General features: G+C 37.5%; 2 protein-coding genes across 2 annotated transcripts; both read right to left on the bottom strand.

Moving 5' to 3' along the window:
- Nucleotides 1–25376: 25376 nt before the first annotated feature.
- LOC132612944 (uncharacterized) lies at nucleotides 25377–26656 on the bottom strand. The gene is made up of 3 exons (XM_060327013.1): nucleotides 26291–26656; nucleotides 25952–26146; nucleotides 25377–25901 (listed from the first exon to the last, which is right to left on the bottom strand). Exons 1-3 carry the CDS (start codon nucleotides 26654–26656, stop codon nucleotides 25377–25379), a joined length of 1086 nt encoding a protein of 361 aa, XP_060182996.1.
- A 22027-nt stretch (nucleotides 26657–48683) lies between these two features.
- LOC132616233 (uncharacterized) lies at nucleotides 48684–68975 on the bottom strand. The gene is made up of 13 exons (XM_060330854.1): nucleotides 68437–68975; nucleotides 65121–65292; nucleotides 64796–65013; nucleotides 63941–64001; nucleotides 59245–59317; nucleotides 58204–58281; nucleotides 57351–57508; nucleotides 55009–55177; nucleotides 52931–53393; nucleotides 52422–52823; nucleotides 50875–51078; nucleotides 49603–49736; nucleotides 48684–49284 (listed from the first exon to the last, which is right to left on the bottom strand). Exons 1-13 carry the CDS (start codon nucleotides 68809–68811, stop codon nucleotides 49113–49115), a joined length of 2679 nt encoding a protein of 892 aa, XP_060186837.1. The 5' UTR covers nucleotides 68812–68975; the 3' UTR covers nucleotides 48684–49112.
- Nucleotides 68976–72089: the final 3114 nt, after the last annotated feature.

Below are 72089 nucleotides of genomic sequence, written 5' to 3'. Positions count from 1 at the left end.
CTCTGGACAGACGTACCATGACCAACCACCCGTAGTGGGTAAAAATTAGTATCAGAATCAACCATGTTATCCTCAGCCCTCATGTGGACTCCAGCCCTCTTACACAACAAAGTGATCAATGACGGGAACATCAAACTTGACGCCCCATGGCTTATGAAATCCTTCCATTCTTCAATCACCTGTGAACCCATATTCACAGGCACGCCATCCAGGATGCAAGCAATCAGAAGGGCCCTAGGATAGGTCACAGAGGTGATATTCCTCGAAGGACGGACCTGGCGGGAGATGATGTTAAGCTACCTCTTAGCCTCCGCAGTAAACTTATCACTCCCTGTCCCCACCCTGGACTGACCCTAAGTGCTAAAAGCCCTATCCTCCTCAGCCACTAACTTAGACACCAACCATTCTCCATATCAATGGTATTTCTGGCCACCAAAAACTCCACCGGATGATTTTGCACTTTATGCACCCGGTTTATCGCCCTAGCCCACACTTTCATGGACACCCCCCGTATCATAATCCTCAGGTCAGGAGAATCCCAATTGATGGTAGGCAACATGGCATAGAACTCCCTTACCCAATCCTCATTGCATAGCCCAAGATCCTTAACCAGATGTATCTACTTCATCTCTTGTAACCCCTCTAGAAACTCAGTGGCACGTTTCTCCACATTAGTCAGGTCGAAACCCTACTCCAACAGTAAGTACATACTCCTCAGCTCCAAGAAATGATGCTCACATTGAGGACTGATGAAGATTTGATAGTTGGCACTTACTCCTCTTGTTGTTCTTGCTGCTTGACTTCTTGATTTTTGGCCATTGTACCTGCGAAGATCAGTAGATTATGAGGATTCGTGTTATCAGATTTCAGAAATTAAAGGTTTGCATTCTACGCTCAAAAATCTCAGCGGAATTAGATAATTCTAATTGCAGTTTCTATGCAGGGACCGCTGTAGCGGCCACTCCGACCGCTGTAGCGGAGCCACTATACCAGGCAGGACGATCGCTTCCTTGACCATTTCCATTTATTCCTCGATCACTCCTTCACCCCCTTAGGCACTAAAGCGGAGCCGCCCCAGCGGTACTTGGACCGCTGAAGCGGGATCGTCTTCTCCAACAGTCCCCGATTTTCCCCATTACCCAAAGGCCTCAAAAACTTATTTTTATGTACGGATCGAGCAGATATCAAGAATGCAAGATGTTTACAACCTTTGGAAGACAATATCTAGCAACAAACAACCCCAAAATTCAATGAAAGCCAACGCCCTCTTTCAAAGAAAACATTCCTTACTAGGTTCCAGTTTCCCAACCCAAATCTGTGCATTAACTATGCAATATTTGATGTAAGGATTATTCTAACGCTAGACAAGTTGTGTATTACAGTTTATCAACACCCATTGAGTTCATCAACCAAAACCTAAGAATCCCAACTTTTGCATTACAAATCTGTTTATTGAAGCATGGGAATTCAAAAATTCAGTTCCATTACCCTATTATGAGTATAAGAGAGTGATTTCTTACCTTAAGATTGGAGATTCGAGTGAAGTTGGCGTTGATTGCAAATGGCCCTTTGAAGTACTTTTTCTTTCCTCAGAGAGCAAATTGTAGTGGTGGAAAGTTGGGTTTAGGTGTAGCATGAAGTGTGGGAATGTTAAGGGCATTTTTATTATGTTTAAGAGGGGGATGGGAAGTTTTGGAGTGGTAGGAGACGAAGAGGCAGTCGGGGTTGGGAGAGTGTAAGTGAGGAAGTGGGAAGGTGGAAGGGTCTAAGGTCTTTTATTTTTCTGATTTCACGATGATCGCTCCTGCGGTAGACCGACTGCTCCTGCAGTGACGCTGCAGCGCTACTTTAGGCTGCTGAAATAGGCCCCTGGGAAATTATTATTCCCAGTAATTTGATTCCTTTAATTGCGGCCCGAGTTTAATGCCCTTACCAATGTGTCCCTGATGGGCCTACGATCATAATCTATCCGATTCATCTGAGTTATTACCCTTACGATTTCCTGGTGAAAAATGGTAGTCGAGACATCACTACTTGTATGCTGCTGGAATTAAATTCGTGCATAATAACCTTTACTGATACGTCTAGACAGGAGGGATAATGTAAAATTTAGGGATTTGTTAAGTTGAGTGTTACTTCTTTCACGCCTTTTGTTTACTCGAGCTTATTTTAATAAGACTCTGTATTATATAGCTGGCTCGGACTTCCGTGAGACACAGTTGTTCCAAATCAACTCTACTAAGTTCATTACATGTGCTTACCCATCCTTGTGCCTTGGTTCGCCCTTGCCATTCGAGGATGACTAGTTGTTTAGTTGGTATCTGATGTAATGACCCATTTAATCATTACTGTAAATCCCAAAAGATTCACAAATTGGTCATCCCGGACTTGTTCGGTTGGTTACGTGGCCCCGGTGAACATCTATCCTAACTGGACCCATTGTGCTAATAGGAATTAAATATCAAATTTTGGCCCTTGGACCCAGTCAGACCGTTGAAGCGGTAGCCCGATCGCTGAAGCGCTAGACGACCAGTGATTGACCTATTTAAAACCTCATTTATTGACTTTACCTAATATTTATTTCCTCAAGTTACAGCTGCCAATTGGAGATATTTCTAGCTTTTTGAGACCTAAATGTTGGGAAGGTAACCTCCTCAAATCCCTCATTTCTTCTTCCTTCAATTCCCCTTTTTCTTCTTGCACCATTTATGATTATAGTAGAACACTAAATGAGGGTTCTTTCTTTTATCTTATGAGACCTTTGGGTAAATGTAATAATGACTCACCTATAAAAATTAGTAACTTCAAGATAGCTCTTTTATTGCAAGCCTAGACTAAATAGCAAGTTTTAAGCCTAAATCATTCTATTACCCAAATGGGTTAACTTGTTAGTTGCTAATAATGTCTTATGTGAATTAGTAAGATAAGTTTGACTTAGGTAAACCTTGTTTTTCATAAAAGAGGAAGAACTAGCAATAATCAAGAATCTAGATTGAGTATTTTAGGAATGACGATTTTACCCCTATGACCCCGATATTCCTCAATTGTTACTCACTCGAATACATCCATTGTTCTTAGACCTTCCAGACCTACAAGTTCGCTACGAAGATGGAAGATGGAATCCAAGTGGATGTTCACACACCTGTTCGGCCCTGAGGTAGGTTACGACTTCCTTTCATTGGTAGACTCCGGTTAGACTTACATATACGTGTATTACATGAAACGGAGAATGCATGTATAAGATTTCGAGGATTGGGATGGCAATCCTAGGTTGGTACTGTTATGTGATTTATGTGTTTGGGCTTGTGGCCTATAGACTCTCTAGGTTCATGTGACTTAGGAGACTAGTTGTATGGCACTTGACATATTACGTTCTGTTGATGAGGATTTCACATATGACATGCATAATCATGTCATATATTTATTAATATTAAATCATAATTTGGTATTGAAGATGATAAATGAGTTAATGGAATATGGAATGATTCTAGACTGAATGCTTAGTGGTTGACCTGATGAGTTAGAAAGCGTATTTATCATATGTTGATGTCGTAAGGAAGTAAGGGAATGATGTGATGTTGTTGTTGTGCTATAGTCCTTGCTGGGTATTGATGACTAGTGGTATACCTTTATTATGATATTGTAGCACTTTACTTGTTGGCATTGTTGACACATTGATACCGTGGTAATTGTGAGTAGTAATACATCATGGATATGATATCGCGATACTTTACTTGATTGGTACTAAGATGAGAACGGTGATTCCATTGTGGCTTATTGTGTAGCCTTATAATTGATACTACTTGGGTGCCATGTGCGGTACTATTCCGGATAGAATTAGTTGTTGATTTCCCATTTCATCATATTCATACGCATTTCCACGATACAATGACATATGCATGGTTCTAGTACTGATGATGATATGTGAGAGAGTGTAGCCTCTGAGGTTTCTAACGGAGAGCGTAAAGAGAGATTCGTGTTCGTTGCCCGAGGTTTCTTACCGGGAACGATGGAGTGTCCGATGCCTGAGGTTTTTGCCGGGATCATGAGAGTGTGCTCATGATCCGAGGTCATATTTTGGAGCTAGTGGTACATGGACTTCACGGGTCCCCCATGGGTCATGATCGCCGAGATGTGGAGTCATTCCGTCCGGGACATGTTGTACAAACTGCATATGCATTACATTCATCCTACATACATTATTGCATTGCATTGTATCTTGGTTTCTGTTGATCGTTGTGATATTACTGTGATGTACTGATTCGGATTGTTGCATTGAGACTTGACACAGTTAGCTTTAGTTGCTATAACCATAGGCCATCATCTTGAATTACTTATATTTGATACTAGTTGGTCCTGTTGTATATGTTTGACTTCCTAAATTCAGGCTAATAATGAATATCAGAATGACGAGATAATTTCCAGATTCTATGAGAGAATAGTGCAATGGTAGTTGACTTGTGACACTTGAGCCGAATTGTCTATTGCATGTTAGATGAGTTAGAAGGGAGTATATGTAAGTTAAGCAAATGAATCCCTAAGGATGAGTTAATGAAAATAAGAGACTTCTAGGTGTTGAGACGAGTGGTAGGTGATGCGCATTGTTGGCTTAGTTCTGCCTACCATGGTTATTTGTAGATTCTATTACTATTACGTTATTCTAACCATTGCCGGCCTATGATACTTACCAGTATTAGTTTTGTACTAATACTACTCTTGCTAGATCCTTTTAGGGTGTAGAGTTTTTTAGAATATTGAACGACTGGAGTTTTTCGGAAGATGCACGGCGCATATCTCGAAGACCTCCATCATTCTCATTCCAATGTGGAGGTTGAGTCTTTAGATTCATTATTGTATTCAGTTTTCAATCTTAGTCGCTCTTATACTAGACTAGACCGAGTCATGGGAAAAGGAGTCAGTGTAATTATTAAATTGCTGTAAACACTTCCACTATTTTCTTTATATGTGTGTGTGTGTGTGTGTGTGTATATATATATATATATATATGTGTGTGTGTGTGTGTGTGTATGTATATGTATATGTATATGTATATGTATATGTATATATAGGTTTGACTTCCGTATTTGATTATAATATATCTTGAAAGATAATGAATTTCGTTCTTTACTTATTTTTAGGTTAAGGATTCGCCTACCGAGGTGGGAATGATAGGTGCTCGCGCGATCCTAAAATGGGTCGTGACATATGCGAAGTTCTCTAAATGTTAAATATGGTTGAACTCTGTGGCTTTATTGGGCATATTATATCAGAAGAGGGTATCAGGGTTGATACACAGAATATTGAAGCTGTGAGGAATTGGCCTAGACCCACAACACCAACAGTGGTTTGTAGTTTTCTGGGTTTGGTAGGTTATTATAAAATATTCGTAGAGGGTTTTTCTTCCATTTCTGCACCACTGACAAAGCTGACTCAGAAATCAGCTAAATTCCAGTGAACCGATGCTTGTGAGTGTAGTTTTCAGGAGTTGAAGAACAGGTTGATTTCGGCTCCAGTTTTGACACTTCTAGAAGGATAGGAAGGTTATGTTATTTATTGTGATGCTTCTGGTGTTGGGCTAGGTTGTGTGTTGATGCAGCAAGGTAAAGTTATAGCTTATACTTCGAGGCAATTTTGGAAGCACGAGAAGAATTATTCGACACATGATCTGGAGTTAACTGCGGTGATTCATGCATTAAAGATGTGGAGGTATTACTTATATAGTGTCCATGTTGATATCTGTATAGATCATAAGAGCCTTCAAAATATATTCAAGCAGAAGGAGTTGAATTTGCGTCAAAGGCGATGGTTGGAGTTATTAAAAGATTATGATGTTAGCATCTTATATGATCTTGGGAAGGCGAATGTAGTAGCTAATGTCCATAGCCGTAGATCCATGTGTAGCTTATCTTATATTCAGCCAGAGAAGGAGTTAGTTCGTGAGCTTCAGCAATTAGCTCGCCTAAGAGTTTGATTATTGGACTCGGGCGATACAGGAGTTACTATTCAAGATGCAGCAGTCTCATTTTTAGTGGCTGAGGTAAAGGAGCGCCAGTATGAGAATCCCATGTTAGTTCATTATAGAGACACAACACCACAAAAGAAGAAGTCACCATTAGAGATTTCTGCAGATGGAGTTCTCAGATATCGAGGTAGACTATGTGTCCCTGATGTTGCAGGATTACGTCGTCAGATTATGGGAGAGGCTCATTACTCTCGCTACTCTTCATCCGGGGATGACGAAGATATATCATGATACTAAGGAATTTTATTGGTGGGATGGAATGAAGAAAGACATAACAGAGTTCGTAGCCTAGTGTCCTAATTGTCAACAGGTGAAGATTGAGCATCAGAAGCCCGGTGGGTTATTATAGGCTATTGAGATTCCGATATGGAAATGGGGAGTAATTAATATGGATTTTATTACAGGCTTACCTCGCTCCCAGCGTAAGTTTGATTCCATATAGGTGATTGTTGATAGACTTACAAAATCAGCCCATTTTTTGCCGGTCAAGACTACTTACTCAGTTGGGGATTACGATGGGATGCCACATTGGCTTGACAGGCGTTATATACACGTATATATATATATATATATATGTATGACCTCATGCATGCATGCGCAACATTTATGTACATCATTGGTCTACAGAGGCAAGTCAGACATTCAGATTGCATTTATTAAGTTTCATGTTCTTTTATGTTCTCTTATGTCTCTGTCTTATTACTCTTATGCCTTACATACTCAGTACATTGTCCGTACTGACGTACTTTTGTTTGTGGACGATGCGTTTCATGCCCGCAGGTACAGATAGACCGATTGGTGATCCGCCTCAGTAGGTTGCTGCTCAGCTGCCGTTGAAGCACTTCTCTTGTTCCGGAGTTGCTATCTTTTTTTGGTATGTCATTCTTTTGTGTACATACGCGTATGTCGGGGCCCTGTCTCGACTCTTTATGACAAATGATCTAGTAGAGGCTTGTAGACAATCATGGTATGGTTAGACACGGTCTATATACTGATGTACAGTTTTGTCCAGTATGATTGGCTATTATATCTTTGTGGGCTCATTCCCTTTTAGCATATTTCTTATATGACTTAGCAGATTTCTATCTTGTTTATGACTACATAAGGAATGTATGTTAGCAGTGCTCGGCAGATAGAGTTTGGGTGCCCGTCATGGCCCTCCAGTTTGGGTCGTGACACTAACGGACTTGAACCAACGAAGTTTCAATGAAATAAAACGAAGAAAAGCTTGAAGGAAATTAGCACAAAATAAATACGGACACAAGAACTATCATACACAAGTACTAAATGCACACTATTTGAAGGAAACATGAAATCGAAATGCTAAAATCGGGCACGAAATATAATTCTGAGGGCCGGTTGGGTGATAACTTAAAAACGTGACCTTGAAGCTCCAATTGATCTAAGGAATCAATTTGAAACAACTCAATTTTTGAAATTTCTATACCCCCCCCCCCCCCAAAGGAAAAGGGACACAAAACCAACAATCAAGAGTCAAGAATTTTTTGAGAAATGGAAGTGCGATGAAATAAAATTTGGACTTGAAAATATACCTTGAATATACGGTTGGAGTGGGGTACTATACGGTCAGTATAATGTTTTACGAACCGTATAATTGTACCGTAAAATAGGAACAGTAGCTCAAAATTTTTGACTCAAAGTTACGGACCACTTTTACGGGCTGTAAAATTTTACGATCCATTTTTCTCACCGTAAATCAGGAACAGTAGCTCGGAATTTGCGAATCAAATTTACGGACCAATTTTTACGGGCCATGAAATTTATACGGTCCGTATGATGGCACCGTATAATGGCTTCAGTGCTTTCGTGTTGAATTTTCTTTTCTCAAAATTTGGGCCGAATTTCTTGGATCTGGTGATGTTTCTGGGCCCACACGACCTAGTACTTGTTACACCCCATACTTTTATACGTTAAGTTTCCTCATGAGTTGGCTGCTATAGATTCAGAGAGCGGAGTGACCTTCGAGGTCATATGGGATTAGACATGTCTATCTTGAGTGTATAAGAGTTTAAGATCATTTTTAGTAGGTATTAGAAGGTTCCGAGATCAAGCGAATCGAAGAAATTAAGTTCGTCGAAATTTTGGGAAAATTTAGAAAAATTCTGGAAAGAATTTTTGGCCCACCTTTGGGGAGCTATATCTTGTAACCTATATAAATTCAAGTTCATTGAGTTTTCTTTCCAATGCAACTGACATATAGAAAATCCGAGAAGTAAGGAGCAAAATATGGCCCGTACAAAAAAATATGATTTCAAGTACGAACCGTATTTCCTTAGTCAGAAAGTGAAGTTTCCAGGCTGAGAATTACGGACCATATTTAAAAATACGGTCCGTGCTTTTTGGCCGTATTTTTAAGTCGGCAACAGTTATATTTTTAGTTTATATATTTCATATACCCTTCATTATATTTCATTTTCTCCATTTCCCCCGACCTCCAAAATTCTAGAAAACCCTCTCCAATACTAACTAATCAATTCCTAAGAAAAATTCATGGATCAAAAGAGAAGATTAACTGTTTAAAGGTTCTAAAGTAAGTATGGAAGCTTGTTTCTCCTCTTGGAATTGAGGTGTTACACCCCGTAGTTTCGTACGTCGAAATTTATAAGTATTGATGGTTGTTTTAAGTACGGTTACTGGAGTTATCTTCAAGGATATATGAGATTATATGCGCCAACCTTATGGTTACGAGGGTTTATGTTCATATAATAGGCTATGGGAGACTCCGGGACCAAGCAAATCGAAGAAAATAACTTTGTCGAAAATTTGAAAAACAAAGTAGGCAGAATTTTGGGCAGATTTTTAGTCAACTTTGGAGGGGTATATATCCTAGTATATTAGGAGTTTTAAGGTATTTCAAAATCCTAAAATGAATTTTATCGAATCTAGTTTCTAACGTAACAAACCGCTCGTCGATACGATATCGGAGTAGAGAATTGTGGATGTTACAACTTAGGCTGACGGAGCAGAAACGGGTAGCTACAGTACCCGACCCAACACACCTATAAATATTCCTCTAACCCCTCATTTTTCACCATATTCTCATCCCCCACACTTCTAAAGAGTTCTTGAGAGCTCTTGAGTGTTCCATAACTTTCCATAATCTTCCATAATATTCCATAATCCTCCATAACCTTCCATAATCTTCCATAACCTTTCCATATCATCAATAGAGCATATCAACATCAAAACCTCAAAGAATATTCATGGAAGGTAATTGTTCTTGTTTCTCTTTAAGGTGGTGATGAACTTGATCTTGGAAAGGGGTGAATAGAGTAAAGTTCTTCCACTATAAGGTATGTTCTTCCTATTATTTACATGATTGAGATGATGTAAAGGTTTAGCAATTCTTAGAGAGGAAAGAATCATAGGAGAAAAATCATAAAGAGTTGAATTGAAGTTGATGGCCATGAGGTGAGTTTGACAGAGAATTTTGGATTAACTTGAGATTAAATTAAATATAATTCTTTGATTATGGCATTATGGATGTTGTTATGGTTGGTTGAAAAATTGGACAAATGTCGTGTGGGACATTTTATGGAATATATTGGTGTTGATAACATTGTGGTTGATGTTAGTATTGTTGTGGTTGTTGTTGGTTGCTGGATTGTGATTTCGGGCTAGGCATATAAACAGGGGAGATGCTGCCCGAATTTCGGCAGATTCTAAAAAGATTTCATTTGAATGATTGAGACAAGTGTATGATATTGAGCCTAATGATAATATGGATGGTTTATGTGTAGAGTTGCGAGCTTGGAAGAATAAACGTTGAAACAACTAAGGCGACCGAAAGGTATGTATGGCTAAACCCTTTCTTTCCAAAGGCATGATTCTTTTGTTATAAACCTTTGTGCCATATCCATAATATCCTTGCTTCCACAAATGATAGAAGTCTATGAATCTCATGATCCTTACGATATTATTGAGCTTATTCATGATCTTGAGACTATTCTTTGTGATTGATCTCACCTCATAATACTTGTTCTTTCGGGGTGAAATGTAGATGACGATTCTATTTCCAATGCTATCTAAGTTCATGATTCTCGAGACTCCCATGACATTATCGATTTCATCCTACGATGGTTGATCCTTCAAGGAATGATATAGTGATAATGATAATGCTAATTAGGATGCTGATTTCATTTATGTATTTTTTTTTATGTTTATATATGTATGGATGTATGCATTGCACTCCCACTGATCAGTTGGGTATAACACCGAGTCCCGAAAGGGTCGGGTATAGATGACGCCGAGTCCCGAAAGGGCCGAGTACGAATGACGCCGAGTCCCGAAAGGGCCGGGTACGGATGACGCCGAGTCCCGAAAGGGCCGGGTACGGATGATACTGAGTCCCAAAAGGGTCGGGTACGGATAACACCGAGTCCCGAAAGGGCCGGGTACGGATATGACAGATATATGTATAGTAAGTGTATGTGAATCCATATGTATGTATGTTGTGTATGGATGTGTATGAAATGTTTTTCCTATAGACGAGTAGTTTACATGACAGAGATCTTAAGAAGAGTACGAGGTATAATTACTTACTTTGTCTTATGTTATCTTCATTCTTATATCATGCAACTATTTATGCCTTACATACTCAGTACATTGTTCGTACCGACGTCCCTTCTTGTGAACGTTGCGTTCATACCTACAGGTGCAAGTAGACGAGAGGAGGATCTTCCGTAGTAGGTTGCTTTCAGGTACCAGTCAGTTTTGATTTGTGGGCTTCATCTCTTCCTGGAGCATTGCCGAGTCTGAGTTGTATATGTTTTTTTTGTGACAAGAGGGTATGTCGGGGGCCCTGTCCCGACTTATGTACTTCAGTCATGTTCATAGAGGCTTTGCAGACAGATTCTTGTGTACAACTCAGTTATGTCTTGTTAGTAGACATGTGGAAGTCGCAGGCCCATTACATATATACGTATGCATGATTTTATATTCATAGTTGGCCTTCTTGGCCTTATTTTTCCATTTGAGACATAAAGGATACGAGTTATCAGTTGGTTCGCTCAGTTTTCGTAAGGTGTTGGGTGTCAATCACGCCTCACCAAGGTTGGGGTGTGACATGAGGTGTTCTTGAGTTTTGAGGTAAGATTCTATCTCAACTCCATGTTTATGAGTTTATATAATGGAAATGCTAGGTTTGGAAGGAAATGAGTTGGAGGGAAGGTTCAAATACGAATTTGAGTTTATGTTGAGAAGTAATCTAACTTGGGTCATGTTGTAAATATGTTTTTAAGCTAAAACCTTGTTGTAAGGATAGTAGTTGGTGTTGTGATTGTATTGAGGATGTTATACTTGATATAATTGGAAGAAGATGGTGTATAAGTGTTGTATACAAAGCATAATGGGTTGTTTTGATATAAATCTTGAGGTGAGTAGTGATGTGGAATTAAAGAGACTTATATGAGGTTGTTGTTATGTTGTTAACTGTTAGGTGTGCTGTAGTGGCTAAGGAGATTGGAAAGTTAGCCGCCAGTTTCATTGTGGAATTTTGGTTAAGTACTTGAGGTATGTTAAGGCTAACTTTTCTTCTTTTGGCATCATCCTTATGAACGGAACGTAAACGTAACGCTACTCCATAATGATTCCATTCTTAGTAGCTAGGGATGCTCCATGTTGATTCATGTTCTAGTAATGTTGTTCAGAACTTCTTTCTTCAGATTCAATATGATTCATAGAGTCACTCATTGATGAAAATGCTATCTTATAATGATGTTCGGAGATGTAACAACCTTACGTCACTCCGACAGGTTTAGGATTTACTCTTATCACATTCATGCATTGCATTATATATATATATATATATATATATAGGCCAAACCCATCGACAAACACCTGTGGTCGTCCACTTCTTTCACTTGAGCACCTAAAGTGGCCCTTGTTCCATTTAGACACTTCAAGTGGGTCATTCCTATTCCACTTAGACACTTTTTGCACCGTTATCGGAGCAAAACCAACACCAGTCATCTCCTACGTGGATTAAGTGGCCAATTAAATTGTGCCAGCTCATTTAAGTTGTGCTAACTCAATTAAATTGTGTCAACTCATTTTAATTGTAAATTCAATAATTTGTAAATTCGTGGAGTTTTGACCATTAAAAATTGGGGCTTTTGGGCTGGTTGGATGTGCAATTAGGTGGCGCCCCCTTTGGTGTTGGTTTTGCTCCGATAACGGTGCAAAAGGTTTCTAAGTGGAATAGGAATGACCCACCCAAAGTGTTTAAATGGAACAAGGGTCACTTTAGGTGCTCAAGTGAAAGAAGTAGACGACCATAGGTGTCTGTCGATGGGTTTGGCCATATATATATATATATATATATATATATATATATATATATATATATATATATATATATATATATATATATGTATGTATGTATGTACGTATACAGACCTATGACCCCTCAGGTGTTATATACGCGTATATTATGTATTTTATATATATGGGGTATGGGGAAGATGACATCGTTACATACGCACTACCACCTGATCAGTTGGTCACATGACGATGATAATGATGCCCATAGAGGCCGATATGATACGATGGGATGCCCACAGAGGCTTGACAGGCGTTATATACGCATATAAATGTATGACCCCTATGCATGCATGCACATTATATCATTGGCCCACATAGGCAGTTCAGACATACATGTTGCATTCATTTTATCCTATACTTTTATGTCTCTTTATGTTACTTTCATGTCTTACATACTCAGTACTTTGTACGTACTGACGTCCCTTTTCTGGGGACGCTGCGTTTTATGCCCGTATGTTCAGGTAGATAGGTTGACTGTCATACCCCAAAACCCACCCTAGACGTGACCGGCATCCGACGTCATTAACAACGCCGGAAGAACCTAAATGATGCAATAATAACACTTGAACCCTCCAGGTTCAACATTCGCCACCAACAGTTTAATAAAATAAATGCAAACAGATCATGAATATAAGAATTAAATTAGCGGAAGTCTTTATTAATCAAATACTTAGTCAAACGTAACAACGTGCCCAAGAGTTAATCAATAATTCAACAACTACCCACAAATGTATATTAGGGAGCTTCTAAGATAAAGAAATAATAGGCTGACTCATCGGGACACAACCCGGAAAACTAATATAATGAATGAATAAATAAATAAATATGGTGTCCCACGAATGAGTGTGTGGGCTCACCAAATTAGCAGCAACAGCAAGTCCTTCCTAAACGCCTGGAGTATCAAGAACCTGCTCTTATCTGTTACCTAACATACCATCAAAAACAACAATGGTATGCCTGAGTACTTCGTACTCAGTGAGTGCCTCGGGGGCAATCAGTAATAATAAAATAGAGTACATAATGCATAAAGAAATCAGTCTTGAAGATCATGTGAAAGCAATGTAAGAACAGTTATGCAATTTGTGTGTCTAAATAAGAATTATCAAAACCGATTACAAGGCCTCTCGTCAAGGTACAACTTCAAATATGCCTTTCAATTGATCATAATTAACAACAACAATTCCATGAGAAAATAAGAATATCACACATGCCAATACAGGACCAAGAATCAAGCACATCGAAGGGGTGACCGTAGAGGTTCCCTTGTCACAGTGCACCACACCGGAATATGAAATTAAAAGGTGGCTATCCTTCCTCTCGAATAGCTAGGCATAATCACACCCCAGGTAGTGAACCTGGAAGTGGATACTCTTCCTCCCGAATGGCTAGGCATTATCACACTAGGATCCATAGTGGCTACCCTTCCTCCCGAGTAGCTAGGCCAAACACAACAACAAAGTTCATAGCATAGAAGCCGACTCACAATTTATCTCAAAGTAGTCACACCATCAAATAACATTAAAGTTAATTATGCCATTACGAAAATCCTTAATTTCATAGATAATCTTGAAAATGTTTCCACTTCTTTAAACAAGATTCCTTTGTCTTAGTTTCTTTGTAAAATTATCAATACCAACAATTAACCATCATCATTGATCATCTCTTAAAAAAGAAAAAGATTATGATTTCATATACGTATACTATATAGACGATAATACAATCAAGGTTTAATGTGGGCTTGTCCCCTCACGCACACCAACCACAAACAAAGACATGAATTAGGGTTTTGCATGAGAAGTTCACCTCTTTATTCAATAAAGAACCTTTGAGAAGAAAACATATATCCATGATGAGGTTTTTAAAAGAAAGACATACCTTAGTATGTTAAACAAGGTTTAACAATTCACTTTTCTAGTGAAGAACACCTAAACCCTAGCTTGAATCACTTTAGGAAGAATTGTGTTGCAAACCCTAGGTTTTAGTCACAAGAATCATGTTAAGAATCATGGGTTTGTGTTAGGATTGATAATCAATGATTAAGATGTTCTTACCTTAGTGTTGGAGCCTTAGAGAGATATTTTCGTCCTTAGGGTTTTTGAGAGTGAAAAGAATGGAAGAAAAACTAAAATTTTGCATGTTATATAATTTAAACCCATCAGGCACAATCGTCGGTACAAACGACGGAGCGTCGAACAGATCGACGGAGCATCGAACAGATCAACGGAACGTCGATCTGCTCCATTGAATGGTCTTTGTGCTAGGTCAACTCTATGGTACAAATGACGGAGCGTCGAACAGATCGACGGAGCGTCGAACAGATCGACGGAGCGCCGATCTGATCGACGGAGCGTCGATCTGATCGACGGAGCGTCGATCTGCTCCGTCAAAGTCATGAAATTTCCAGTGAGCAACTTTCTCTTACTTACTTTCTACGGTGCAAAAGATGGAGCGTCGAATATATCGACGGTACAAAGGACGACCGCCAAACCTCTTTTTTGTGAAACTATAGTGAATTTTCATTTTGACCATCTTCTCTAGGGTTTTTAGCCTAAAGTCATGCACGTAACCCAACATATAAGGTTCCAAAGGACTCATACAATGCTTTCACACTCTATACAGATTTATGGGATGTTACATTATCCCCCCCTATAGGTTGTTGTTCAGCTAATACTGGAGCACTCTTCTTGTTCTGGAGTTGTTGTTGTGTTTTTTGTACATTATACTTTTGTGTACATACGGGTATGGCGGGGCCCTGTCCCAGCCTTATAATGTCTTATACTCCAGTAGAGGCTTGTAGACAGTCATGGGTTAGTTAGACGTTGTATGGCAACCTCGGCCTATATTTTTGTTGTATAGTATCTCATGACGGCCTTGTCAGCTTGTACCGTTTTGTCCAACATAGTCATATAGTATGTCTTTTTGGGCTCATCCTTTTTTCAGCATATTTCTCTCATGATTTAGCATATTTTCATCTAATGACCCGCGAGGTCCACTCTTTTTTTATGATTATGATATGGAAGTAAGATTAGCGGTGCTCAGCAGGTAGTGCTCGGGTGCCCGTCATGGCCCTCCGATTTGGGTCGTGACAAACTTGGTATCACAGCAGTTGTGTCCTAGGGTTGTCCACAAGCCGTGTCTAGCAGAGACTTTTTTATGGTGTGTTGTGCACCACACTTATAAACAGGAGGCTGCATGTACCACACTTATAAACAGGAGGCTGCAAGCATTTAGGAAGATTGTCTTTCATTCTTATATTAGATCGTGTGTTATAGCCGTACTAACAGGATTTCTTTTCTAATAACGTACTGTGATTTCAGTGATGCCTGTGACGAAGAGAGTTTCAGCCAGCCAGAGAGGTAAGGCTGCGATAGATGAGGGTACCAGTAGGGTTCCACCAGTAGATGTGGATTAGGGTGAGGCCCCATCTCAGTCTTCTCAGAGCCCTTCCGTCCCAGCAGATCCCAGAGGGGCTGCAGCTATAGTACCCCCAGTTCCTCCACATGATGCATCAAGCCAGGAGATCGAGATGCCGTTCGGTTATTGACTCAGTTAATAGCCACTCAGGCTCAATGACAGGGCACGGGTACTGGTTATGTTGACAAGGCTGTTAGTGCCAGGGTTTGAGACTTTATTAATTTGGATCCTCCAGTATTCTTTGGATCAAAACCGATGAGAACCCACAAAATTTTATAGATCGGATGCTGAGGACATTGAGGGTAATGCATGCTTCTGAAATTGAGTCAGTAGAGTTGTCTTCTTATTGTTTGCGAGATGTTGTTGTCCAGTGGTATGAAACCTGGAGTTGTCTAGAGGGGATAATTCACCCCCAACAGTATGGGCAAGAGTCCACAGAGGCTTTCTTTAGACATTATTTGCCAGCGGAGGCCCGACGGGCTCGAGTTGATAGATTTTTGAACTTACGCTAGGGAATATGAGTGTTCGGGAGTACAGTCTTCTCTTTAACTCATTAGCCAAGTATGTTCCCACAACTGTAGCTGAGATGGAGGATCGAGTACGCCGATTTGTGATTGTACTTGGGCCGCATTTGATGAATGATTTCATGACGGCCTCACTTCAGGAGATTATGGATATCTTTCGTGTTCAGGCATATGCTCAGGGTTTAGAGGTGCAGAAGCAGCAGTAGCATGATGATCGAGAGCATGACAGGGGTCAGAGCAAGAGGGCTATATCTTCTGGATATTTTGGTGAGTTTAGGGCTAGTCATAGATAGCAGTTTCCTAGGAATTCAGTCTATTATGTGGCTAGTCCGCCTGCACAGTTTCCAAGACCGAGGTTTGATAGACTCACTTATTCTGGGCCAGGCCAGAGCTCCAGAGCTTCCAGTTCCCAGTTCAGAGGTGATTTTAGCTAGATGAGTCTATCTCTACCATAATGTTCTCAGTGTGGTAAGTTGCACAGCGAACAGTGTCGTTTGGGTTCAGATGTGTGTTACACCTGCGGTCAGCCAGGCCATATTGTGCGAGATTGTCCGTCGAGAAGTGGTGGAGGGGTAGTTCGGCCGACAGGATCTGCAGTTGGTTCCTCATCATTGGTACACCCTATAGGGCAAGGCTCTTAGACATCAGCTGGTCGTGGTAGAGGCGGAGGTGGAGCATCCAATTCGAGCGGTCCTCAGAACCGCATCTATGCATTGGTTGATCGGCAGGATCTTGAGTCGTCTCCTGACATTGTTACAGGTATATTGTCAGTTTTCTCCCATGACATGTATGCATTGATAGACCCAGGCTCTACTTTATCATATGTCACTCCTTTTATTGCTGGTAATTTTGGGATAGAACCTCAAAAGATTAGGCCTTTTGAGGTGTCTACACTTGTTGGAGATCTGGTGGTAACTGGACGAGTATACAAAAATTGTGTAGTTATAATTTTCGATCGTCATACCGTGGCGGCCTTGATTTAGTTGGACATGGTGGATTTCGATGTTATTATAGGTATGGACTGGTTGGCTTCTTGTTATGCTAACGTTGATTGCAGAACAAAGATAGTTCGGTTCCAGTTTACAGGAGAGCCTATGCTGGAATGGAAAGGTAATAGCTTTGGCAAGAGGTAGGTTTATTTCCTATCTTAAGGAAATGATCGCAAAGGGTTGTATTTACCTGATTGTTCCGAGTCCGAGATGTAGAAGCAGAACCACCCACCCTTAAGTCTGTTCCGGTGGTTAATAAATTCCCAGATGTATTTTAAGATGAACTTCCAGGCATTCCGCCAGAGCGGTAGATTGATTTTGCTATCGATGTGCTACCAGATACTCAGCCTATATCTCTTCCCCCTTATAGGATGGCCCCTGTTGAGCTGAAGGAATTGAAGGAGCAATTGAAAGATTTGCTCGAGAAAGGCTTTATTAGGCCTAGTATGTCGCAGTGGGAGCACCAATGTTATTTGTAAGGAAGAAAGATGTCTCGTTGCGAATGTGTATAGATTACAGACAGCTGAATAAGGTGACGATAAAGAACGAGTATCCGCTCCCGAGGATTGATGATTTATTTGATCAGTCGCAGGGTGCCAGATGTTTTTCAAAGATAGACTTGAGATCGGGTTATCATCAGGTCAGGGTCAGAGAAAAGGACATTCCGAAGACAGCATTTAGGACCAGATATGGTCATTTCGAGTTTCTTGTTGTCACGACCCAATTCGTGAATCGTGATGGCACCTACACTGTTCCCCCAGGTAGGAAAACCATTCCCAAATCATTTTAATCATATATAAGAATTATACGGAAATAAACAATGATTTAACTAACAGATTTAAATTATGTAAATGATAAGTGCAGAAGTAAGAATAACCCCAAAATCTGGTCTTGACTAGTACAGGAGCCACTATTACATAGATACAAGTCTGATAGGAAGTACAAATCCCAAATGTCAATACTGTCTCAAGAATACAAAGTAGACAATTAAATACAAGAAGAGTCTCCGAATGCAGATCTAGCCCAAAAGCTCACCCTAGAATCTTTGTCGAGTAGACTCGGATCACCCTTGAAGACGGGAACTGAAACTAGTAACAGACTCTGCACTCAAAGAAGAGTACAACAACAGTAGCATCAGTACAAACAACAAGTACTAAGTAAGCATCATAGGTCGACTAAGATTAGTTCTCGCATATAAGCATAAAATCAACAAGATAAGCAAATAGGCACATAATACCCAAACCAAGGTCACAGAATATCCCATAACCGGATCACAACCTAAGATGAAACTTCTAAACCACAAGTCTGTCGAGTCTCAATAATCTCAAACGATAATCACAAAACCAAGTTTTGAACGTAGGCAGAGTCACTACTCTGCAATCTAACCCAGTCCATAATCCAATCTATGCCACCACAATGATAAGAACAGACCATACTAGATCAGACGTGAAGAGCCATATGATGACGCAGAATAAAATGCAATGTTGTGCATTGTAATGCACTGTCCAAATACCTCAAACATGTACACACATGCTAAAGGCATTGTTCGCTCAATAGTCATGACCCGTGGGGGACCCGCGAAGTCCATATACCTTTCGCTCCAGAATATACCTCGGATCATGAGTCCACTCACTCCAGAACAAAACTCGAATCACGAGTTCACAAATGGGCCAGATCCTCACCCCATGTCAAATATGCCTTATATATATTTCACAAGATAGGCCACATCCTCACCTGCTGTCAGATGTGCCTTATATATATATATATATATATATCACAAGATAAGCCACATCCTCACCCCCTATCAGATGTGCCTTATATACATATATTTTATGCAAGATGGGTATTCAAAATATGGTTCAAGTCTAGAACCCCAATATGAAACACCAACTCAAAAGTAAGCATGATAAATCAATGAAATCAAATGCCAATGAAATTACGAGTCACAATGCCATAAGACATATCATGACTTAGATAAATCAGCTCAACCATGGAATGAATCATACAAACCATCTCAATCAACATGAAGATTCTATGACACCCTTTACTTCCAAATATAACAAGTACACCTCACAACTAAGTCTTGTGTTACCAAAGTGCTCCATTTTCTCAGGTAGCATCATCAGCTCCAAGTCATAATTCGATATCAATATACATGTGAAATGAGAATGTAGCGTGATAACATCATAATTATACAACACAATTCAAGCCTAATCTCATTATCCTTCTTTTCTCCAATGATAAATGACACAACAAAAGAGAAATGAGTGCAACACGTATCACAACATAGCAATTAAGACAACAAGCCTAATCACAATAACAGGGAAACAAGCCATAATCAACCAAACTAATAGAATACCATCCCAGATCACCACAGTACGAATACAAATACACTATCACCAAGCGTAAATAACGGCGACAAGCCCACATAGTCTGAAGTCATACCAACCTAGGTAATATCCAACCAGACATCATGTCTGAAGACCTAATCATGCTTTCTCCCATCAATTTTACACAATATATACGTTTCGCTAATCAAAGTCTAACTAAGGTAAGCCGTAACCTACCTCGAATGCAGAACAGGAGCCACGAACTACTCCACACGAGCCTTTTGTTTCCAAAGCGCCTCAGAACGATGGTAGTCTAGTAAATAACATCGCAAGTAAGTAAATGACCACGACAACCAACTAATCGAACGAGAAATCAATTCGAGAAAGGTTACTCAAAATAACCCTAACAAGTCACGAGGGAAAAACGAGAAATTAAGGGTGAAATTACCTTACCTATAGTCCCAACAATCATAATCCTTCAATCCATGGGTTTCTAATCACATTAGACCTTTCAATTTCATCAATTAGTCAAAACCCCTAAATTTAGGTGAAACCTTAAGTCTCATAAATAGATTCTTAGACTATCAAGTAATTCAACCCTAGAATATGTTAATCTACACTTCTAGATGATATAAACAGTTAATTAAACAATAATAACCAATTCAAGCTAAGGTTTCATGATTTAGAATTCTAGGTCTTCAACCCACCATTTTTAGAACTTGAACTATCGTGGAAACTAAAAAGGAAAATGAAAATAAACAAGATAATGGTTTAGAACTTACCTTCAGGGATGATTTCCCCAAGTTTTTCAGTAAGTGTTGTATACAAAGCATAATGGTTTGTTTTGATATAAATCTTGAGGTGAGTGGTGATGTGGAATTAAAGAGACTTATATGACGTTGTTGTTATGTTGTTGACTGTTAGGTGTGCAGTAGTGGCTAAGAAGATTGCCAACAGTTTCATTGTAGGATTTTGGTTGACAACTTGAGGTATGTTAAGGCTAACTTTCCTTCTTTTGGCATGATATTTATGAACGGAATGTAAATGTAACGCTACTCCATAATGATTCATTCTGAGTAGCTAGGGGTGCTCCATGTTGATTCATGTTCTAGTAATATTGTTCAAAACGTCTTTCTTCAGATTCAGTATGATTCATAGAGTCACTCATTGATGAAAATGTCATCTCATAATGATGTTCGGAGGTGTAACGATCTTACGTCACTCCGACAGGTTTAGGATGTACTCTTATCACATTCATGCATTGCATTATACATACATGCATACATACATGCATACATACATACATACATACATACATACATATATATGTGTGTGTGTGTGTACGGACCTATGACCCCTCAGGCATTATATACGTGTATATTATGTATTATATATATATATATATATATATATATATATATATAGGGTATGGGGAAGGTGACGGTGTTATATACGCACTACCACCTGATCAGCTGGTCACATGATGATGATGATGCCCACAGAGGCCGATATGATACGATGGGCTGCCCACAGAGGCTTAATAGGCATTATATACTCATATATATATATATATATGTATGACCCCTATGCATGCATGCATAGTATATCATTGGCCCACAGAGGCAGTTCAGACATACAGGTTGCATTCATTTTATCCTATGTACTTTTATGTCTCTTTATGTTACTTTCATGCCTTACATGCTCAGTACTTTGTCCGTACTAACATCCCTTTTCTTGGGGCACTGCATTTCATGCCCGCAAGTTCAGGTAGACAGGTTGACCATCTGTCGCTGTAGGTTGTTGTTCAGCTGATATTGGAGCACTCCTCTTGTTCCAGAGTTTCTGTTGTGTTTTTGGTACGTTATACTTTTGTGTACATGCGGGTATGGCAGGGACCTATCCCGACCTTATTATGTATTATACTCCAGTAGAGGCTCGTAGACAGTCATGGATTAGTTAGACGTTGTATGAGTCCCTCGGCCTATATTTGTTGTAGAGTATTTCATGATGGCCTTGTCAGCTAGCACCGTTTTGTCCAGCATAGTATGTATGTCTTTTGGGCTCATCCCTTTTTCAGCATATTTCTCTCATGATTTAGCAGATTTCCATCTGATGACCCTCGAGATCCATTGTTTATGATTATGATATGAAAGTATGATTAGCGATGCTTGGCAGGTAGGGCCTGGGTGCCCGTCATGGCCTTCCGATTTGGGTCGTGATAGTAGTTACCCTTTTGAGCCCAACAAACAACTTTTCACTTGTACTTGGAATTTTTTGAATCAAACCTTCCTTTTTGGTCTTTTCCTCCAATATGAATCTATGAAGGTTCTTATGAACACCAAGAGCACCCAAATGCAATCTAGGGCCAAATCAACTAATTTTTACTCGAATTTTCAGATCTAAGCTCCTCTTGACTTGGAGAACAAAGCCCACTACCAATTTAGCTCCAATTTTTCCTCAATCACCAAACCCAAATTTTGAGTTCTTTAATCTTGGATGAAGCTCCAATGGTGAAAACTTCAAAACCCACTCAAACAACTTCAAACTTCCAATTTAATGTTATCTACCTCAATGAACTCAAAATCTAGCCTCAAAAACACTTTTTTTTATCAAATATATCAATAGGACATGCCTATTGATTTGTTTTATTAATCATCAAATAAAAGTAGAAGTACAAAGATCCAGAAAAGCCAAAATAGGCAAAAATAAAGGAAGAACAAAAATAGTAAAAAAGAAAGGTCCAAAAATTGCAAGGAAATAGGATTGTTGAGCTTGTTGCATCCTTGAAATATTGTAATGATATTTGCCTCCTATGTACAAAATTTCCATCTATGCTGCCTGATGTTGCTGATGCTGTAGAATAATAAGAATTATCCAAGCTCCAGCTGCAGTTGCATTACCTCTGATCATCCTAACTTCAAAGTTCTTAATCTGATATTTGGATAATGTTGTTTGTCTAGATTCAGCAGTCTTCTACCTTGAGAAGGAAGATTTGTGTATTGCTTATATTCTACTGATCCCAGCAGAATGGCTTGATTTGCAATATAATATGCTAGACTATTTCCCTCCCTCTTGACATGTTGAAACTTAACCTCACACATTGTTATCAGATGTTTGATGTCTTCTACTATTACAATAAAATGCCATGGAATTTCCCAGGTTCCTTCTATGATATTCTTCATCACCATGGAGTCTGTCTCAACTAGTACCTCCTGTATGTTATTTGCCATACAATGATAGATAGCCTCTTTGATTGCTACAGCTTCAGCTTCCATATTAGTTGTCTCATGAATCTCCTTTCCTTCTGCATATATCAGATCACCCAAATGAGTTCCTCAAGCAGTAGCCATATGAACTCCTCCCTGGATTGCCTTACTTGCACCATCTGTATTGCATTTTATCAAACCATCAGGGGGTGCATCCAAATAGATGAACTGATACCTCATTCTAAGCCTGATCTCTTCCAAGTACTAAATTATAGCAGGTAAGTTTGATGGAAAGGTCTGCAGTTTAGGATAAGTTGTTTGCAGTAATTGCCAAAGATATCTGTTGATCTGATAGATTAGACCACTGAATCCCATGGCACCCCCATGTTTAATGATGTTTCTTCTCCTCCATGGACTCCAGGTTATGATTGCAGGGATTGCATGAATTGTAGGCCTCAGGATGGATCTGTAGCTCTTTGTCCACCACTTAGATATCCTATATGGAATATGATGTCCCACCAGTTGAATACCTGCAAAATTAGCAAACATTCTCCACAGTTTTGAGGCTGTAGGAGAGGTTAGAAAAAGATGTGACGTTATTTCTTGTTTTGGTTCTGTGCAAAACCAGTATTTTGAAGTCAATTGTATTCCTCTTCTGCAAATTACATCATCAACTGGCATTTTATATCTCTAGGCTCTCCAAAGTGTGAATGAAAACTTAAATGGAAGATGCTTCCTCCACATCTGATTATAGATATCCATTTTCACTTCTCTATGCCTCACATACTCCCAAGCACTTTTGACTGGGAATCTTCCATTTTTTTCCAGTAACCACCATCTTTTGTCTAGTTCATCTGTTACTTGAGGAGGGGGAATAGTCTCTAGCACTTGCTTCACATACTCTTTAGGTATATATTGAATTAAAACCTGTGCATTCCATCCTTCTGTACTAGCAAAATTCTGAACTTCTATGTCCTCCTCCAAACTACCCTCAGGTAGGACATGATATAATGCACCAATATTTGTCCAGCTATCAAACCAGAAGCTAGAATCCCCTTTATTCACTTGCCACCATATCTGATGCTCCACCAGTTCCCTTACTATTACCAACTTTCTCCAGATAGGGGATGCCCCTTTAGCTTGTGCAATCACAGGATGAAGCTTTTTGCAGTATTTGTTTATCATGAAAGAACTCCACAATAAAGGCTTTGTTCTGAGATTCCACCATAGTGTACAAAAGAGGGCATTTGACACTTCAAATAATGATCTGAACCCCGGTCCACCTTTATATTTAGGCAATGACAGTGTTTCCCATTTGACCCAATGTACACTTTTCTTGTCACCAGTGTTTGACTAGAAAAACCTTGAGAAAATACAATGCATTTGTCTGATCACACCCTTTGGAGGGTTCAGTCCTGATAATAGGTATACAGGCATGCTTTGTAATACATGAGATATTAGTGTTGCTCTTCCACCATATGACAATAGTCTCCCTTGCCATGCATTCACCCTTTTGGCAATCTTTTTCACAACTTTGCCATAATATGAAATTTTGTTCCTACTGTAGAAAATTGGGTAGCCAAGATATGTGAATGGAAAGAGGCCTTGCGTAATTCCTGTGATTTGTTTCAACGTTGAAACCAAACCACTCTGCACCTTTTCATGAACATAGAAGGCACTCTTATTCAAATTTACCAACTGACCTGATACCTTCTCATATCTATTTAACACTCTCATCATCAGTTTTACTGAATATTGGTCAGCAGAGACAAAGAGAATTGTGTCATCAGCATATGATAAATGATTAATTCTTGGACTCCATTTTGGCATACCATACTCCACAAACCTTGGTTTTTTATACAATGCATTTAGTCCCCTTGATAATGCCTCAGCATCTAAGATGAAAAGGGTGGGGGATAGAGGATCACCTTGTTTAACTCCCCTTGATGACTTGAAAAAACCATGTTCTTGCCCATTCAAGAGAACTGAATACCAGTTGTTTGATAGTATCCTGAACACCATGTCACTTAGCATCTCACTAAAACCAAATTTCCTCAGCACTTTGGAGAGGAAGAGCCAAGAGACTCTATCATATGCCTTGGTCATATCCAAATTAACAACCACATTTGTTGTTTTAGTTCTCTTGCTTATATCTCTGACAATCTCCTGTGTGAGTAGTGCATTCTCCGTGATACTCCTTCCCTTCACAAAAGCTGATTGATTCTTAGAAATCAAACATTGTAGCAGTTTTACTAATCTTTCATGCAGTACCCTTGAGATGATTTTGTTTGTAAAATTGTTGAGACTGATTGGTCTCAGATCTGAGAAACTTTGCACCTGCTCTTTCTTAGGGATAAGAATCAGATTTGTATAAGTGATGAATCTTGGTAATTCTTGCCCCACAAAGAATGCCTTCACCATATCCACTCCCAACATGATTGAAAGAACAATCCTGTGAATCCATCAGGACCACAGGCACTTTCTCCATTCAAGGCAAAAACAGCTTCTTTGACTTCTTCTTCATTTGGTAGCATCTCCATGGTATGATTCTAAACTTCTGTGACTAGGCTAGGGATATTCTTTAGTAAACCAAACTTAGAAGGAATTCTATCTTCTTCAAACTGCTTCTGATAACATCTGACTGCTTCTTGTGAGATCTCCTCTTGATTGGTTAGCCAATTTCCATTAGCATCTTGGATATTATCCACTCTGAGCTTCTTTCTCCTCCCTTTTACATAGGTATGGAAGAACTTCGAGTTTCTATCTCCATCTTGAAACCATGTTAGTCCTGACTTTTGTTTCCAAAACAGTTCTTCCAACTGTAAGAATCTACTAAGGTCTGCCTGTACCCCATGTAGTCTCTCTCTATTCTGTACTATTGGAGATGATTCAAACTGCTCCTCGTGGACTTTTATTACCTCTTCCAGTGATGCAATTTGCTGAAAAATATTGCCATCTGTGTTCTTACTCCAAATTCTCAATGCATTCTTCACCTTTTTGAGCTTGTGATGAAACTCGGTAAATGGATTTCCTCCAAAATCTATACACAGTGTTGCTTGATAACCTCCTGGAAACTCTCAATTTGGACCCAAAAATTCAAGAACCTAAAAGGCTTTATGATCACCTGAGTAGTTGTGGAGAACTCAAGCTCCAAAGGAGAATGATCAGATCCCTTTTTTATCAGATGAGTTACCTTCATGGTGGGCATTACATCTAGCAATTTATCATTACAAACCATCTTGTCCAATCTTTTAAAAATGCATGCTTCTTCAGCTCTTCCATTCCACCGTGTATATGTGCTACCTACATATCCAAGATCCTGTAGACCACAACTGCTGAGACAATGATTGAAATCTGCTACCTTATTATACAAGACTGGTAAACCTCCTAATTTTTCCTCTTTTGTAGATATGACATTGAAGTCACCTCCCACCAGCTAAGGTAAATCAAAAAGATTAGAAACCTGGCTAATGGAATCCCAAAGCATTCTTCTTTCTCCAACATCACAAGAGGCATACACTACTGTTAATACTATATTACAGTTTAAAATTTGGTGAAACAGCTTCAAAGTAATCAGTTGTTCATTGTCTATCTCCACCGAACCCTGTACATCCTCTGAGAGGAATAACCAGATTTTGCCTGAGATATTGACAAAAGTTGTTTCCATACCTAACTTCCTTCTAAATATTTCTACTTGTTCAGCATCTTCAAATGGTTCCATCAGACCAATAATACTGTATCTGTTTCTTCTATTCAGATTAGTTAATCTCTCAAAGGATTGCTGAGTATTAACTGATCTGATGTTCCACAATAAGAGCTTATTCATCATGATTAAGATTATTTGGAGGCTACCTGCCTCTTTGATAATAGTTTGACAGGGGGAACAACTTCCTTCTTTCCTCCTTTTACTTTTGAGTTTCTCATTTGCCTTGTCTGTCTAGGAGAGGGATCTGCTGCTCTTGACACCTAATCAATTTGAAAATTGAGCAAATCTTCCTTAAGCTCCTGATCTTTTATTTCCTGAGGGGGATTACTTTTTGGAGTCTTTGGGACTGATCCACCAGGCTCCTTTGGATGACTACTAGGACTTATATCTAAGGATTTCTTCTCAGTTCCCTCTTCTTCTGTCTTGTCCTCTTTCCACTTATCATGTTCACCCTTTTCCACCACTGCTTCCTGGCTTATGCTAATACTTTGCCCATTTTCCTCTTGCCCCTCTACTGATTCTGCAGGCTTTCCATCTGTCTCTACTACTTCTGTATTAATCGTGACTGTAGTATTATTGATGACCTGATCTCTTAGTTGCTCAGTATTGTCTCCTCCCTCATTGATCTTTGAGCCATTACTTCCATCTTCATCAACTATTAGAACCTCCTTCTGATTTTGCTACATACTTTCTGACAGTTCCACTTGATCTTCAGCAAGAACACTAGTTTTTGCTTGCTTACCAAAAGATTTTTCTACCCAAGGTTTTGTTGATTATTTTTCTGCTTCAGAATTTTCTCTGTCTTGTTTCTCCATTTTCTCCAAGTTGATTTCCTTCTCATTTTGTTCATCAAGGACTGTAAAAGAATTATTAATTTGCACATCCTTACCAGCATCATCAGCCTGAGAATTATTGATTCTTTTATCCTTTACTATCCCCCAACCATTAATCACTCCTTCATGCTCCACCTTCTTGTTCATATTCTCCTGTTTCCTCTTCTGTGCCCTTTCATTCTTCCTCTTGCCATGATTCCAGGTACCTTTTGCTAGTACTTCATTATTCATTGCTTTCTTCCCTTTATCTAACACAAAATTTGTGCATGTAGAATCCTTTGCAACCTGCCCATTTTGTTTCATATTTGCATCAGTAAAACTTGTCTCTGCATGTTCTTCATCCTTACTCTCCTTTGTTGGTTTTAAATCTGGATGAAGTACAAAGAATTCCTTCTCATTGTGACCTTGTAGTCTGCATGATTTACAATACTTTGGCATGTAATCATATTTAATATCAATCCAGTTTGCAATGATCTCTCCAGTGCCCGACCTTTTCATACCAACATTAATTCTTTTAGGGAAGTCTTTTAACAAATCAACCTCTACCTTCACCTTTGCACAACTAGGTATAGACTTGTTCTTTGTTTCCATATCAACATGTAAAGGTTTCCCTACTATTTTAGCCATTGTAAAAAGAGACTCCTTCACAAAAAAGTTACGAGCTAATGAAGGAAAAGATATCCAGGCAAGGGCAGTCGAGGGTTCATATTCCGGATGGAACCAAGGTTCCCATTTTTGCACTCTCATCTGGTAGAAACCATCCTTAGCCTTCAAGTAGTACACAGGTTTGGACATCACATGAATATAGTCTTCCATGGATGATAATCTGAGGAGAAGATGTCGTTCACACAAATATCCAATGGGGCACTCAGATTTTATCTCGCATTGAAGAGGGATTATTTTGCGTAGTTCTCCAAGTTCAGGACATCCATATGAGAACTTACCTATCACTGTGTATTGAAGCTTCTCTTGTATTATCATTGCATTCACTTCCGCTTCATCCCACAACACCATGGGCTCGCTGTTGACACCCAATTTTGTCCCGCCTCTCTTCCAAAATATCTATTTACACTTCTAATATTTTTGGCAACTTAAAAAATAAATATTTATACTTTACTACAATTATTAACTTTTATAAATACCGGCGTTTCATTATCCTGTTGTAGTCACTACCGTCATTATCTTTTATTTATTACCGTTATTACTACCACTATTATCATTATTGTTATTATTATTATTATTATTATTATTATTATTATTATTATTATTATTATTAGTATTAGTATTAGTATTATTATTATTATCATTATTATTATTTTGTTACCAGTATTATTATAATTCGCATTTTTGTCATTTCAGCATTTTTACCAGCTTATGCACACGCATCGCATTTATTTTGCGCAATTTAATAATAGTGTTTATTTACTAGAACCTTAAAAAATATTATTGCACGGCTATTATGACGTTATATGATTTTTATCTGAGCACTAATAATTACATATTTTTATACTAGATAATATTTAGCGCGCGTTAATATATAGTCATTTAAAACAGATCTTTTGTGCAAATTTAAAAGCCCAAAATAGCACAAAAAGAAAATATAATTTTGGGTCCATCCGTCCCAATCAGCCCATAAATATTTTCGGACCAGCCTATTATCACTAAAATAATACCCAGCCCACACCCGGTTGAAGATCAGCCCATTAGCTCTTAAGCTGACCCGGCCCAGTCCATCTTTTCTTGGATCCAGCCCTAATACCTAATTCCTCTCTTCATCTTCAGCCGCGACACCCCATCGCTCTTCTCCCTCTCTCTCTTCCCCGCTCCTCTCTCTCCTCACCCCTCTCTCTTCGTCGACGGAAATAGCAAGTCCGCAGAGATCTTTCACCCCTATCAGACCATGCATGGTCATTTGGGGGAAGGATATTAATGGTTCATCCTTCCCCGATCCAGATTCAACTATTAAAGGTTTTGTCTTCTTCGTTCCTTCTCGTCTTCGATCTGAAAACTTTAATGGGCTTCGTCCCTTTGTGAGGGTAAATTTGATGTCTTCATCGGCCTTTTTGTTTTTACTTTCGAGTACAAATCTTTTATGGTTTTTGTCTAGTTCCCTTTTTCTTTCTGATCTTGAGTAGGTCAAAGTACCTATAAATTTGAACGGATCTCAATTCAAAATCCCGCCCATTTTTGAAACCCTAGCAAAACCCTAGAAATTCCCTATAAATAATCCTTTTCGGGAGTGAGTTCAGGGGTTCAGAGCCGCACAAAGTTCCTAAAAAAAAAAGAAGTTTTCAGCCGCCCAAATTTCTCTAAGAAAATATCGATCTTTAGCATTCGCAATTTTTCTGGATATAAAAAAATATACTGAATCATTTCTGTTTGCTTTTACCCCTTGGGTATTGATTCAGATCTATACAAATTTGGAGTATGGTGCTCTAGCGGATATCGAGACCTTCGCCTCACTTCGCTGCACCCGAAGAAGGTGCGTTAATTCCCTTCTGTTTATTTTTCATCTTTCGCATTTTAGCTTCTTAATTGTTATGTGTTAACGTTAGTTTATGGTCCGCATGATTTAGCATATTATTATGTTAGTTCAGTTTGGAATTTGTGAAGCATGTTGTATGCTGTGGTGACTGGATGAAATGCCTATGCCTTGATTTTGCTTAGTGGTTAGACCTATTTTAGTATGATAGGTCAGTTTTAGCATTGTATGTCTTATGTGTCATAGTCTATTAGGTCGAATATGACCGGGTGCATTAGGTTTGCAGTCGAGTAATTTGAGAATAGCATGAAGATTATTGATTGTTTGGCAGCAAGATATGATGTTTTTTATGTCTTATGTTTAAGTTAAGAACTTGTTTAAGAGGTTTGCATGGTCGTCTATGGCTTACATAATTTCTTGTATATGCTAAGAGGTTAATAATATAGAGATTAATGGATTGAAGAAACCAAGTAGGCTTTGCCAATGATGTTTGTTGTGTTTAACTTTGCGAACATGTAAAGGGCTTAAATCAGTACAAAGAGGATAGATTACAATTTCTGGGCTTGCATAAAAATGGATTATTGACCCTCCCTTGACTGGAACATGGACTAGTGTTGAATTTCTTGTTGAAATCTTAAGTCATAAAACTGACTTTGTTTAGGTAATGTGATCCTGAGTCTTTTACAACTATCTGTAACTTTGAAAGAAATGGTTTTCCTGCTCTACTTGCCTGGAACTGCCTCGACATACCCTGTTTTACCTGTTTTAATCACTACTGTCCCACTAAGCGTTATCGGAGATCCTATGCCCTCTGCAAACTTAATTTAAATGTTTGAAACTGCCTATGGTCTATCTTTGACTGCCTATGTGACAATATGCTTAGTCGCATGCTCTTATGTTTCCCTTTTACTGAATCTGAGTCTATTCTTCATTCTTGCATATAGTCGTTACCCTTAAAAGCATCACATGAACCTGCCTAATGCTTATTTTCTCCAGATGTCCTGTCCAAACTTGAAATTTTGGTATTTGTTAATCCATTGTTGGAAAACACCCCTCTTGCTTCTGTCGAGAAATGCTATTTCCTATTTTATTTGGTTTCTAGTAGAATAAAAAAGTAGAACTGGTGGATGTATCTTCCCCAGTCAAAGGTCGTTGTTACTGTTGATAAGACATGCATGAAACTAGAAATTATGAATGTATAATAGTTGAAGATCACTGCTAGTAGTGTAAAACTAATCAAATATCGTAATCGTTTTTTTTATTTGTCGCATCTTCTAATTTATTTATTTTAATGAGTTAGGAAGGTTAGTTTCAGTCTTGGTATTATTTAAGTTTGACAACTGTTTCCTTCTCCAGTCCAGTTTCATTTCAATTTGGTTATGTTCATTTCCGAATTCATGTGTAGTAGGTATTCCAATAGGTGAAGCATATATACGAGTGTATATACTATGTATACTTAAATATACATAGTATATACATAATCTACTGATCTGCTTTGAATTTATGTGTTACATGTTTAACTTTATTCATTGATTAGATACTAATCCTTATCTTTCTTTTTATGCATGACTACCGCATACGAGTCCGAGAGACTCGTTCTTCTCCCGCATTCGGAGTTGGGCTAAAAGCCCAACATAATCTCGCTCAAGTCGTCTCTGTCCAGTCCAGTCCGCAGTACCTAAAAAAAAGAAGAAAAAAAAAGAAAATTTTTTTAGGCCGAAGCCCAACAACAGCAGCCGATCCGCAGCAGTTCTAGAAAATGGGCTGAACCCATTTGATTATGCTTCTACTTTTATTTTTGCGTTGTTAATTTATATTATACGACTAACCCTTTGTTTTATTTTTGTTTTGATAATCTAGATGAACCTTAGTGAAATTAAAGGGTTTAGTTTTAGTAATGGGTAGTTAATTTGAGGAAAACCAACAATTAATTCCATAAGTTTCGTTTTCTTCTTTTTATATTAAAGTTATTTATAATATCTTAGTATTTACTTTCCGAATAATTGATTTTCAAAATAGCATGATTACATATTTTGAATTAAAAGAATTGTGTTTTATTTTACTATCCTAAAATTTCAAACGTCCCTAATATATAAGTATTAATCCAAGTTATATTTATAAATATTTTAGATTGATCCGATTATACATATTTTAGCTGAATATGGCTAAATAAAAGTTAGTAAAAAGAGAAAGAGAACTCATCACCTTTTACATTCTACTTATAAAATAAGTCTAGATTTTCTACACTCATATAATGTAATTTTATCCCAAGTTTGAATTGGCTAGACCTTCTCTTAAAAGCTTCTATTTATATGCAAATCATTATATTTTGCAAGTCTCAAAATAAAATTATCATTTAAAGCTTAGCGATATTTATAGTTTATTTTAAATAGCGTTTGAAGTCTCTTTTTGTGCGAATTATCCTACGAGTCTTGTTTTAAATAGCATTTTTATTTAAAGCCTTAGCATATTTTTTTAAAAATCTTATTTTAAACAGTGTTATTATATTTTCCTTTAAAACCTTAGTGATATTATAAGCCATTTTCTTAAACTTTAAGTATCTTATTTAACCTTAATTAATTAACCTAAGTTTGGTCGGATAACCGTAGTTACGGATCCTAGAGGATGCCTAACCCCTTCCCTTTAGGATAACTAGAACCCTTACCTAGAATTAAGATTTAAGCAGACCATTAACGGGGTTTAATTAGCTTACTTTAGTTAATAATTAGGTTCCCTAATTCACCTTTAAAATTAATTAGGTGGCGACTCCTTAAAATAAATAAAATAGGAATCACCAATATGTTGTACTCCTATTTTAACCCGTTTAAATGGGGTATAACACTCGCCATGCACATACGTTAGAGGTTTCTCTTAAATAGGGTTTGGGTTAGGTTTTATAGTGGCTGTTTCAATCAAAGGGTTTAATATCTGGGCATATAGATGTTTCGGTGGTGGTTCTGCTGGAAGCCGATGCTGGTCACCCCAGGTAGGGGTGGCCATGCACCGGCGGTGGCCGTAGCCATGCTGACGACAAATAATAGGGTTTAGGGATTGTTTTTTAGGGTTTACGTTGAGAGCCTCTACACTTTTCCCTCAAAAACACTAAAATCAAACCACAACAACAATTCTTTTTGGGATTTTTCGAATTTTTCAGATTTTTTATTTTTCAAAATAAGATGAACCTAGGATTAAGAATTGTAGGAACAATCCTTAAGCCTAAGCTCTGATATCAAATGATACGATTCCTACAACCGAAACTCTAGGAAGCTAACCTAAACTTGGAATTTGAAAGATAAAGATGAAACCAAAGATGAGAAGTAAATAATTTTTAGATGAGAAGAGAAGGATAGAAGCAAGAGCCACTTCATAATGAATTCTATGGGCAAACTTGAGTATATTAAACCCAAACCCTCCCAATTGGAAATCAATCAAGGAACCTATACTATTTGAAATCCAATCAAGAGTCACAAACTTGAAATCCACAAATAAGCAACTCTCATATGAATATCAATGGAAATTGCTTCATAGCCAACAAAGGAATCCACCTATGATGAACTATAACTATCACTAACTCTATAGCTACCTAACTAAACAAACTCTCACTCTAAAGAGTATTCTCAATTCATAATTCATCCAATCTAATCTTAATGAAATGGCTAAGTATAGTATTTATACTACTAGGCTAAAGAAGACTAAACTAGCTTATTACAAAAATACCCTTAATGAAGTAAGGGCCTTGTTTGGTCTTCTTGGATGATGGCTTGTTTTTTGAAAATCAGTCCGTTTGCGTAAATAGCCACCTTCCGGCCTTTAACCACCCAATCTTGCAATTGTGGTTGCTCTAAGAGGCAAGCTTCGGGCCTTGGCTCGTGAATTCTTCCTCCATGCTATCTTCCATAGCTTGAAATCCTTCCCTCCGCTTCTAGTATAAGTCCTTGGAGAAGCTTCAGTACTTGAGTCATTCCAAATCATATCATTTTAGTAGTCTAACATGCTTGAGATGAGGCAACCAGTTAGTTGCTAGAAAAGCGATAGCAAAATTAGTCTATTTTCATCCTACATCTTCTCACAATTCTAGATCAATGATGCAATTATTTTACAAAATTGGCTATCTTATTGGTGGTAAGATATGTTTAAACTCACAAGATTTCAAAAATATTCCTTCTTTATTAAACTCTAGCCCTGTCAATTGTATTTTCAGTTTATTCTATTTCTAAACAAGTGAGGATCATATATTACACTGCCAGTAATTTTCTTGAATCTTCAGCTTATAACTATATGGTTGATATGCATTCATTTTCACTGCATTAAGCAAGGACATTTTAATCCATCCCTTTTGTTATGGCTGGTACATCTGAGTATTTTGGCTTAATTTTGACACAATTGCTCTCAATTTTATTTTATTTGCAAGTGTGACCTGATAACATCATTTATTAATATGCTGCCATTTGGTTGTCTTGGTAGGAGAGAGTTGTGCTAGTGCTTATTGCCTTCTTTATTTTTCAACTGTGAACATCTTTAAAATATAATCAACATCATCCTAAAATTTTGAATGAAAACATGTTTAAATTGTGAAGACCAAATAGTTTGGATAGTAATTTGTTACTCTTTTATTTTGTTTGATATATAAAATAGGACAACCGATGTGTTGTTCAATAGGGTCGGAAGATTTATTGGCAGCAACCATAATGATTGGAGAGTAAAACTTATGTTGCAAAAATGTGCTAAACTAATTTTGGGACAGAATTATCTGCACCATTGATAGTGTTTAATAGAAGAAGAAGAAAAGTAACGATTGAAGAAAAGGAGAGAGATGTTATTGAGTTAATGAATAGAAGTTTAAATACAAAGAAATCCTAACAAATTTGCAGTAACGGACTGAACCAGAACTTCCTAATAAATAGGAACTAATCTATCAACAGCTACATGCCTAAAGAATAGGAAATTAACAACTAAAACTTATCCAGAAAATATATAATATCTTCTGCAAATAAAAAATACATCAGCAGCTATGTCATCATGCCAACTCAGCATCAATTAACAGCTCATGAGGCAGATTTCAACACTACTCCTTGCATCAAGAGCTGCAAATCCCAAGTTTTATTCTCAAGAACTCAAACTTGCTCACTGGAAGAGCTTTTGTAAAAATATCAGCCAGCTGCTCTTCCGTTTTGCAATATACCAGATTCACTAGACAATTCTTTTGCACTTCTCTACGAAAATATAGCTTCACATTGAAATGTTTGGTCTTTCCATGAAACACTGGATTGTGAGAAATAGCAATAGCATCTTGGTTTTCCACAAATACCTCAGCGCTTTCCTTAATACCCAGACCAAGATCACACAAGATTTTCTTTATCCATAAAGCTTGATTGACAGCAGCTGTAGCAGCAATAAATTCTGCCTCGGCAGTTGATTGAGGAACACTTTCTTGCTTTTTCGAACACCAAGAAAAGCATCCTGAGCCAAAACTAAAACAGTACCCTGAGATACTTCTCATATCTTCAACAGAACCAGCCCAATCACTGTCAGAAAATCCTTGAAGTTTGACATCTGGCACTTGCTAAATCTGACTCCATAATCCTTTGTTCCTTTGACATATCTTAGCACTCTTTTGGCAGCTTTCATATGCAATTCACTAGGAGAATTCAGAAATCTAGATAGAACACTTACGGCATACAATATATCCGGCCTTATTGTTGTAAGATACATCAAACATCCTATCAAGCTTCTGTAGCTTCCTTCTTGTACTCGTTCAGCACCATCATCCTTCATTAGCTTCTCCTTTTGATTCATAGGTGTGATCATACTTTTGCAGTCGTCCATTCTAAATTTCTTTAAAATTTCTTTTGCATACTTTTTCTGACAAATAAATATCTGATCTTGGATTTGTTTAATCTCCATTCCAAGAAAGAAATCCATCTCTCCAAGATTCGTCATTTCAAAGACTTTCATCATCTCTCTTTTAAACTCTTCTATGAGCACAACATTGCTTCCTGTTAGTAAAAGATCATCAAAATACAGAGAAATTATAACAATGTCAGAGTTAATATGCTTATGTAAAGAGTTGATTCACTCAGGCTTTTTTGAAAGCCTAAATCAGAAAGATGTTCATCGATTCTACTGTATCAAGCCCTTGGAGCTTGCTTCAATCCGTAGAGAGATTTTTTCAGCAATTATACTTTGTATTCCTGTCCTTTCACAACAAAACCTTCAGGTTGTTCAACATAGATTTCTTCCTGCAAGAAGCCATTCAAAAAGGCTGGTTTAACATCCAGTTGGTAGATTTTCCATCCCTTTTGTGCTGCAATTGCCAAAAGAAGCCTAATTGTGTCAAGTCTAATGACTGGTGCAAATGTTTCAGAAAAATCTACACAAAAAATCTGAGCATAGCACTTCACCACAAGCCTAGCTTTGTGTTTGTTCACTGAACCATCTGCATTTAGCTTAGTTCTGTAAACCCATTTAATTCCAATTATCTTTCTTTCTTGAGGTCTTTCAACCAGCTCCCACGTATCATTTTTCTCGATCATGGACAGCTCCTCTTGCATTGTAACTATCCATTTCTTGTCTCTTTCAGCTTCTGCATATTCAGCAGGTTCAAATACTACTACGTTGCATCTTTGATAGATATCTGAAAGTGATCTGGTTCCTCTAACTGGAAGATGATAAACTCGTTCCTCAAAATTTTGCAACTCATTAACTTCCATTTCTTGTTTATCTTCGTACCAATTCCATTGCTTTTGTTCAACAAATTCCACATCTCTGCTTATCAAAATATTTTCAGTTTGTGGTTGGAAAATTCTGTAAGCTTTTGACTGCAAACTATAGCCAATGAAAATTCCAGGTTCCGCCTTCTTGTCCAGTTTATCCCTTTTCACCTGAGGTATGTAAGAAAAACATAAGCAACCAAAAAATTTGAGGTTCTTTAGTGAAGTTTATACCCATGCCAAGCTCCAAAAGGTGTTTGACCATTCACGGCCTTTATGGGCAGCCCATTCAACAAAAATACAACAGTATTGGCTACCTCCGCCCAGAACTTTTTGGGAAGCTCTTTCTCGCATACACCTCGACATCTCCATGATATTCCTATTCTTCCTTTCACTTACTCCATTTGGTTGTGGAGTATATGGAGTAGTAAGTTGATGCTCTATTCCAGCAACTTCACAAAAGTTTTTGAATTTATCTGAAGTGTATTCAGTCCCATTATCTGATCTGAGCACTTGTATTTTGCAGCCACTTTGGTTCTCTATGAAGGCTTGGAGTTTCCAAAAAACTTCAGCAACCTCTGATTTAAATCTTAAGAAATATATCCAACACATCCTTGTTAGATCATCAATAAAGATAATAAAATACATGCTTCCTTTCAATGATGGAGTTCTTTGGGGGCCTCCAAGATCTGTATGAACCAGCTGCAATTTGTGAGTTGCTCTCCAAGTTGATTTTGTGAATGGCAATCTTGTTTGCTTACAAAACTGACACGCCTCGCAACTTGGGAGTTCCTCTTCAAGTGGAGGTAAACCTTTTGCCAGCTCCTTTTTCTGCATATACAAGAGAGCCCTGTGGTGGAAGTGACCCAACCGTTTGTGCCACGTTTCTGCAACAGTGGACTAACATGGAAAAGCTACTTGCTCTTCCTCCATCGGATTCAAAGAAAAACTTTTTCCCTGCATTTTGATTCTGAATAATTCCTAACCAATTGGATCAATGATCATACATGCCTTATCCTCAAATACACTTTGAATCCATTTTCTAGCAGTTGTCTAACACTTAATAAATTCTAATCAATTTCAGGAACAAACAAAACTTCAGAAATAAGTTTTGTACCTGTATAACTCTTAATTGCTACAGTACCATTTCCTTTTGTTGGGATGCACTCTCCATTTCCAATCCTGACTCTTGATGTAGCCGATTTATCAAGCTCTCTAAAAATCTTTTCATCACTGGTCATGTGATTCGTACAAGCACTATCGATAAGCCAGCTGTCACTTGAACTTTTACTTACAAAACAAGTAGCCACAAACAAATGCTCTTCTTCTAGTTGGTCTGCAATTTGCGCTTCATTTGGTTGTTGTAATCCTTTCTCTTTGCAAATAATCTCAGCATGACCAAGTTTGTGACACTTTCTGCATTTCATATCCGGCTTTCTCCAGCATTTGAAGTGAGGATGATTCTTCCTTCCACAATGCTGACATGGAGGGAATTTGTCTCCTCTATTGCTTCCAGAGTTGTGGCTACTTCCGTTACTCGCAGAAACTTGATTATTTTCTGCATAATTCTTCTTCCCTTTTACTTTCTTGTATTTGCTTCCAGCATTGTTTTGGAACTTGGCCTGCAGTGCACCTTCTACAGACCCTTCCTGTCTGATTAACCTTCTTTGCTCTTGCGTTTGCAATGCGTTCACCAATTCTGCCAAAGTGATCTTTGACAGATCCTTAGTATTTTCTTAGGAAGCAATGGTTGGTTCAAACTTCTCAGGTATTGTAACAAGAACTTTCTCAACAATTCTGCTATCAGGAAGTTTATTACCCAACATTCTTACCTTGTTCACAATGCTAAGAAGCCTATCCGAGTATTCTTTGACAGTTTCATATTCCTTCATTCTTTGCATCTCAAAATCTTTGATGAGATTCATCACTTTCATACCTTTGATTCTCTCATCACCTTGGTATTATTCTTTGAGAAAATCCCAGATTACTTTTGCTGTTTCCAGTGTCATGACTCTGGAAAAGATCATAGGTGAAATTGCAGCATATAAGCAAGATTTCGCCTTGGATTTCCTTGTCTTCCTTTCCTTCTGAAGTTTCATCTGAGCCATTGTTGGATTGCCAGGTAGAGCATGAATTTCGTAATCCTCCTCTACTGCTTCCTAGAGATCACATGCCTCCATGTGAGTTTGCATCTTAATAGCCCATACCTGGTAATTCTCTCCATCAAATACTGGTGGAGAAATAGCAAAAGAACCAGAAGAATTTTCTGTTTCCATGTGTTCTGATGGATTTTCAGGGAAATAGGTAGGGGATTTTGTCTATCCTTCACTCAGACTACACTCACAAGTCCCTTAAGAAGAAGGGCTCTGATACCAATATGATAGTGTTTAATAGAAGAATAATAAAAGTAACAACGTTTAATAGAAGAATAATAAAAGTAACAATTGAAGAAAAGGAGAGAGATATTATTGAGTTGAATGAATAGTTGTTTAAATACAAAGAAATCCTAACAGATTTGCAGTAAAGGACTGAACCAGAACTTCCTAATAAATAGGAGCTAATCTATCAACAGCTACATGCCTAAAGAATACGAAATTAACAACTAAAACTTATTCAGAAAATATTTAATATCTTCTGCAAATAAAAAATACATCAGCAGTTATGTCATCATGCCAACTCAGCAGCAATTAACAGGTCATGAGGCAGATTTCAACAACCATAAAGATACTAGAGACTGAGTAGTATATCTCAAAAGAAAACGCAATAATGAGTCTTTGAGTACATGCTTTTCCTTTGGAATGAGTGTCTTTTGTCTAATTTATTGTAGAAAAAATAAAGATCAATTTTAGATGCAAAGTTAATACAAAATTTTGTATTTTCCGAAGATGATTTCCATTTGGAATGAGTGTACCAAAAAGGAGTTGCTTTTAATGGCAATCTGTTATCAGTAATTGTAATTAGACAGCATCCTAGTCAGCTGAATTAGTTAGTTGATGATGCAAGCCAAGCTCCATCAAGAACTTGCACCCAAAGCCGAGCTAGGGAGTTCATGGACTTTTCATCAAGTCATTGCTTTGGATGCTTGGAGGGTGCATGGGATCACAATTCACGGAGCATTATCATGAAGATGGGGTCTTTGAAAATCATGGGAGGTCAACATAGAACGACCCTCAAGATATGGAAGATAGCTTAGGAGGCTATTTGTGCAAAAATGTTATTTATGTCAAAAAAGGGGCTATTCCATAAATGCAAGTCTTTCATCTCTTGAGAAGACTACCAAACAATGTCCTTTCTTTCATCTCTTGAGAAGACTACCAAACAATGTCCTTACTTCGTTAAGGGTATTATTGTAATAGCCATAGTAGTCTTCTTTGTTTAGTTAGTATAAATACCTTAGGTTATATCATTAGTTAGTTTTTTCATGAATGATGAATATTGTTGTTGTCTCTAGAGAGAGAAACTTATAAGAGGCTTATGGAAAGCTCTTGTTGAATCTTGTTTTGTTGAGAGGATTGAATACTTGAGAATACAATTCCCTCGAGGTCATACTAAGAGAATTGGTGCTTGATTGTATGCTAGTTGGAGGTTTTAGCTATTATAGAGCTTTAGTTGTCTATTAGTGTCTTTCCTTGTGTCACTCTATTAATCCTTTACTTTCTAGTTGAATTTCTTGCTTTTTCATATCTTTTATTGTATCAGTTGATTAGTGAAATGGTTGAGTTGTTAGTCGAGTTAGTTAGAAGTAGTTAGCACCAAATGGACGGGAGAGTTAGTTAGGAAATAACTGACTACTCATTCATTGTGATTGAGATATATAAGTTTGTAATTCATTCATTGAAGATCATCAATATACATTTACATTTGTCTGAATACTATTCTTCTCTCTATATCCATCTTCTTCATCTCATCTACTAGGTTAAAACTCTCGAATTACTCTGTATATTTCCTGAATTAACCATTGAATTCTCGAGCTATTATTGGTTCCTACAATTCAGTAAACACAATCCGCAATGCCTTTTAAGGCAAGAGTTTTGCAGTTTGATTCTTGATATATAGAGTACTTGGTTGATTTACAATTTCTACCCTGTAGAGATTCAGCCTATGGAATGATGGAAGAAATGTAAAACCGCTTAAGAATCTACTGTTTGGACGACTCTAGGTTGAGATGTCTCTTATTTATTGCTTATATCTGGAAGATCTTACATCAGCAATGTCTTGTTCTATGTACCATGTCTTTAGTTTCGGTAATGCTGGCATTGGCTTAAGATTTGAATGAAAAAATCTCATATGAACTTTTGAAGATACTATCTTGACTATATTAGCTGTTCAAGCCGTTATTTTACCGACATCGACTTCTCTGATGAATATTTTGCTTGAAATTACACAACTTTTCAAGAGAGAAAACGAAGTTGAGTAGTATTCAACACTTGTTAAAAAGTCACATGGCATTTAAGCTCATCAAGATGTCACATAAGCTCATATCATTGACGTAAATCCTTATCACAAAATTAAGATATGCATCTTCAACAGTGTTTTAAAAGGCGTTTTCTGGGCTCCTGATCTAGGGGCGAGGTGTACCAAAAACACAACGAGGTGTACTGGCGAAGCGTAAGTACCTTGGGGTGTAAGCCCCAACCTTCCAAGTGTTTGCCTAAGCGTAAGCCCCAACATTCTGAGCGTTCATTTGGAGCGTAAGCCTCTAGAAATTTTCCAAATTTGAGTCAAAATTGCTTAATAAATCCTTTTTTAAAAGTTAAATATCCAAAAGCTAACTCATAGTAAATTCTCAAACTAAAAATCTCAAAAAGTCAAAAGTTTTTTCTAATTGTTTATACTAATTTCATAATCTTTTCTCTTTGTTGTTTACTGAGTAACACGTACACTCTTGACCTTTGTATGCAAAATACAAACTACAAAGCAAAGAGCATTGTCCTCCAATTCTTACTATGCTTCCATGCTTGTATTTTCCTTAGTTTGTTTTTTTTCAAGGCCTTTTTAGCATTCTTTAATTTTTCTTTCTCAAGATAGTTTTTAGTTTTAGAATTTCTTTTAGTATCTCTTGTTTAGATAATGTTTTAAAGACTCTATTTTGGCTATATGTATTATAATAACTATTAGTTTGTTATCTAGTTTTAGGTTTTTAAACAATAACTTTATATTATTGTCATTTTTATTTTTGAATTATTGTTTTTACAACTAAAATTATGTTTCATCATAGTCATTGGTGTAATGCATCTTTACGTCATTCACTTTTTCTAGAGTTTTTGTTTATAGTTCGTGCACATGTTAGCATGTTCATAATAGATATATAAATTCCTACTAATTTTTTTATTTTTTTAAATAGTTTTAATGTATTTTTTAATTTTAATTTTTATTTTATTAATTTATAAAATACTAAAAATTAATTATCCATGGGCTTACGCTCTGTGCATCGGGGTTTACGCCTCACCGAGACAAGTAAAATACCTCGTCTTACACAGTGGCGGAGCCACATAGAGCCGAGGGTGTTCATCCGAACCCCCCTCGGCGGGAAAAAAACTGTTTTCTTTTTTTTTTATGATGTAAGTGTTTTATAATCACAAAGGCATCAAGGGGATGCATAGTTACAAAAGAGGAGGAAATATCAGCTCATACAAAGATAACAAAAAACCTATCATAAGTCTAGAGAGCTGACAAATCCAAGAATCTATCATAAGACTAAGGAGCTAATAAAATCCAAAAAAGAGTCTAGGTTATATGCAGGGGTAAAATTAATCCAACTAAAAAGAGTAGTCAGGCATCTGGCCTTGAGATTTGAGCTGGCAGTTACAATACCATGAAAACACCTTTGGTTCCTTTCCAACCATAAGCACCACAAAATGCAAGCAGGGACCATAGACCAGATTCTTCCGATGGCCTTCCCAACTTTCCAAGAACTCCAACAGACAAAAACTTCCCTGACAGTGTGAGGTATAACCCATTGCAAACCAAACATAGTGAGGAACATATTCCACACATCTGTAGCAACTGGACAGTGTAAGAATAGGTGGTTAATGGTCTCAGAGGTGCAATGGCACATGTAACATCTATTAGCGAGATGAAATTTCCTTTTCATGAGGTTGTCCAGAGTTAAACAAGCCCTTTTTAGAGCGACCCAGCAGAAACAGGAGACTTTAGGCGGCAAATTGATTTTCCAAATCAGCTTCGAAGGCCATTGATCAATCAGGTCCTTGTTGGAGGTCAGAAGCAGGTAGCCTTCTTTTACAGAATCAGAACCGTCCTTGTTACTGCCCCCACTTAAGTCTGTCATTTTTCTGAGTGAAAACTGGACTGTTCTGTAGACACCCAATCAATGCTATCATGTCCTCTATTTCCCAGTCATTTAGGTGTCTCCTTAGGTGCAAATTCCATGAGTTGTCCTCCCAGTTCTGAGCAATTGTTGAATCTGGATTAGTTGTTATAGGGAACAGCCTGGGAAAAGCATCCTTAAGAGTAATAGAGCCAATTCATTTGTCTTTCCAAATCTCCATTGATCTGTGACTAGCTCCCAAGGGGAGTCCTAGATATGTGGTGGGGAAAGTGCCAGTGCTACAATACATGATGCTGGCCAGAAACTCTAAATCTGGAACTATATTAACAGGGTAAATAATGTTTTTACTCATGTTAATGTGGAGCCCTGATAAGGCTTCAAAGATCATAAGGGTGAGGTTGAGATACCTCACTTGAGACTCCTCAGCACCACAAAAAATAAGGGTGTCATCAGCAAAGAGAAGATGAGAAACAGGAACGGTAAGACCAGGCCTGTTACCCACTTCAAAACCACTAATCCACTGCAATTGCTTTGCCTTTTCCAGCATGTTACTGAGACCCTCCATGGCCAAAATGAAGAGAAAGGGAGATAGGGGGTCACCTTGTCTTATCCCTCTCTTAGGGGAAAAGAACCCTACAGGACTTCTGTTGACCAGAACAGAAAATTTAACTGTAGAAAAGTTGTATTTAATCCATTTGATCCATTTCTCACCAAACCCCATTTGCCTTAGAATAGAAGTGAGATACTGCCAGTTGAGTTTGTCAAAAGCCTTCTCTATATCCAACTTGAATAAGAGACCAGGGGCATCACTTTTTTGTCTCCAATCCAAGACTTCATTTGCTATAAGAGCTGCATCAGTGATCTGTCTGCCTCTTATAAAAGCATTCTGATAACCTGAGACCAATCTCCCAATCACTTTTTTCAATCTTTCAGTCAGCACCTTTGCCACCAACTTGTAGACACTACCAATAAGACTGATAGGCCTAAAGTCTTTAAGTTCTATAGCACCTTTCTTTTTAGGGATAAGGGAAATAAAAGAAGCATTGAAGGATTTTACCATGTGGCAATTGCTGTGAAAATGATGAAAAGTTCCCATAAGGTCTTGTTTAATAGTGTCCCAGCAGTTCTGATAGAAGGCCATTGTGAAGCCATCTGGTCCTGGGCTCGTGTCAGGGGCACAAGAGTTTAAAGCACTCAACACTTCCTCTTCTTCAAAATGTTGTTCAAGAGCATCCCTATCGTCTTGGTTCAGACAACCCAAGCCTTCAAAGGTTGCTGAAGGCCTCCAAGCTTCATCCTCAACATACAACTGCTGATAGAAGTCAAGAATAGCATCTTTTACTTGCACTTTGTCATCAATGATGTTGTCCCCCACCTTCAACCTATCAATACAGTTGTAACTTCTATGAGAGTTGGCAGCTCTTTGGAAGTATTTAGTATTTCTGTCCCCTTCTTTCAACCACAGGCATCTTGATTTCTGTCTCCAAGATGTTTCTTCAGCCTTAGCTAACTGTTGGATCTCCATTTTCAAATGCAATAATTTGTTCTTTTCAGCTTGAGTTTGTAACCTCCCTTCAGTTACCTGTTCAAGAAATAAAATTTCTTCCAAAGCTTTGTTAGTTCTGGTAGAAACTTTGCCAAAAACCTCCCTGTTCCATGTAACCAGATCCTTTTTCAAAGATTTCAACTTTTGAGAGAGGATGAAGTCCGGAGAACCATTAACCACGTAGCCTTGCCACCACTGCTTTACCAAGTCAGTAAAACCTTCCTGCTAGAGCCACATATTTTCAAATTTAAAATAAGAAGGTTCATTAGACCAGTCACCGCTCTCTAAAGAGATGGGTTTATGATCCGAGATAGCCTTGGGTAGAGCCAATTGTTTCACAGAGCCAAAAGCGTCATTCCACTCTGAAGAAATCAGGAATCTATCAATTCTAGAAGCTTGTAATGAATTTTCCCCCCTGGTCCAAGTATAGAATGCCCCTTGCAATGGTAAATCAACTAAGTCCATGTCTTGAATAAATTTAGAGAAGCATTTCATGGCTCTAGATCTTCTTATACAGTTGAATCTTTCACTTTCAAAACGACACACATTAAAATCTCCTCCGATGACCCAACTTTCATTCCAAAGGCCCCTTACACCGGCTAATTCGTTCCAGAAGGCATCCCTTTCCCAGTTAGTATGTGGCCCATAGACACCAGTAAAGTAGAATCTGAAATCAGTTTGAACACCTTCCATCATAGTTGACATAGTGTGTTGTCCCTGGTGTGCATCAATACAACTCCATTGTCTTTTATCCCATAATATAATTATACCCCCTCTATTGCCACTGGCTTTCAGTTCCACCCATTCAACCCATCTTGAACCCCATAACTTTCTAGCTATCTCCAAAGAACAGCCTTGGATCTTAGTTTCCTGCAAACATAGAATGTCGGGCTTCCACTTCTGAATAAGAGAATTGATGGTGCTCCTCTTGCTCGTATCATTGAGCCCCCTTACGTTCCAGCTAATGATCTTGGCTTTCATTCAGAGAAGGCTTTGAGTTGCCTACCCCTGTTGGATCCTTCACTTTTTTCATATGTAATAGTGCAAACCAATTTCTTTGCCTCTAATTCTTCCTTCTTTTTTGGTTTCTTAGTCTCGCTACTTCTCCCCTTTTGCTGCTGCAATTGAGATTGCCTTTTCTGCTCCATGCGCAGAATCATATCGAAGATTTCAGGCTCGAAACCTAAAGAATTCACCCCAAAAGCCTTGCATGCTTTAGTCATGGTTATTTTAGTCCAGTGCGACATCTCAATTATTGTTGGAGTATGAATATCCTGATGTATATCGTGATTATACCCATCCCATGTTAATTGCAAAGTATCACTTCCAGAGAAAGGGGAAAAATCATAACCCTGAGGATTGGGCAAGTGAGATTCAGGGTGTAAAGAAGGGAGAGTGAGAAGAGAGGGGGATTGCAAGTATTCCGCTTCATCATCTGCATCGTCATTATCTGCCATAGAACCATCATGGTCATTTTTGACAAGAGATTGACTAGTCGTCACTACTGAATCCGCATAGAAAGTTTCAGTTGGGCCCTTCCCTTTTGTAAAAAGAGTAGGGGTTTCCTGATAAAGGGTTTGGGCCGGCCCTTTTGATTTCCATTCATGTAATTGTGGCCTCTTCTTAATAAGGGGAGCTTTATTCCTTTTCTTCCTTCTGGAATAATATAAGTGGTCCACTCTGGGCTGGACTGAAGTTTGGGCCTGACCCTGCTGTTGGGCTGAAATAGAGGATGGCCCAACCCTATGAGATTCAAAATTTAAAAACTATGACTTTGCAGGCATGACACATGCTGGCTCTATAGTCTTGGACCGCTGGTCAATAACCTGCCCCTGTGGCCCATTCCCTGAGGCTGTAATTTTTGCAACAGCATCGGCAACAATGGAGATCTCAAAGGTCCAATCCTCATATTTCAGACCGATCTTTCTGGGAATCTCCTGGGTAGAATCAGTGATACAAATACGAGCCCAGTAGAGATGATTCCTCTTCTTCATGTCCTCATCAGTATCCACATAACCACCGCAACAATCACCAATGAATTTCATGGTTTTCTCCGACTAGGCATGCAATGGAACTCCGAAAGCTCTCACCCATCAGGAAGCAGACTTTGGTGTTGCAAGTTGAGTTCCGGCCACCGGAGACCACCATTCAAGAGCAAGGCTTCTTCCATTCCAAAACCAATCACCCATTTTTACCCTCTCCGCCTCCTGCCTCGACGGGAATTTGAAAAGAAACTGGTTTTGAGAAATAGGAGTGACCCTCAACCCAGCTGTTATCTTCCATCTACTCAGAAACCATTTTTGAATAACCTCCGGATTTGGGCTCGAGTTGTAGGGATCGTTGAAGGTGCCCACAAGACAACAGGAAAGAAACAAATTTGCCGATACTGGTTTGTCTTGATCTGCCAGATCCGGCCAACTCAGCTTGCAAGCAGCCTCGAAATAAGACTCCCCCTGAGAAGTGAACCGTTAAAGAGCTGGGTTCAAAGGCTTGCCCAAGAATCTGAGAATCTTTGAAGCAATTTCAGCCCAGCCAAGATTAGAATCTACCTCCGGAATAATAATAGCATTTTTCCTGTCTCCCCTCCATATCTCAATACGTAAAAAACGCCCATAAATGTTGTAATTTTGATATACTCTATGTAGATCATTTTGTTGTTTTCTTCCCCATCTTCTATAGAGGTTACCATAGCCCCGAGAAGCCTGATGTAATGCATTGCAAACCCATCTCAAATTGCTTTCATCGATTTTTATTTTGCTGGAGAAACGACTGCTCCGTTCACTGAACAAGAACCACCTAATTTGACCTTCGCTAATATCTTTAATTTCAAAAGATTTATCACCTGAAACAAAGAAACAACTGCTTTCACAAGGTTAAAATTATTTTTTATGTATATATAGTAGATGTTGAACCCCTTAGGCTTCTTCATATGTTTACTTTTTTATATTTTGAACCCCCTCGGCGGAAACCTTGACTCCACCACTGGCCTTACACCCACACCTTTTAAAACACTGATCTTCAAATTTGACCTTCAACTCCAACATCAATTTTTGAAGAAAACCGGTGAACATTTGATCAGAACTTCAATATCAAAGAACTCGTACTTAGCTAAATGCATTTATACTGAGTTGGATCAATGGTCACCAGTTTACTTCACATAGATACAGAATTTATTTATAACCCGACTTTGTTGTTATCTCTATCAAGTTGTATACGTCATTATCTCTGCTCATTCAAATTTTCCATATCTATTGGTACATTAACATTGAATTTTGGTCAATAGGATTTCTTTTTTCAGTTTCATTTAGCTACCAAGCACATTTTGAAGATATTCGACGTAGCACCACAGAAGAAAACTTTTTATTCCTTCCTATCCATAGATGAAGTGAAGCAATTGCTATTTTGAGGACTCATGATATTGATGCTATAATTCGCTAATGGAGCATCTAAAGATACTTTGTGGATTGTGATCTCAATGGGAAATATCTCTAGAATTACCAGAGGTGTAAAATAATAAAATTTGAAATATCTTATGATTTACTAATGATCGATAATTAGACAAGCCTGTTGCTATTTTCGACGTTCACTAAGATACTTTTATTTGCACTTTCTTATTACAACAAGCCAAAGATTTATTCGAAGAATTAGTTTAATAGCTTAAGAAAAATTAGACATTGGGTACTTCCATCTAGTATATCAATTATCAACAAGCATGAGAGTGATGAATAATGATAAATTTTGCGACTGTTATTACTTGTCTCCTTCCAAAACCAGAGCTCACGGGTCTACGGACACTCGAACAGTGTACAAGCTAAAACAATAGTTCTCTAGAAAAGCACCCTCTTGGAGATTGATCATTGAAGTACACTAGTTTATTCATATTAAAACTTTCCAAGCAATTCAAAAATCGCAATCGACTTAAGAATTCCATAAGGTGTTAACATGAATACGACTCAATAATTCTCTCCAGTCTGATAATATTTTGGATTTCAATTAACAAGAAGAAATGGAGGCTGAGGATGGAGTATAGAGAGGCACCAACGACTTGTTGATAGTAAGAGTCATCTCAACCTAGCCTTTCGTTTCTACTAAGGGTAATTTCATTTCAGTTTCATATTAAGTTGAATTTCACAAATAAAAATAAGTCTCAATTTATCACAAATTTAACATTCATGCCCGATTTCTTAAGCAAATCCATCTTTCAGCTTCATGCATGACGCTTTACTTAGCATTCTCCGTTTCATTAATGTACTTGTCTCAGAGAAAGAACTAGTATCAACTTTGTCCATCTTTTGAAACAAGCTGTAAACCTCAATTTTCTAAACCATGCCATCTTGTAGGGCTAAAGAATAAAACAAAGTCGTTACAATGAACCGATAAATCAATTTCTCTCTTAACTGCTGGATAGCCACCCTAAGTTCTCCGAAAATTCAACTATGCTGAAAAGATTCAAAAAATTGTTCACGTATTAACAACTTCTCAACAAGTACCAAGTACGTGAATTTCAACTTTTTACACCTCCAGGCAAAACCTGCTGATCTTTAAACCACCAATGACAAGGGGTTGGAAACAACACTTAAGCATAAAACGGATCTTTTTCTGCTAACAACTAACTCTTCATTCTGCGCTTGTTTGTTTTAGACTCTATATGCTACAACATTTATGATATGCTATTCTAGATTCCCACTAACCTACAAGTAGAATCGCAATATGCAGATTCTATTGCGAACCATTAACAGGAGTATCAGTACTCTGCCTGGCCGAAATTACTCTATCAAGGGTTTCATCCGGTACCTTGATTCCGCTAGTCTCTAAATCTGCCACTATGGCAATTGCAGCATCAAGCTCCCCAAGATCAAGGCATAATATAATTATCTCGTCATACAAAGGGCTGCAATGAATGGGTTAAGATCAAAAATCAGTTTTAATCAATATGTTAAATTTTTAGATAAGACCATGATAACGGCATACAAGATAAATTATGAAAAACACCGCAAAGCAGAAGAGTCGCTGGAAGTGAGCCAATTTAGAGTAACCACAATCTCAGTTTGAATATCTAAAGGCAACTCTACTTGTTTAGCCAATCTTTGTGAAACCTTCTTTTTGCTGATGTTCTATCATTTATTTGATTATTTGCAAGTGTGATGCAAGTAGCACGAAAAAAGATATTTCATAAAGAAGGAAGTATAACGGGTAAAACAAAACTTACCTTCCAAATACATAACCAAGACTATGTGTCGTTTGCAAAATTTTCAAGAAAGCAGAAGGCATAGGAGCTCGTACTGCGGCCCGCAGTATCACAGCGCAATCCCCAATTGTTGGTGTCCCACCCAATTCTATTACCTGAGATAGAAATATTTTTAGTTAACGAGTAGAAAAAAGAAGCATCCATACATGAAACCAAGTTCACTAGCTACAAGGACAGGAAAGAGCAAGGCACCAGTTCCGCTAGAATGCCATAATTCATGATCAGAATAGAAAACAATATTAGAAAACCCAGTTGTCAAACACCTTAGCTTCATTCACTGAAAATCTATTGGTATATTCAGAATCTTCATTCTAGAATCCAGATAGACTTAATATTTGAAGTAAGAAATCTAGAAAAGCATAACTGTAACTCCTGAAGTGTCACAGGAGAATGCTAGATAGAAGAACCAAGAACTCCTGAAAGAAGAGAAAGTTGTAACAACATTAACAATCCAGTCATTGATTTTAACATGGCCTGGAGTCTCTAGTGACTTCATTACATGCAGCAGCAGCTTGTACAATGTTACAGGAAACAAAGAACATGAAGGTGAGTTTTGAGCATCTTTAGCAGCTGGCATGCCTCCATAAGACCATAATAGCCTAATGTTGGATTATGCAGGAAAAATTTGGCAAAAATGAGACTTTATTCAACCAAATCTTCAATGCTGGATTCATTTCTTCTCCTTCTTAAACCAAGGATGAGAGCCAGTCATCAAGAAGTTGGTCACCAATCATACAAAATTCTAATCCATATTTACCACCCTGATAGTTTCTACGAAGAAGCATGGATTAGTAAATGAAAAATCTGGAAAAGCAAGTGTTAACTGTAGGCATTATTCATGTGAATATGTTGGGTGTTCTAGACTACTTTCTTTCTCTGTATTCAAATAAGAAGACTAAGGCGGATGGTAAAAGCAAAAAATGTAACATCACCAATTCTTTTTTTTCTCTAAACACAAAATGCAATATCACCAATTATCATCGAGCTACAAAGAATCACCGAGCAAAGAGCTATTAATTACTGAGTTTGTAAAAAAACCAGGGAAAGTTTAGCTATACTTGTCTAACAATATACATAGTTTCAAGGGCCCTCCAAAATCTGTCACGGCATATTCTTACATAGAAATTCAATCAACAAGCATACTATTTAGCAAGAGAATACTTGTAGATTGAGGAACGACTGCATGTAACATTCAGAAAATGGTGAGGAGATCAAAAAGATGTCATAACATACTTTTGTCATCACTATGATCCCCAATTCAACTTCCCACTCCTGTGACCATCTTCGAGGAGCTTTGTTCTTGAACTCTTTATCCCATGTCCAACCCCAAGCATCAGTGATTGTATAAATATCTGATACATCAAATACTTTCCGATTCCTCATCTCCACAAATGCTTCTTGAATGTCCAGAGGAAACCAGTCATCATCGTCATCATCCTGTGCATAGATGAAAAGACAGATCAATCAAACACCCGTGCTCTTAGACTGCAATTATATAAATCCTAAGTAGTTGAAGTAAACGAGATATTTTGTGAAAATTTGCAAATTTAAGGGTAAATTCTACTTCAGAAAACCTACTCCATTTGTAGAAAAACTTAGGGTTGTTACCTGGATGACTATTTTCACTTATGCATGTATGCTAAAAATTTGCCCATGAAACAATTACAAATGTACTAAGACAACAGAAATGTAGAAGATAATAAGTGGACCAAATCGTCAACAGGTTTAAGTGTTTCAATTGAAACTGATTGGTCGTTTCCTGCGATTCAGTTACAAATGCTTAAGTTTACAACTAGTGAGAAACACTTAATAAACCTAATAATGCAGTGTACATAATATTACATATATGAAATGTGGCATAGAAATAATTGTATTAGCAGTCGACCGATTCAAACACACAAGTTTTAGTTCCCCAAAGCACACCATTTATATGTTCTAGATAAAAAAGAAGGTACAAGTTTCGTAAAATGGTGAACCATAGATGTGATTTAAGTACGAATCATGAAGCTAAAACATGCAAAAGTAGATAAAGTAAATGTAAAGTCAGAACCTGGAGAGGGCAGAGGAAAACATGATATAGTTGTCAATCCCTCAACAGCTATGGAAGTAGTAACCAAACTATACTCCCTCCTCACCAAATTGCTTTTCTATTTTTGAATCACAACTATTAAACAAATTATTGATGAAGCACATTGCTGCGGTGTTTATGAGAAACAAGAAGGGGCCAAAAATCATCTAGCTATTACGGTAAAAAGGAAAAGATTGCAAATTCAGAGTGACATGGGTCTCATCAGAAATTCAGTGACGTTTTAGACTTTCCTTGTCCAGACTTGAATTTTAATGGGAAGAACCAGAAGATATGGGGATGTTCAGATGAAAGTTGGAAAAAGAGTCCACTGCAATTGAGAGAGCAGACATCAAATAAAACAATCAACCAACAATGTCTCAATCCCGAACTATTTTGGGTCGGCTAGATAAATCCTTTGAATCCAGTCCCGCTCTATTCAGGCCCATTTCGTTCCAAATGTGGTACAAGTATCTAAATTTGATATCGCCCAAGTTTCTTTTGAGTCCCAATTCCAATACGACCCCCACGCTTCATTAGCCCCTACCTTTTACTAGAATATTACGGGAAGATACAGGAACGATATTCAGTTTGAGTCCATATGAGCTAGAGAGAGCAGATATCAACCAAATGATTTGCTTGTATTTATGACTTTTCTTTCTACGGAGATGCTATAACAAATAATGCAATTGATGAACACCATAAAATGTCATACCACTGCAGCTACTCTAGAAATCCTTCTCCTGGATTTTCTTGAAGAGCTAGCTGTTGAATCAGAATCTTTTAGTAATTGCACTCCAATCATTTGAAGAGGTTTTGCAGCTTCAACTTCCTTGTCCTTCCTGTCACCTACTTCCGGTTGGCTTTCAGTTTGCCCCACTTCTTCCTCCTCATCTTGTGCCTCGTCATCTTCTGCCTCATCATCTTCAGCCTCTTTTGCATTATCATCGACAGCTTCAGTATCATCTACAACACCAGTAGGTTCTAAGTCTATTATGTCCGACTGCTGGCCATGATTTTCGTTTAAGCCCTCCCCAAGAAAGCGGCGTTTCCAGAATTCGGTATTTCCTTCATGCAACTTTATACGTGAGATCAACTCATCCAGCTCTTCATCGACCTGGAAAATGATTACAAAATATGATATAGTTTGTGAGGAACGACATGATTGCATTGTATCTCAAGACAACTAGTTACAGTTAATATACACTTGGGAATAACATTTACCTCTTCTTCTTCCTCCTCAACTGGAGGAACCCAAAGTGGCCTGCCTCTAGAACGATTTATTCTCCTTGCTTTCTGCACTCGTTGGTAGAGTACATTTCTGGTTCCATCTATTGGTAGACCTTGTGCTTCTAGTTCTTCCTTTAATTCTGATACAACCATTTTACTAGCAGCTTTTGGTTTCAAGGCGTTCTGTTCAGGTCCTTTGATGACTTTCCTCAGTCTCTCCTCAATACGTATGTAATCAGACTCGGTAATGTTCCCCAGAATTGAAGGTCCTTCATTGAGTAAGGTTTTCAAAAGCTTCCTGTGGTGCAACCTCCACTCTTCAAGACATCTTTGTTTAAAAGAGGTTTCCCTAGGATTGGAATATATAAATCCTTGGGCATCAGGATCTAAAGGAGTTTTTCCCCTTCTTGGGACCCATCGTTTGCGGTCACCTGTAAGTCCACCTTCAGAAACATACCTGAAAGTTATGGCCAACTAAATCACAACTTATAGTGGAAATCGAAAGCTAGAAATTGAAGCAGAACATCACCACAATAAACCTAGGAACTAATGAATATACAAACAAAGAAACAACTAGAAAAAACAGCCCATCATTAAACATGAAATTAGGGCAAGGCAGTCCATTATCAGTACAATTACCATGACCACTATCTAGCTGAAAATCTCAAATCGTGAAAAGAAGACAAGAAGCTTATCAGCTAAAAACAGAAAAGAACAGATATGACAGTTATGAGCGCCTGGAGGAAAAAAAAAAAAAAAAGATTATGAATTAGAGGCTATATGGTCTTCCCATTACTATTCCACCAACCCAGATATTATGAAGTCTAATTTGCATAAAAATGGACAAAGGAGGTTAGTTCCCTCAATTATGAAAAATAAGGGATTATCAGCATGATAATATCGGCACCATGTGCGTCTTTAGTACCAGCAAAGTTCCAAAGTGATATACTCTCAAGTCTCAAACATAAATCATCATACAACTGAGTGGCTTAATTATCTCGGCGTCGCACTTCAATATTGCATCATCAATGTTAGCTCAATCAGTAGATAAAATTACTAAGCAAATAGAACGAGCTGAAAGCAGACTAAGGGGGTGTTTGGTATGACGGAAAATGTTTTTCAAGATAATATTTTCTCGGAAACTAAGTGATTTTCCTACTCATTTTCTTATGTTGGAAAAAGCCTCTCTACCTCCTAAGGTAGCGGTATGGCTTGTGTACACTCTACCCTCCCCAGACTCCACTTGTGGGATGGATTACACTGGGCATGTTGTTGTTGTTGTTGTACGCAAATTGGAAAATGTCATTTTAAGAGCATTTGCATATATTCAGAACTAAACCACGATGAAGGTTTTTGAATTCGGACTGCGAGTTCTGGTGGTGGGCGGTAGAAGGGGTGAGGTAGGCGGGATAGGGTGGGGTGGGTGGGGTAAGCTGGGGTAGGCAGGGGTAGGGGTAGTCAGGGGGTAGGAATGGGTGGGGTGCGTGGATAGTGCGGGGCTGGGTTGGGGATGAGTTGGTGTGTTTTTATTGATTCGAAAAATGTTTTCCCTCAAAATTTAAGGTAAACATTTTTCTCCATTTTCTCCTATTTTGAGCAAAACATTTTCCAAGATATTTAGTGCAATCAAACAAGGAAAAATAGAAAAACATTTTCCGTCGTACCAAACACACCCTAAGAGTCACAACAGTGGAAAATGCCTAATAATGAATTTAAAGTGTTAGGTGGACAAAAAGGGGTTGCTCCAATGATAAGCACCCTCCACCTCCAACCCTAAGGTTGTGGGTTCGAGTCACCAAGGGAGCAAAAAATGTGGGAGGTCATAAGGAGGGGTTAAAAAACGGAAAAAAAAAAGTGTTAGGTGTCAATGGAGCACACATAGAAACCAGGGTGCTATATCTTTTTTCCCTGATTGTCGAGTTAATCACTGCACAATTGAGCAAGCAAAGGTATTAGTTGATACCTCCATCATAACATTTTTACCCAATACCAATTAGCAAAACGAACTAATAATGTCAAAATCATTAAATATGCAACAAGACATGACTACTAACATGAATAAAAATGCTTACCTGGCTATGTAATCAATCTCATATCCAAGTTCAGCTTCTTCCTGCAAAGGTTCAATCCATGAGCTAACTAATGTACGATATTTTCTGCTCAAGATCATTGCTCTTGGTGGGATTGGCTGTTTATCTCTAGCCATTGCTTCAAGTGCTTCTAACAACTCAACAATCCTCCCTGGAGTAAAAGATCACTTTGTTGATATTCTTGTTTAAGACTCCTCTAAGAAATTACAAGCATACTATCTTATTTCAACAATTAAATGAGGGGGAAATTCTTAGATAGCCCTAAAACTTGGCACCAACTGCCAAGAAGACACCTTAAATTTACGAGTGGCCATTTAGACATCTCTACCTGGTAGAGGTGTGTAGCTTGGACGCCCGGGTCTAACCTCGCACCACGCGTCTGTTATCTTCACATTTGAGCGTGTTAAAGGTTATTCCAACGCATTTCCAACTCAAAAAGCATATTGAAATTCTTTTATACACCTTATCCACCTCTATTTCGCCCCAAATGCCCCCCTCCCATTCTTCTTCATCTTTTTTGTTAGCCAACCACCATTAAAGCCAGCACCACTTTAGAACAATAAATATAACGCCTCACAATTCCTCAATATAAGATACTCCCTCCATCCCAATTTATGTGAAGGTGTTTGATTGGGCACGGAGTTTAAAAGCAAAAAAAAAAAAAAAAAAAGACTTTTGAAACTTGTGGTCTAAAACAAGCCATAGAAAGTTGTGTGGCTATAAATCATCTCATTAAGGGTAAAATGGGATGCATAAAGTTAACTTGTTACCAAATATAGAAAGATATCACTCTTTTTGGGACTGAGGAAAAAAGAGTCATATAATTAAGACAGGGGGAGTATTAACTTGACTTTCAGAATTCACATAAACTCAAATCATCATATCAAAAGATTTACACATAAGAAATCAATATACAAAACACAGCTATTATCAGTAAGCATATTTCTTTCTTTCTTTCTTTCTTTCCGCTATTCTCTATGATGTACCAATTTTTTAGTTTTGCTTCGGATGAACAAAACAAGTTCCATCGGAGGAACCGCAGTGGCAAAACAATGGTATACTGGAGCATAGAAACACCTTTGCTGGTGGAAGATTCCAATGATTCGGAGGTGGCCTCCGGTTTTGGTGATGGTTACGGGTTTTGTGTTTTTCTTAGAGTGTTTTGGGGAAAGAAGGGTTTTGCTATGGGTTAAAAAGAAAGAAGATGAGAAAAAATGGGAGTGATCGTCGATGAGAAAAAATGGGAGTGATCGTCAGGGTATATTTCTTGGTCGGACTTCTGGTCCGGTGGCTCCTTGCCTTTTCCAGTGTCGGTCTCTTGCTGATTCTCTTCATTAGTGGATCTGTGGTGGAAAAAATGAGGAGAAGAACGGTATAGGGAGGGGGGTTAGGAGAAGAAGAAGAACGGGGGGGATAGGAAAGTTGTTGTCTGTTTCTTTTTTCTTTTTATAACTGAAAAATCCCCGACGGTTAGCTTGCGCATTTAAGGGGTTATCTATGAATTTCGCCTTAAATGAGCTTAAGGATACTCAGGGGCAACTAACGCCAAAATACAGAAGAGTTCACAATAGAGTGCTTTCAAGTACAAAGGAGGAAAATGAATACTCTAGGCAATAAGATATTAACACTTGAAGCATATTGACTTTAAGTAAACACCTGAAATTGGTGAGTATAGGAGAGGAAAAGAAAGAAGTGCTAGCTTTTCATATAGATAGAGATAGAAGAAAGGAGGAATGGGCAGGGCTCGTGGCTCTCCCTTTCCACGGTGTGAATTTCCATTATCAATGCGTATAAAAGGGAAATTTATTATGATAGAGAATATGTCTCCCAGCAATTTGGAAGGTTGTTCAACATTCAGTGCTCCCTACTCCTGCCCCCTCCCCGCCAAACCAAAAGAAAATCAGAAAATATTTGTAAATTGTAATATGTTTTTCTTTCCCCATTTTGAATTGCTCACATATGTTTATTTTAGCGAAACTCAATAGCAGCTGACTAATTCTTCACTAGTCTATACTGTCTAATGAGTAAAAATGGGTCTCTTCCATATATCTCTATCATTGTTCTTTTGATGCTGATGGTGTTGTTCCACATATATTATACAGTAGCTAGTACACATTTCAGTTTCCAATATAAAAGGATCAGTATATTTTAGTTGCATTATAAGTTATAACCTCCATCCTTCGAAACAAACCCATGCGATAGGTGACACAAGCTGGTAACAAATAAATCACAGAAGTACCAGGAGAATTGGTCCTTCTGGGAGGCAGGCAACAGCCGTTTTATCCTAATATTAGCAATTGTAAAAGGTCCATAGTATTTATTACCTTCCCTACATAGAGCACGAAGATACAATGAAAGTGGGTCCCCGTACTTTCCATCATTATAAAGCACTTGTGTTCCACCTTCAAAATTCTTTAGACCACGGAAATGTCTGATAGCTTCACGTACCACACAATACTTGGTAAAGCATTCAACCAACAAACTGAAAAAGGTACACGAAGAGTCATCACTGAAAAAGACAACTTTTACACAAGACTCTGTGTGGGTGCATAGCAATGTACTAATTAATACAATGGCCTTGTCCTTGCTTACACTTCTGTAGTTGGCTAACCAAAAGGTTAGCAGCAGAACTTCAGAAACAGCTAAACAGAGTACACAAAAAGAACAATGTGCTACTCCTTGCTTAACTAGCTCATGCTATTTATTTCAAAATTTCTCCAGAATCAACTTTAGGAATAAAACTTTGCTGACAAGAAGGCTCAGAGGATAAATATCCACCCGATTAAGAAAGTTCTCAAGAAGAAAGTATCTTTTCTTAATTAGAAAAGCTGCCCAAAGTTATCAGTAAACTTAATTCTCCAGGATCAAACTTTGGGCTTGTCCTGCCTCTGCCACTGGTTACAGTATCTCAAGTTGGGAAGTTCTCAAGTCGAAACGAAGTTAATAAAAGTTTTCCCACTGTTCAACAAAAACAAATAATTTGGGCTTGTAAGGGACAAACTGTAAGAAAAAGGATTCAAGATAGGTGATTGACTCATATTGGCTCATACCAGTCTTGCCGCAGCTGGGAAATTGGGATGTTTCAAGATGAATAATCAAAATATTACTTTCTAAGAGCAGAGAAATGTTCATGCTACAGAAAACTTGCTGAAGATAGAATAAAAGAAAGTTTCTTACCCATAGGTTCTCACGTTAGGTTGCAAACGTTTGTGGTCCTCAACCATCATCCCAAGTAGCTCAGCAACGTCCTGCACTCTAACAGTCAGACAAAAAGCTTCAGTAAAGATTGTATGATTAGACACGCTGTAAGTATATAAAGATAAAAAAATTGTTACATTTCTCAACCCACAGTTCACACGAACAACATATGAGAAAGATGTACAACGCTTTAATCAACAGTGGACAACAGAAACCAAAGCATAGATTAAGTCACAAATTTTAAAAACATACTCCAAGTTACAAACTATGACTAGGAGTGTCATTAGCCCGATTTTATGTAACCCACCGAAAGTTTGTCAGGTTGGTGCTTGATAAATCAAGGACGGATCATGATGGGTTGAGCACAAAGTGACCCATTAAAGTTTTGGGCTCAAATTGGAAAAGAATATAACCAAAAACTTGATTGTCAACCCACTATTGGAAGGCTTAGCTAATAGGACTCAACAAGTTACTCAACTCTCTAACAAAAATTAAAATAAACAAATGAAATAAGTGGATAGAGAGAAAATTTGTCTCAGCTGCAACAAGAAATTGTTTGAGAAGTGTCCTTGAGTTGGGCAAATTGGGTGTGACCCGACACAACATTGATCTGACCCAACTTATACTGCTATGAACAACCATTGAATGGGTTAGGCTATGACCTTTACTCCTGTTTAACCAGTTCTGAAATGTCCAATCTTGATCTTACCCTTTCATTTGACATTCCTGATTATAACTCCCAAGATTAGACTTAATTTAGCTGGCAGTAATTAGTAGATTCTAAGGCATTCAAACAAATGGTAACTGATATATGTCTGTTCAAGACATGTTATGAGCACGGCTGGGCAGAAGTTGAAAAATCATCTTAGCTCTTTAACTATAGAAACAAAAACCAAGATCACCTGAAGGTCTGTATATACTTAATTCGACATCTTTAATCACTGCAAGTTTCAGCTAACTTTGATAACATGGCTGGGAAGATAAAATTACAAAAAAACAAGGGTATGATTCAGAACTTACCTATCATAAGACTCAGCCCTTGTATATGCTTGGATAACCCAATTATATGTCTCTGTATCAGGTTTCATATGAGCTGCCAAACAACGTTAATGATCAGCTTATTCACTTGATAGAAATATCGGGTGTTATCAGTTTATCACTCAGTGAGTAACTGATATTACCAGGAAAGACAATAAAACGAACAAACAATTCTTCCACTATAACAAAAATTAAAGATGCGAAAGCAACTTTGGCTACTATTTTTAATGAACAAGAACAACAACAACAACAACAACCCAGTAAAATCCCACATCGTGGGGTCTGGGGAGGGTAGAGTGTACGCAGACCTTACTCCTACCAAGGTAGGACGGCTGTTTCCGAATTTTTTAATGAACAAGAAAGGTACTTAAAATTTTACAACAGTATCTGCATGTAAGTGCTTCAAAAGGAGATGCGTGATAGATAAATGGATCATAATACAGTTAGAAAATAAATTAGCGTAGGGTACACGTATTGTGAGAACTTAAACAATGTGGCTCCAAAAGAAGAAGGAAGAGGAATAAGCTCCCAAGTACCACTCGTGTGTAAAGCACACATATCGTCAATCATAGTCTGTCGACATCCGGGATGAGAAAGGGCTTCACCTGTAGACTTAGGAATGGGGACAGAGGACAATGATGATACAAAGGCATAATGGAATGATGATAGACGATGATAACTTAAAATGGTATAATGTGGGTTAGTATTTCGAGTGGACCGTTCACCTTTACGAAGTGCAATCGGCTGATCAAGAGCAGACAAGTCCGCAGTAGGTGCAGGGTCCGACGCATGACATGAATCATCTGGACCTGATGTTGGGTCTGATGCTGGATGCGATCGACGATGATAAGTCAGAAGTGATGGCACCGTGATTGGAGATGTAGAAGTAACTGTAGATTCCTCAAAGGTCAGTGTAGGTAAAACCTGAGGTATAGGTAAGACCTTAGAGATATCAGGATGATCAGAAGGAGACCTAAAGTAAGGTTGAGACTCAAAAAATGTGACATCGGCAGACATAAGATATCGACGGAGATCAGGTGAGAAGCAACGATACCCCTTTTGAACCCGAGAATAATCAAGAAAGACACATTTAAGAGAGCGAGGAGCTAATTTATCTGTCCCCGGAGCTAAGTTCTGCACAAAACATATGCTCCCAAGAACACGAGGAAGAGAGTATAGAGATCACTGTGGATATACTATGGAATATGGAATCTGATTCTGAATAGAAGATGAGGGCATTCGATTAATCAAATGGCAAGATGTGAGGACTGCATCGCCCCAAAACGCAACAAAACATGGGATTCAATGAGAAGAGTGTGAGCAGTCTCAATGAGATGTCTATTCTTCCTTTCTGCTACCCCATTCTGCTGAGGAGTGCAGGGACAAAATGTTCGATGAATAATTCCTTGGTGAGTCATAAACTCCTTAAACTGGGAGGAGTTGTATTCTAAGGCATTATCACTACAAAAAGTACGAATAGAAACACCAAATTGATTTTGTATTTCAGCACAAAAACTCTTGAATATAGAGAATAACTCAGAACGATCTTTCATTAGGAATAGCCAAGTACATCTGGAAAAATCGTCAATGAAACTAACAAAATAACGAAATCCTAAAGGTTAACCGACTCTACTAGGACCCAATTATCAGAATGAACTATTGAAAAAATAGACTCTGCACGACTCTCAGCACTACGTGGAAAGGTAGTGCGAGTGTGTTTCCCAAGTTGACACGACTCACAATCTAATTTGGGCAAACTAGACAAACTAGGCACCATCTTTTGTAGCTTGAACAGACTCGGATGTCCCAATCGCTTATGGATCAAGTCTGGAGGATCCGTAATGAAGCATGTTGTGGAGGAATTAGGAGAGGTAAGTATTAGATAGTAGAGGCCTTGTGATTCATGTCCTGCACCAATCACTTGTCCCGTACTGCGGCTCTGCATAACAATAGAATCATCAAGAAATATTATGGCACAATTTAGGGCACGTGTCAAACGACTAACAGATGCAAGATTAAAAGGACAACCAGGGCCACAAAGAACAGAGTTTAGAGTGACAGAAGATAAGGGATTAGCTTGTCCAACACCTTTTGGTTTTGTTTGGATCCCATTAGCTAAAGTAACCAGAAGAAAAGACTGTGAATAAATAATATTTGACAAAAGTAATTTGTTACCAGAAATATGATCAGAAGCGCCTGAGTCAATGAACCACGATGGAGGGATACTAGATTGTGAAACACAAGCGAAGGAATTACAGCAACAGAAGTATTAAGCTGAGAATCTATGGCTACTTGTGGAGATGTCTGCTTACTTGCTCGATACTGAAGGTGCTCATTATATTCATCTTCTGATAAAAGCCTCGGATTTCCTGTAAACCCTCAGGGGTTGACCTGGTGGTAATTGGCTTGAGCCTTGGGGTGCTCCCTTTCAAGGTCTCAAGTTCGAAACCCACTGGGTGCAAACAATTTCTGAGGGCCATCGGACTGGGGTAAAACCCTGAATTACCCGTGGTGCACTTGCGGGAAACTCCTTGCCGAGGGCCTGTGCACCCCCGGGATTAGTCGGGGCTCAAAGAGACCCGGACACCCGGTGCTTAATCAAAAAAAAAAAAAAAGCCTCGGATTTCCTGTAGAGTCAGTCTGAGCAACGTGAGCATTGTTGGGTGGTTGACCATGCAGAGCATGACATATGTCACGAGTGTGTACAAACTTATGACAATAACTACCCTAAACGTCATTGGATAGTGGACCATGTAGAGCACTGCATACATTGCGAGTGTGTCCAAACTTACGACAATAACTACACTTAGTTTGAGATTTTCCAAAGCGACCTCCTTCTCGTCGATTATCCATAGGATGAGATGTTCGATTCTCTATGGTTTGAGATGTGAGAATAGAGGAGTCCATGGTTGGTGATGGAACCACTGTGTGATTAGGAGGTGCAGCAAGATGAAGCAAAAGAGAGAATAGTTCATCAATTGTAGGAACCGTAGGACTAGCCAAAATTTGATCACGTATCGAATCAAGGTCAGTAGGAAGTCCAGTAAGTGTAAGAACTAGAAACAACATCTGTCTTTGCTCCTGTTGTTTTTCAACGTTCGTAGTGACTGGCATCAACTGCTCAAATTCCTCCATGACTGCCTGTACATGTCCCAAGTAAGTAGACATATCTAATTCTTGTTTCTTTAAGTTGGTCATCCGAGATATCACATTATAAAATCGAGATACGTCATTAGTGTATAAAGCGCGAGCCTTTTCCCAAACTGAATAACATGTTTGGAAGCAACAAAACAAGGGCATCAACTTGGGATCAATAGATCGCCACAAGAGACTACATAATTGAGCGTCAACCTTCTCCCACTGTGCTTGGCCTTTTCATCTACCTCACTAGCCTTTGCCTTTTCATCAACCACAATAGCCTTTTGAGTTAAGTGATCTTGAACACCTTGACCCTTGCACCACAAGTTAACCGAAGAAGCCCAAGCTAAATAGTTTGAACCTCCCATTAACGGTTCGGAAGTAATCATAGGGCTTGAAATTCCGATTCCCGTGTTTTTGGAGCCAAACATATCATATCCTAGAGACATGGCTCAAAACTTCAAAAAGGACGAAACTTAGCTGGTTGTGCTAATAAAACAGATTTAGAAGCTGCCAGAATAACAGTCACCGGAAAAGTTGCCGGAAAATACGAAAGTGATCAGAATCAGGAAAAAATTATTAGGTTTTGTGCAGAATTGTTGGGAGAATTGACTGGAAAAAAAATCTCAAAAAAAAAATGGCCGGAGACTGCTTGAAATCGCCCCGAAAACAAAAAGTGACCGGATCTTAAAGAAAATTATATGATTGGGGTCGGAATTGTTGTGCAACCTTACTGGGATTTTTTTTTTTTTCGAAAAGGTGACCGGAAATCGCAGCTCTGCCGGAAAAAAAAAACTGACGGTGCCGGATTAGGGTTACGGCGGTCGGAAATTTTAGGGGTTTGGTCGCCGGTGTTCTCTACCCTGTGGTGGTTTCGGATTCTGCACAAAACCCACCGGAGAGAAAGTGACGCAAAATTATCGCCGGAATTGAGGCACGGCAGTGTGATGGTATTTTTTCTCCGAATGTTTCTCACCAATGCTTTGACACCATGTGAGAAATTATGGAAGAAAAATTATATTATTGAATTGAGTATCTACATTATTACATTGAGCCTATTTATAGACACTACATCCTAATCCTTTTCCATGTAGGATACTATATACAAATCCTATTCCTAATTTTTTTGACAATGTTAACATTACAAATCCTATTCCTATCCCTATTCAAACAAACAACTAGAAGACTCTTCCCTAGCCAATGTATACATGTTTCTTGTTTACAACCCCAAAACTAGCAAATCCATTGATATATAGTTCAGAAATAACAGAAGTACTATTACTCAATCTCCTATTTGATCCAATTAAGAGCAACCTCCTTTTAGTCACCTAAAATGAAAATCTTCGCATGAGTTAAGGTTGCAAACTCCAGATGCATCCTAAGAACATTTATGCACTTCTTGATCCTAAATATAACAAATAAGCCATACTTTCTGCCCAGTATCATAACCCAAGCATATATTGAGAGGATTTAGCTCAAGCACAAACAGGGGAATCAAAGTGGGTCAATTACAAGCTTGACAAGGGAAGAAGCTGCAGACCTTCACCATACTCCATGTTCTCAAATGTCGCAAAAGCAATTTCAGGTATCCCACAGGTAGCCTGGAAGTAAAAAAAAAAAAAAAAGAATTCGAGAAATCTTATAATTTAACAAGTCTACTGTTACTGTAACTAAAATTAGTCAAGGATTTCATATGTGCAGCTGGTTTACCTCTTTTGGCTTTAACATTCTTACAGTAGTTAATAAAAACATGAAAAAACTGAAGATCATTTAAATAGAAACGCCACAATAGAAAGAAGCTCCACTAATCTTGAAACAAGAAGGAGCAAAAAGGTCGTAAGAAATTGTCAGCTAACTTATGCAAATCACCCCCGATTAACTTACTTAACTGAAACAAATAAACCTAGAGATTTCCACATATGCCTACACACTTTGCAAGCGCCTCAATAGAAGTTTCACCATCCATGAGAATGCCAATGAAATTACATTTTCATATAGATGGCTAATATGACATGAAATTGTGCACTATAATATATTATTCTATTAATTGAAGAATCTAAAGCAATTACAGATGACCAAATTCCAATTTATCAAACCCCAGAATTCATACTCCTTTTAAGCTTCAAGCTCGAACACACTCAATATGATATGCAACTTGAGTTTGTATAGAAGATCGCAACAGTATGGATGTGCTGCAGTAGGATTTTATCATCATAAAAAAGAAATTAAAAAATTACATCTTAGAGATGCTTCAGCCTTTTTCTGCAATAAATGAAAATTCTCCTCAATAATATTTCTAGTAGGATTCTCTTTTTTCAATATATTGAAATTTAAGCCTCTTATCCAGCAAAAGATATAGATACATTGAGTTAATATACAGTAATATTAGAAGTACCTGCACGCTCAAAAGACAATTGAAATGGAAGGTAGTGGCCATTCTGCCAGCAGCCTCCATTTCATAGGCAATAGTTAAGGCATTTGAGTGATCTCCTACTTTACAATCTTTTTCTATTAGGAGATCATAGATCTCATCAGTTGCTCTGAGTCCACCTTCAGCACCCTTGAGAAACACTTTGTTTGCATCTTCTAGATAATTACTCCGTACAAGCTCCTCTGCTCCAAGGAAAATACAAACTTAAAACTTAATGAAAGAATAGTTAATGGAGAATGTAAATAAAATTAAAGCAACAAATCAAGCTAGGTGCTTGCTTTCACTATACCAACAAGAACCAGCCAAGCTTGGCGAATGTCGTATTTCAATTTCTCCATTGCTGCAAGAATTTCTAAGCCTCTCGTAGCAAGACCCTTGGCACCAAACAAACGAACCAATGCCAAAAATGTTTCATGTAGAGGCCGAAGACCTTCACTCAACTCCCTTCTAAGAGCATGCATCTGCCATTGCATGATATCAGATGACTTCAACACCCATGGTTACCCAATCATTTAGCGTGTCCAAATTCTATTTCTTGTATCACTAAAATTTGTATGGCCAGATTCAACAATATTGGCTTACATGAAATGCAGCCGGCATAAAACAATTAATACACAAGCAGCTTTACTAGCAGAAGAGTTCACAGGTAGGGGATATACCAAAAAGGGGGAGCTTAACTCCTAGAAAAGGGTGGCAATCAAGCTTAAATAATTAATCAGAAGACATACCAACTAAATTGGAAAAGCAGAAGAAAAGGGAAGCCAGGTAAAACATGCTGAGTAAATTTCACCGGTGTTCATCCAACTTTAAGTTTATCACACAAAAGTTGTTTTTCTATTTTTTGTCTCATAAAAGTCATTTAACTTAAAGATTATCACACAAAAGTCACTTTTCTTTTGTCACATAAAAATCATCAACTTTGGCCAAGTTAACTAAAAAGTAAATCTCACCTGAATTTTTATGTTTTGTACTGGAAATACGATATGGCACTCAAAATAGCTAGTCAGCTTAATAAAACATGTTAAATGTAATGGATCAATTTCAGAGATCTTCTCCGAGGTTTCTCCATAACACTAATCTCCTTGTCGTTTACGATATTACACTTATCTCCTTATATTGATTCTTTTTGTAACAATTTGAAGCCATGGGAACATCTCAAGCTCTAAGATTTTGTGTTTGTCATTGAATTGTTGGATGCACTAACATGGACTCTTCTGCTAATTATGAAAGGTGTTTATAAAATTCACTAAATAAATGAGTATTGTAAGGACAAAATAGTCAAATCATATTTTTTAAATTAATGATAATGAGTTAAAAATTATTACAAAATATTAAATTAAGGAAAGTAAATGTAATATAGTAAACCACAATGGAGATTAGGTTATAAAGTGGAACCCGGAGGGAGGTTTCTGAAATTATCCATGTAATTAACTTATTTTGAATTGCCATGTCATACTTCTGATATAAAATATTAAAATTCAGGTGAGATTTACTTTTTAGTTAACTTGGCCAAAGTTGGATGACTTTATGTAACAAAATTAGAAAAGATTTTTCTGTGATAAACTTTAAGCGGGGGGACTTTATGTGACAAAAAGATAAAAATTGACATTTGCGTGATAAACTCCAAGTTGGATGATCATCGGTGAAATTTACTCATCATAAGCCAGTGTGCTTGTCTATCTTGAAAATATCAAGTATTGAACGAGGCTAATAACATCATAATTAAGTCATAGCATCAGATCAGTAGTTGCTTGAGCTAAGCCTCTAACTAAGAATGACTACAACGCAATTTTGAGTAATTCCTGTGGCTATAATTAACATAGCTGTTCAATATTAGCATTGGGATTCACTAAAGTTTCACCAAGCAGATACCGGATTGTATCTTAATAGTAGCATATCATTGAATGAGAGAGCTAAATAACATATCCTAATTTTTCATTACTAGTATACTACGAATTAAACAAAACATATCACCTAGCAAATAAACATAATAGAAAATAAAAGCTTGTACTCCCTCTGTCTCAAAATACTTGTCGTCCTTACTGAAAATATTTGTCTCAAAATACTTGTCATTTTAGAAGTTCAAGACAAAATTAATTTTTTTACCCATTTTACCCTTAGTAGTTATTGTTCTTGAAAACTACAAATACCTAAATAATGCCACATAATAGAGTAAATATTCAACGAAGGGATATAATATCTTAAGACATAAATAAGGGAAAAATAGACAAACATCCCTCCTAATCAATGTTTTCTTAAGGGGCGTGTAAATCAGAAACACAACAAGTATTTTGAGACGGAGGGAGTACGCAGATGTTGACATTAAGCATTTAAACGAGAGAGAGATAGAGAGTTACAGCGCCATCATTGTCTCTAATATACTATGAACTAAACAGAACATATCACCTAGCAATTAAACAGAAAAGAAAGAAAAGCTTGTAGGAAGTAGGCAGATGTTAACATTAAGGGGTCGTTTGGTAGGATGTATTAGAGAAAATAATACATGTATTCGCTTTGATTTTATTAATTCCTTGTTTGGTGGTGTTTTTCAACCTAGGTATAACTAATACACGCCCTATTAAATACTATTCTTTTTTTTTTTTAATCAAGTAAGTGTATTTTCATTCATAAACATGGCCACAACGGCTGTATACAAGAGATACGCCAAAAAAGTAGAGAATTTACAAAACGATATGATTCTCTACGAACTCCACCCAATTGCCTATACAACAAGGAACTTTTCTGTGTGCACCAAACAAAAATAAGGGAACGGAGACTACTCCTCAACTGAGAGAAACTCAACTCTACACAATAAACCATGGTATTAGCAATACAAGGGTTATTAATACATGGATAAATGGTTAACGACAGAACTACCCTTAATACACCAATCCAAACAGTGGATAAGAAATGATGCTAGCATAACTAATACACCTTATTCAGTACTCCCTCCATTTCAATTTGTTTATCCGGTTTTGACTTGGCACGGAATTTAAGAAAGTAAAAAAGACTTTTGAATCTTTTCTGGTCTTAAATTGAAGATATGTAGAATGTACCAAAATGTCATCTAATCCTGTGATCTTAAACATATCATGTAGAAAGTTGAAATTAAAGAGTTTCCACAAAAGGAAAGCGGCATTTTTTTTAAATGGACTAACAAGGAAAGTAAGACAAACAAATTGAAACTGACGGAGTACAATGTATTAGTTATGCGGGTTTCTAAACAAATTGGTACTCCCTCCGGATCAAAAAAAAGAGTTCACTTACTCATTTGCACACCCCTTAAGAAAATACTAACTCCTAGACAAAAATAAGTAATTTGACTAAACTACACCTAATTAATTAGCATTGGGATTTGATCATACAATACTTAACAGGGGCACATATGAAAAAACAAGGTTAATTCTTTCTTGATTTGCTAAGTGGACTCTTTTTTTTATCCAAGAAAAGGCTAAGTGGAGGGAATACTACTTATGCAGGATTTTAATAGATGCTCCTAAACAGCTACCAAAGCAATTAAACACAAGAAAGAGAGAGAGAGAGAGAGAGAGAGAGAGAGAGAGAGAGAGAGAGAGAGAGAGAGAGAGAGAGAGAGAGGTAGTTACAGCGCCATCATTATCGCGTTCAAGCACATGAGAAACAACCAAACCATGAAAAGAACGCGGTCCAGGAGACAGACCCGCAGCAATCATATCATAAATAACTCTAGATACACCTTTCGAATCACCATTCCTAGCACGCTCCATTAATTCCTCCATAAAAACAAGTCTCAACACTTTCTCCGTTCCAGAAGCCACAATATCATCATCCACAGTCTTCAACTGATGTTGCTTTTGCTGTTTTTTTCTTCTGGTTTTTCGGGGTTGCGATGAAACGGAAGCCTTAATAACGCTGTTAATTGACCGAGAAATTGATGGAATTGGGAGATTGTTGAATTTGGAATTGAATGGGATAAGGTGTATGGAAAGGCTAGTAGCCATTATTACAGGTGTAAATTTTGGAGAAATTTAGAGTAAGAAGAAGAAGTGAAAGTGCATAACGAGGGGATAAGGTTTTTGGATGGTTTTAGCGGTTTTGTAAGAGAAACAGAAAAAGGGGTTTAACATGCAGGGAAATGACGTTATAGCCCGACTATTAGTTGGTCGATTCTGAGATATATAACATACAGTAGATCGTTATATGGTGTCTAGTTGACAGCAAAGGTATACACCATACGGTAGATCGTTATTGGTGACTATTTGAAAGCAATCGCTATAGAAAAAATTATACTTAGTTATGAACTTGTCACTACATTGCTCGTATCTAAAAAAAAAAAAAAAAATCCTTGCTAATTCATAGCTACATAGAATTAGTGACGAATTTTGTCGTTTAACTTTTCTTCGATAATTCATATTTATTCTGTAGTGAAACAACTTAATATATAAAAGAATATTAAATTTTTGTAGGAGCAAAGAGGAAAAGATTACAGCCCGACTACTTCCGGTCAATTTTTACATTCTTTTTCTTCTTCTTTTACTTTTTTCCAGAGTATTATTCCGTAAAATTATGTTTAGGCCATAAAATTTTGGAAAAATTTAAAATTTAATTTTAAGTTCCGGAATTTTTTGAATTTGAAAAACACCAAAAAAGTTATTTTATTTTTGCACTCCAAATTACTAACAAAAAATTAAAAAGAGCTCTAATTTGTATTCACGGCCAAACACATCTTCAATTTTCAAATATTATTTTTCACTTTAAAAACAAAAACTACTTTTTAAAAATACGCACAATTTTCATGGCCAAACGAGCCCTTAGTCAATTTCTCAGGTAAAATTATATAAGGATTATAACTTATAATAGATGTTATATGGTGATTAATAACCACTGATGAATTTATTATTTCATGTGCTTTTATATGAATGTTTTAGTTTATTGAATCACAGATGAAAATTACAAGGTGTAATCTAAAAGTTAAGGTTTTAGTGATGTTTTTAAAGTAACTAAAAATGAGAAGACAAAATCAAAAGTTAATGTTATTATGAAAATGAGCGATTTCATTGATAAGGGAGTGAGTTATCAATCTATATATAATATAAAGCTAGGTATAGACAAGGTGATGTGGCACCTCTCTATGACAAGCATTTGTATTTATCTTTTTTCTCCTTTTTTTGACATTTTTCTCAATTTTTATTGCATTTTTGGTTCATTTATATATGCTACTAACCTATGAATTAAGAAAAGCCTCCTACAATAAATGCAGCACTCAATCCCATATCACCTTTGCATTTGTCTGAATAAGCCCACGATCATTGTTGCTCCTTATTATACGTTTGAAACGTTTCTTTAGATTAATTAGGGGATGGCTGTTATGTTACTTAGAAAATGAAAGAGGAAAGACGTTAATTTTCAAGGCTTTTTACATTCCAAACTATTCATACTTTCAAAGAGATTTTGAGCTATGGCTTGCAGCATTAAAGATAATATGCCTTTAAAATTACTTTTCTATATCTATTTATAGTTTACTATGCAAGCCTTACTATGCATTTGTCCGGGACTCATGTTATCAAATTCAATTTTACGTCAGGTGAGTTTTTTTGTTTAAAAAAAAAAATCTAAAACATTATTATTTTATTCTTTATTCATGGATGTGATTTTTTTGTTTGCAGATTGGAAATAGGTGAGTAATGATTTTATATGTGGATGCAATATTCTCCTATTTTGTTTTTTGGTGATTTTATTTACTATTGTTTTTCGCAGATTATTATAATTTCTATTGTGTTGTCCTCTTCTTCTGTTTATTTTGATCTCTAATGAGTATGAACTTTCTTTAATGGAAAACAAGTTTCTCTAGGTACTAAAGTTTTTGAACAGTTTGTACTTCTCATTTCTCTATCCTGATTTATGTAGTTAGTGTAAGCATGCTTTTGTTGCTTAGCTAACTGCTAAGGTTGGAAAATATATCAACAACAGTAGGTGAAGATGTTATTTTAAATTAGCATTACCAAATAAATCTACATCTTTTCAATGAAAAGAAATTAGTAAATGATAAATTTCTAAATTATCAAAAGGATTCTAAATGAAATTTAAGCTTGAAAATTCGTCCTATTTATTCTAAATGAAATTTAAGCTTGAAAATTCGTCCTATTTAATTCTTTCTCCTTTTTCCAACGATATTTGTATGTTGAATTCTTAAGAAAATGTTTTAAAAGAAACAAGCAATTTTCTTTTTGTAGATTTAATGAAATTTAGTATAGTTTAGATGAATTTGAGGATGAAAAAGAGTAGCTTTAGTGTGGAGTTGTTGGTTATAAAAATGTGATGTCACTAAAGAAGAACAAGAAAAAGTTAATATTCTTTCTTAAAATGAAAGGGCGAGGCAGCAAGAAACAAGAAGAAGAGAAAAAAAGGGGAAAGAAAGGTAGAAGAAAGAAAAAGATAATATAAAAATTAATTGAAGAGATTCCATTTGGGTGTTTTTTCCCTTTTCCTTATTACTTTTGTAGTAGGCGTTATTGTTGCAACATTTTTCCTTTTAGTTTGAAGATTTTTAAAACGGAGAAAGGATTAAAATGTAACTTTTGAAAGGTAGAGAAGGAAAGGTGGATACATACTTAATATATTAAGATGAACAAAGGAAAACTACGTTTAAAATTTATATGCATATCGGCGTAAAAAAATTAAAACCTGTAAAATAAAATGAACAAAGGAAAATATGTTTAAACGATGTTCCACTTATATAGATTATATTACTAGAGCAAATTCAAGTATTTTTGGAACATTAAAAACCCATTGTTAAAAAATAAAGAAATGAATAAAACTAAGCGACAATAATAAAATGCTTTAGAACATAAAATCTAATCCATTGAATTTGAGGACTAAAAAAGATTTCATTGTTTTTATTACTCGAATATTTAAAAAATATTTCATAAATTCAATAAGAGTTTTATAATTGCGCGAAGCGCGAAACAATTCACTAGTATTATCATCAACAGAGAAGTGTGATGGTTTGTATGTTGAATTATATACAACTGTTGATAAAGGATAAGGGAATGTTAGATTAAATGTTTTTAATAATAGTTAATTTTACGTGAAAGATAATGTTACACTTAATTAACCTATTGTTGATTATGCTTATCTTTAATAAAGGTTAGTGTATATAAATGTGGTTACCCAAAATTATCCCACATATTTTGATTGGGTGAATCATTATGCTTATTGAGCTATGAGGCTTGTTTAGCCAAAAATACGTTTATTAGAAACATAAGTTAAATTTATTTGA

This window comes from Lycium barbarum, chromosome 10 (genome assembly GCF_019175385.1).
Source record: "Lycium barbarum isolate Lr01 chromosome 10, ASM1917538v2, whole genome shotgun sequence".
NCBI classification, from domain to species: domain Eukaryota; kingdom Viridiplantae; phylum Streptophyta; class Magnoliopsida; order Solanales; family Solanaceae; genus Lycium; species Lycium barbarum.
The sequence above is the reverse complement of the archived record's forward strand: the minus strand, read 5'-3'. Positions and strand labels throughout refer to the sequence as shown.

Bases quoted from the DNA above. Each gene is read 5' to 3' on its own strand.
- LOC132612944 (XM_060327013.1), bottom strand. From the start codon at position 26,656: ATGATGAATAAGCTCTTATTGTGGAACATCAGATCAGTTAATACTCAG. The intron at 26,147-26,290 runs GTTTCTAATCTT...TGTGGTCTACAG, and splicing joins TTTGGGATTCCATTAGCCAG to GATCTTGGATATGTAGGTAG. The intron at 25,902-25,951 runs GTGATCATAAAG...CCAAATTGAGAG, and splicing joins AGTTCTCCACAACTACTCAG to TTTCCAGGAGGTTATCAAGC.
- LOC132616233 (XM_060330854.1), bottom strand. From the start codon at position 68,811: ATGGCTACTAGCCTTTCCATACACCTTATCCCATTCAATTCCAAATTC. The intron at 58,282-59,244 runs GTAAGTTCTGAA...TCTGACTGTTAG, and splicing joins AGGGCTGAGTCTTATGATAG to AGTGCAGGACGTTGCTGAGC. The intron at 51,079-52,421 runs GTATGACATTTT...ATCTATGCACAG, and splicing joins TTTCTAGAGTAGCTGCAGTG to GATGATGACGATGATGACTG.